At 35.2% G+C, this 72,089-nt stretch overlaps 1 pseudogene across 1 annotated transcript; it reads left to right on the forward strand.

The window, feature by feature from the left end:
* The first annotated feature begins 17,025 nt into the window (after positions 1 to 17,025).
* LOC149558780 (U3 snoRNP-associated protein-like EMB2271) lies at positions 17,026 to 57,296 on the forward strand (annotated as a pseudogene). The gene is made up of 7 exons (XR_016365074.1): positions 17,026 to 17,483; positions 24,811 to 25,135; positions 25,223 to 25,447; positions 26,040 to 26,298; positions 27,413 to 27,591; positions 35,379 to 35,444; positions 56,530 to 57,296. The product of XR_016365074.1 is annotated as a U3 snoRNP-associated protein-like EMB2271 (transcript).
* The last annotated feature ends 14,793 nt before the right edge of the window (positions 57,297 to 72,089 follow it).

The following is a 72,089-nucleotide window of genomic DNA, read 5'->3' on the forward strand; positions in this document are numbered from 1 at the left end:
GAATGAGACAAGAAATGAGAAGTTCTCCACAAAGCTCCAAAGAAACCTGTTAGAAAACCTGCAGCATGACAATATTCAAAAGATGGATCCTTTGAGGGGGAAAGATCTCTCCCTTTTAAAGATATATGGACGATAGAGATCAAGATGAAGATGGTGGATGATCAACGGTGGAATTCAAAAATAGGAGTGATCCATGTGTACACACAAGTCAACCAATAGAATATAAGTTGACTTGTCACATAAGACAAAAAGTCTCACAAGCCTTTTCTTTTAATTGTAAAATAGAAAAAGGACTTTATATGTGCACTTTAAGTGGGTTAGAAGAATGGGGTCTTTTATTTAATTAAAAGAGATCATAAGGACAACACTCTTGCCTTCATGGCCAAACGATTGAGCTATGGCACAAATAATGTGGCAAAATTTTGTGTGACAAAAGAGGCTCTAGTTTTAGGAGCGTGGTGGACAAGTTGGCCAATATGGGCGCGAATGCATCTTTGGGGATTTAGGATGAAATATTTGAAGACCTTCAGCTTCTCATTTTAGATTGAAGAGAGGAATTATTAACAAGCCAAAATAAAAAAATAAAGCATCCTTGTTGATTATTTAGGGAATGTAACTTTCATCATGACTCCATCCCTTGATGGCATTCATCAATTTATGGTATATAGAGATCATAATCTCTAGTGCATGTCAACTTGTGATATCATTATTTGGCACCTAGACATATGCTTGCTTCCAGAGTATTTGAAGCAAATTAATATAAGGAGGAAAGGCAGGGTAATACGTAGAGTTTTAAACAAGGAAGACAAAAATGGAGGCAAATTTTGCATTAAGGTCAGAGAACAAAATGCAAACTTATGAAGGAAATATTACAGTCCGATGTTTGAAGAACATTTTCATGTTCGATGATCTAGATTTCTTGGAGGACATACAATAGATGTTCCATGTGGAGTACCTGGATGATTACTGGAAGTAGCAATCAAATTTGGACGTTGCCTCACTTTTGTGGCACTAGCATTGATGGTGGGCGAATTGAATGAGGAAGTATATTGGGTCGTGGCAGCTTGTGTCAACCCGTACTAGCTTGTGTCAAAGGAACTTAAGGTGACTCAAGTGCATTCATAGTTGTGGAGCTTTGTGAGCCATCATATGAGATTCACCTATATTGTTTGAGAGCTTCAGAGAATCTAGTCATACCTCTTCTGCTCTCTGGTTAAGAGCATGCCCTTAAATTATGTTGATCTACTAAAAAAAACATTCATTGCAAATATTTTCATACAAGGGAGTTGTACCTTTCAATTTAGGGGTCCTTGATAGAATAGCTATATAGATCCATTATGTTACTAACAAATTTTTCTTTCACCATATTGGGCATATCAAGAGTCAGGGCATAAACCAAATCAAGGAAGACAAGTTGTTAACCAAAAATGATCAATATTAAAATAAAATAAAATAAAAAATCCTTAGGAAGAAGATAGTTTCTCCACTTCTTCAATGCCTGAACTATAGCATAAACTTCCTGATCATAAAAATAATATTTTCTTTTTGCATCATTTAACTTCTCACTAAAATAAGCAGCAGGTCTACTTTCTTGGCTCAAAACAATTCCTATTTCAGTAACACTAGCATCACAGTGTACTTGAAACACCTTGTTAAAATTTGGAAGTGCTAAAATAGGTTGCTTTGTATTTTTTATTTCAACACATTAGAACTTTTATCTACTCCTACAATCCACTTAAAATCTTTCCTATTTTGTCTCATTGTTTCAGTCAAAGGCTCATAAATACTGCTAAAACCTTTGATAAACTTTTTGTAAAAACTAGGCAGTCCATGAAAAGATCTTATCTCAGTCACACTCCTTGGAGTAGGTCATTCAAGGATAGCCTTCACTTTCTCATGGTCCATTTTTAAACCTTCTGTTGATACTACAGATTCCAAGTATACCAACTCCTTCTTCACAAAACTACACTTATTTAGATTTATTAGTAGCTTTTCTTCCCTCAACTTATCAAACACCTTCTGAATATGTGTCAAATTCTCCTCTAACATCTTTCTAAAGATCAAAATATCATTTAGGTAAGAAATGATAAACTTACCCAAAAACTCCTTCAACACCTTATTCATGAGCCTCATGAAAGTACTTGGTGCATTAGTTAGCCCAAAAGGTATGACTAACCATATGTACAATCTGTCCCTTGTCCTAGAGGGATAATTCCACTCATCTCCTTCCATGATGGAAATATGATGGTACCCACTCTTTAGATCTATCTTTGTGAAATACATAGCTCCACTCAAATAGTCTATAGTATCATCCATCCTTGGCAATGTAAATATGTACTTTATTGTGATCTTCTTGATAGCCCATGAATTTGTGCACATCTTTCATTCTCCATTCTTCTTTGGTGTTGATATTGTTGGTACAACATATGGACTTAGACCCTCTCAGATCAACACCTTCTGTAATAGCTTATGAACTTGTCTATTTAATTCTCCGATTTTTTTTTGTGTCATTATGTGCACTACCTTGTTTGGAAAATGGGCTCCTAGAATCAAATCTGTCCGGTGAATGGTCTTCCTCATTGGGGGTAATCCATCAGGTACATTATCTAATACAATGTCAAAAAACTCTCCCAATAAATTTGCAACTTCTACAACTATCTCCTCTACTTCTTATTTACCATCTTTTGGAATTACAACAAAACACATATGCTCATGCTTCATACCTTGGAGAAACACCTTTCCATCAACAAAACATATTTTGGAAGCACTACATACCTTTTCTTTTTCTCCTTCAATGACTTCAACTTATGTTTCACTCCATCTTTTGTCAAGTGTAGGTATTTGCTCACTTATCATGTACACCATGTGTGTCAAACTGCCACGACCTACCCAACAAATATGACATATGTCCATAGGTATGATATCACACAACACCTCATCCTAGTAGCTTTCAATCTTGAACTCCACTAAGCATTGCTCATTGAGCATGACCTTGTGGTCATCTTGCACCTAGGCAATACGGTTTGGATATGGGTGTTTCTACCTCTTGAGATTTAACTCTGTGACCATCTTTTCTGACACTAGATTGTAAGTGCTTCTACCATCAATGATCACATCACAACACTTATCTTTACATTTTTACCTTGTGTAAAAAAAATTCCTCCTTTGATAAGGTTCATTCTCACCACTCAACAAGACTCTTCGATTAACTAGGACTTCTCCTCTTTCAACATCTTCAGAATATGATGATTTGGCATCTTCATCAACATCCACAATTTTATCCTGGCCTTCATTTCTTCTATATATTCTTCCTTGGCATTGGGAACATTCAAATGATATATGCCCTTCTTCTTTTTAGAGAAAACATTTTGCACGAAAACCTCCTCTTCCAACTCCTTGCCCTCTTCCTCTTCCTCTTCCTCTTTCTCTCTGATCTCTATTGTTCGAAGCTAGAGTTGTTATCACATCAAAAGGTCAACCTATTAATGTCTGATATGACCACTAGACTTATAGAACACAAGAGGTAGTTAAGCCATGTAGCCAATCTCGAAGGGGAAGGTTGTCGATTAGTCCAACAATTCCCCCCTTAGTGTTACCTGAGGGGATTTGAACTTGTGATTGAGCTCTAATACCACTTGTTAGAAGCCAAGGTTGTCATTGTACCAATAGATCAACTTATTAATGTTTGATACAACCACTGGACTTATAGAACACAGGAGGCAGTCGAGTCATGTCATGAATCCTAAAGGAGAAGACTATCGGTTAGTCTAACAGTTTTGGTCATGGAAATGATTGGAATTATTTCGCCTCTAGTTGTGACTACTACTTTTCATCTCGTCCTTATTCTTTTTTATCATCATTTTAGCCTCCATAACATCATCCACTAGATCTTCCACTACGACCTCTTCCACTATTCTTGTTATCAAACTTCTTGTTTAGCTTTTCCTCAACTCTTATGGAAAATTGGTATGCCTCTTCGATACTTTTCATTTGAACTAAACTCATCTCCTCCTAAATTATTGGCCTTAACCCATTGAGATAATGGAAAACTTTCTCCTTGTTGGCTTTCACATGGCCAGTTCTAATGAGAACTCGGTAGAACTCTTCAATATACTCTTGAACATATATTTTTGCTTACTTCAACCCTTGTACTTTCTTTAGTAGATGAAGCTCATAATCCATGAGAATGAATTGTTGCTTCAATTTAACTACCATCCAGTCCCATCTAGTGATTTTGTCCTTTCCTTTTCTATTTCTCTCCAACTAAATATCCTGGCACCAGATTTTTGCATGTCCTTTCGATTTCGCCTTCGCAAAATTCACCCTATTAGGATCCTCAATATCTTCATACTCAAAGTATTCATCCAATTCATTGATCTAATCGATCAACTCCTTTGGGTTAAGATTTTTCAAAAATTTGGGAACCTCAGACTTAGGTCTTTTTCCAATCTTGGAGATGGCCTTAAAAATTCTGCTCTTCTTTGAGGTTCAGAACCACCTCTTCTTCAACATTTTCTTCTTCTTCGCCTTCATCATCACTTTCATCTCTTACAAAAAGATTTATCCCTTTACGCATTTGATTTTCCAATGCTTGAATTTGAAATGTCCCCTTACTAATTTTATTTGATATTTAAAACCTCTAATAAGGTTTTTAAAATCAAACAACCAATATTTCAAAGATCCACCAATTTCTCAATAAAACCCAAATCGAGTATGCCCGAAATAGTGCAAAAAACTTCACAGCTTCACATATTATTAATAAATTTGAAAGTGGACATTTTTACAAAAATTTCACCAGCATAACGACCTACAAAATGACATTTCTTGATCTGTATAGCATTTACACAACAGCTTCCAAACGGAGGACAAAAACAATGCTCATCGGGCTCCCAAAAATAACACAAAATAGCTTGAAAACACCACAAAAACACTAATAATCTATCACAGAAGTATAACCATGACCAAATACATATATTCATCTCTTTTTTAACATATAAATGTCTGAAATATAGCAGCAACCCAAACTGATAATAAATACTCAACCAAAAACACCAAACTCTTACAAAAACACACCCGAAAACCCACAAATTTGCACTGTTCAACACAAGGGAAAACTCTGCATGAGCTTGCACATGGAATGGATTTAAAATCCCATCCTTAGCCTTCCTTTAAACCTGCAAACTCCCGTCCTTGGGTCTCCTTCTCCACAGGTTTGGCAGCCTCAGAAGAACAACAAAGCAATGAACAAAAATCAAGTTCTGGAATGAGCCCAAAATGTCTCCAAATCCCTTAAAAGAGGGCATAACCCTAACTCACGTCCAAGAGGGTTTAATAAAACATATTTTAATAATAATTTTCATTTATTAGTCCATTTGTTTCCAAAGATTAGCCCCTTTTGCTGAAACTTCACCTTTTTGAGCCTGCCTGCCTTAGCAGAGATTATTATTTTTAATTATTTGAAAAGGGCACATGATAGAATTTGTCTCTAAAGGGCTTTAAAACCCTCAAGTGTAACACATGCGACTCTTCCACCACACTCTTTTCATTGAGGTATTTTTATACTCCTATGGAAACCCTAGTGTAAACTACCTCACAATTGGCGATATGTCTACACACTTAGCCTAAACGATGGTCCTAGTGCAATTGCCTCATAGTCAGCAATCTGTTTAACGGTGAGCCTGAAGTTTTTATACTAAATTGTACACCAAAGCTTATGTTATAAATCCATGAATACTCATAATATGGCACTCAGCCTCAACTGGTAGGCTAATATATCCAAGATAAACATCCACCTCTAAAATTAGGACATTTTGAGCTCGTATGACTTACTTACTATGTAGCAAGCCTCAAGAAACAATAACTCTATGCTAAGACAACCATTATTCAAGAAACAAAAAGGAAAATTTTTGGGTGATGCAAGATTACTCTTACACCTAGGATGCTCATGCATTAGACACCTGCGGTAATTTGAGAAGTGACCCCTTCACGTCTCAGGTGTTCAGAGAAAAGCCAAGACGACTAACCTCCTCCCTTGCTAGTCATGATGAATCTTCTACTAGCATACCTTTCCACTTGACCATGTACTCTTCATAAGTTTTGTTCCTTGTACTCTTGCCAATACAGTTGTCTAATATCTCTTCCATCTCTTTTCTAGTTGAACTAGTTGCTGGAATACTCCACTGCGCTTCTGCAACTTCATCTCCATCACCTCCTTCATAATACTCTATCAAATCTAAAATGTTAAATACTGGTGGAATATTCAATTCAACAGGAAACTCTGCTTCATAGGCATTTCTAGAATCATGTCACTTTACTATCTTGCATAGTCCAAACTTCTTCATTTTCAGTTTATTATATGTACCTACTAAAAAATGCTTCTTTCTCAAATGAACAATGACTTCATCTCCAATATGAAATTCCTTATACCTCCTTTTCATATCTACCTTAGCTTTACAATGTGTACTCATCTTGATAATGTGCTTCCTCACCTACTCATGGATATTCTTCAAATGTTCAACAAATTCTTTTGCTTCAGCAGTGCTTATTTAACCTTTATTCAATTGTTGCAATTCATAAGCATTTCTAGGACTATTCCCATATACAATTTGGAATGGTGATTTACAAGTACTCATGTTGATAAAATTAATGCATGCAAATTCTACCTTTGATAAAATTAGATCCCAACCCTTTGGTTTATCTCCAACGAAGCATCTCAACAAACTACCCAAACTCCAATTCACAACTTTTGTTTGTGCATCATCTTGTGGATGATGTGATGAACTGAACTTCAAATCTATCTTCAATTTCTTTCACAATTTTTGCTAGAAATACCTAACAAACTTGGTATCTCAATCTAAAACTTTACTCTTTGGAAAACCATGTAGTATTACCACTTCTTTGAAAAATAACTCTGCTACACGAACAACATCACTAGTCTTCTTGTAGGGAATGAAATGTGTCATCTTTGAAAATCTTTCAACCACCACAAATATTGAATCATGCCCTTGCTGGGTCCTTGGTAAACTAAGAACAAAATCCATGCTCACATCCTCTCGGGACTTCTTTGGTACAGGTAACAGCTGATACAACTCAGTATTTTCTTCATGCCTTTTGCCATCTAACATAATCTGCAATTCTTTACAAACTTCATCACATCTTGCTGCAAGTATGGCTAGTAATAATTCTTAGCAACCAAAGCAATGGTCTTATCTCTCCCAAAATGTCCATTTAATCCTCCACTATGCTTCTCCTTGGTGAGATTCTCTCTTGTAGAACTTCTAGATATGTTGGATATAAAGTCTTGAGTTCCTTGAGCCCAACCACCTCAATCTGCTTCTCTATCAGCAAACATTGTCTTCTACTTTGAGCATCTTTAAATTTGTTAGACGTCCCACTATAGTAATTCAAAACAAATGTATAACTCTCCAAACACTCAACCCACTTCAAATGCCTTTGGTTCAATTTCCCTCGACTATTCAAATATTGCAAAGATTGATAATTAGGATACAAAACAAACTCCTTAGGAAGAAGACGGTGTCTCTAGTTCTTCAATGCCTGAACTATAACATTAAATTTCTGATCATAAACATAATATTTTCTTTTGACGCCATTCAACTTCTCATTGAAATAAGAAACATGTCTACCTTATTGGCTCAAAACAACTCATATTGCAGTACCATTAGCATCACAATCTACTTGAAACACCTTGTTAAAATCTGGAAGCGCTAAAATAGGATGCTTTGTAACTTTCTATTTCAACATATTACAAATTTTATATGCTCCTACAATCCACTTAAAGTCTTTCCTATTTTGTCTCATTATTTCAGAAAAAGGCTCACAAATGCTATTAAAACCTCTAATAAGTTTTTTGTAAAAACTAGCCAGTCCATGAAAAGATCTTACCTCACTTGCACTCCTCGAAGTAGGTCATTCAAGGATTGCCTTCACTTTCTCATGGTCCATTTTTAAACCTTTTGTTGATATGACAAATCCCAAGTACACCAACTCCTCCTTCACAAAACTACACTTCTGTATAGTTATTAGCATATTTTCTTCCCTCAACTTATCAAACACCTCATGAATATGTGTCAAATGCTCTTCTAATGTCTTGCTAAAGATCAAAATATCATCTAGACAAATAATGACAAACTCCTTCAATACCTCTTTCATGAGCCTCATGAAAGTACTCAATACATTGGTTAGCCCAAAAGGCATGACTAACCACTCATACAATCCTTCCCTTGTCTTGAAGGCAATCTTCCACTCATCTCCTTCTCTGATGCTACCCACTCTTTAGATCCATGTTTGTGAAATACATAGCTCCACTCAAACAGTCCATAATATCATCCATTCTTGGAAATGAAAATCTATACTTTATTGTGATCTTGTTAATAGCATGTGAATCTGTGCACATCCTCCATTATCCATTCTTCTTTGGTGCTAATATTACTAGTACAACACATGGACTTAGACTCTCTTAGACTCAATCCCTTCTTCTACAACTCATGAACTTGTCTATTTAATTTTTCACTTTTTGTTGTTGTCATTTTGTGTGTTGCCTTGTTTGACAACCTAGCTCCTAGAATCAAATCCATTCGGTGACTGATTTTCCTCACTAGGGTTAATCCACTAGGTACATTATCTGACTCAATATTAGGAAACTCTCCCAATAAATTTTCAACTTCTGCAGGTATCTCCTCTACTTCTTCTTTACCATCTTTCGGGATTACAACAAAATACATCTGCTTATGCTTTATGACTTTGAGAAAATCCATTCTATCAACAAAACATGTTCTAGTAGCACTACCTACCTTTTCTTCTTTCTCCTTCAACAACTATGACCTATGGTTCACTCCATCCTTTGTTAGAGTGTAGGTATTTGCTTGCCCATCATGTACAACATGTCTGTCAAACTGCCATGACATGTCCAACAACATATGATATATGTCCATATGTATGATATCACACAACAACTTATCCTGGTAGCTTCCAATCTTGAACTTCACTAAGCACTGCTCATTGACCATGACCTTGTGGTCATCCTGCACCTAGGCAATATGATACAGACACAAATTTTTATGCCTCTTGAGATTTAACTTCATGATCATCATCTTGTCTAATACTAGATTGTCAGTACTTCCACCATCAATGGTCACATCACAACACTTATCTTCACATTTGCACCTTGTGCAAAACAAATTTCTCCTTTGATTTAGGTTAATTCTCACCACTCAATAAGACTCTTTGATTAACTAGGACTTCTCCTCTTTCAACATCTTCATAATGCAATGATTTGGCATCTTCATCAACATGCGCAACTCTGGCCTAGCCCTTAGTTGTTCTATCTATTCTTCCTTGGCACTGGGAACATTCAAATGTTCTATGCCCTTCTTCTCCATGTGAAAACATTTGCCACGAAAACCTCCTCTTCCAGCTCCTTGCCCTCTTCCTCTTCCTCTCTGATCTTTGTTGTTCTAGTCATGGAAGTGATTGTAATTATTTCCCCTCTAGTTCTGACTACTACTACTCGCCTCGTCCTTGTTCTTTTGATCATCATTTCGGCCTCCATAAGACCATCTACCAAATCTTCCATTGCAACCTCTTCTACTATTCTTGTTATCAAAATTTTTGTTTATCTTTTCCTAAACTCTTAGGGAAAAGTAGTATGCCTCTTGAATATTATTTATTCAAACTAGACTCAACTCCTCCTGAATGCTTGGGATTAACCCATTAAGATAACAAAAAAATTCTCCTTGTCAACTTTTGGATGGCTCAATAGAACTCTTTAGTATAGTCTTGAACAAATCTTTCTGCTTGCTTCAACCCTTGCATTTTCTTTAGCAGATCAAGCTCATAAGCCATGGGAATGAATTTTCACTTCAATTTAACTACCATTTGGTGATTTTTTCCTCTCCTTTTCTATTTCTCTCCAACTGAATATCCTGCCACCAGATCTTTGCATGTCCCTTCAATTTCACCTTCAAAAACTTGACCCTATTAGGATCCTCAATATCTTCATACTCAAATTATTCCTCCAATTCATTGATCTAATTGATCAACTCATCTGGGTTAAGGTTTCTAAAAAATGCAAGAACCTCAAACTTAGGTCTTTTACTAATATTGGAGATGGCTTTAGAAAATCTTTCTTCCTGAGGGTTCATAACTCGCTCTTCTTCTTTGCCTTCATCATTGATTTTATCTCTTACAATAAGATTTATGCCTCGATGCATATGTTTTGTCAATGCTTGCATTTGTCTCTAAAGGATTCTAAAACCCTTAGGTGTAACACATGTGACTCTTCCACCACACTCTCTTCATGGAGGCATTTTTGCACTTTCACAGAAATCCTAGTGCAAATTGCCTCACAATTGGCGATCTATCTACATGCTCAGCCCAAACCATGGTCTTGGTGCAATCGCCTCACAGTCAGTGATCTATTTACACACTTAGGAACTCCTGCTCTGATACCACTTTATGAAGGGTGCTCCTCTTAATACCATAAACATATAATAGAAACAAAAAAAACAACAATTCGTGAGAAAAAAACATGGGCTTTGTTGTCACTGAGGTTTGAACCCTTGTCCAAAGCCTATGCATGAGGACAACCTAGTGAAACATGAAAACAACCTCCAAGCTATGGGACTTGAACTATGAGGTTGAGTCTCTGGAGAAGGTCGGCTTCCTCTTACTATCAGGGTGCACCTAACTACTCTTGGAGAGGAAAAGGGAGAAGGAGAACATGAAAGTGATTCTACCTAATCTAATCTAAAGAGGTGATGCACCAAAATAGAGTGTTCAGACCAATCTCTGCCGATATATGCACTATTGAACCATAATGAAACTAAGGACATACACATTCAGACTTGCTTTAATATAATAATCACATACAGATCAAAAGACCAAGATGAATTTCACAAGGAAAGAGAGATTCACTTATATTATCATTCATGGGCCAAGGAGATACAGTTATGCAGATCATAGATCTCTACAAAACATCAGTAAGAGGCAAAGAGTTCTTGCACTTTCATAACAATGGCTGAAAGATATAAGGCAGAAAATCATGCAGTTCAGAGGCACAGGGGAATTTACACTAAGAATCTGCAGAGCAATAACAGAGAAAACAGAGAAAGGTTGACCCCTTCAAATTTTTTAGAAGTTGCCTTTATAGCTCGGGCATAGCTGAGATGTCCTCCAACTGAAGTTACTCCCCAACCACTACATTAAAGTCCTACATAGAACAATCTTGGGGATCCAGAAGAAAATCCGATCTGAATATAGCTTTTTGGTACCATGAAATCTGATTTTTAACTAAAATAGGGCCTCAAAAAGATAGAAATGACACCATAATTGTGCTTTGACCAGGTAGATAAGTTGGATTGGGGGGTAGAGTGTTCCTCTTTGTTTCATATTTACTCCAGGGTGGTTGGAATCGATCATAAGATCAGATTATGCAAAAAACTTCGGTATCCCCTGTTCCTAGTTCACGAACCAGCGTGGTCAGCAGGTCAACATAACCTTGGCACTGAAATGAGCCACATGGACCAACAATCTCTTTTCACTTTGCCACCCCACAAGGTCTTCCCGACGTTCACTAATCTTTCTTTACTAATTGCGCCAATTCCTCAAACTCCAACTACGATGGTCACATTAACTGCCAACGCATCTAACCGTTATTGCCTCCACCAAACCCACTAGGACACATGTCACTGAGGTGCTATGTCGCTATGCATATCCTCCAAGCAATTTTCCATAGTGAGATAGCGCCCACTGTGGATTTAGACTGATCTGACGATCATGAAGACTCGCCATATTATTGCGCTATCTCCTTAAAAGAAACTTGAAAACCTAGGCCCACGAACCACTTGGCAACCACCTGTTATCTTCATCTTGGCGTAACCTGGCCCTACCAATCCATGTGGCACAATGGTGCTATGGGTAATATCCTCATAGTTTTCCATAGCGAGATAGCGTCCACTGCTGATTTTCCCTAGATCTATGGTGATCAACAAAAATGCACGACTGCACACCGAGTTGGCTGAGTGGACCAATGAAATATCACCACTGTACTATGACCCACCTGACAATTGCCATCAAGGATGAGCCATAATATTACTTTGGAGAAAGGCATGCCCATGATGTCGTCTGTGCCACGCATTGTCGAGGCGCTATATCGCTATGGATAATTTCCTCGCAGTTTTCCATAGCGAGATAGCACCCACCATTGATCCAAACTGATCTAAGGGTGAGGAAATCTTCATGCATTCAAAAGGGGCGTGGGTCCAGGTAACTATTGACATCAACAAACTGCCCAGCTCGCGATGAATCAAAGCCTTGTTCCAAGCACAGTCATCCTTCCACGTTGCCAGAGGTCCCACCGTGTGCGCTAAATTTCATCACTGATATCCAACGGGGCATGCTTGGGACTCACCTTGCTTTTGATGTCGCTGTAGTATCATTTTTCGTCCGGGCGCTATGTCGCTAATGACGAGGAACACAAATTTTTTGATAGTGCTATAGCGCCCACCGTGGATCTATCAAAACTCAGCACTGGAGAAACAACAAGGAAAGGGAGGACCCACCCGACACATGGCCAAAAGGCGCTATGTTCCTATGGAAAAACAACATGCAACTTCCCATAGCGAGATAGCGCCAATCGTTGATCTTCCTTAGATTTGACGATGGGGACTTGCGGGCCCGTAGAAATATTAAAATGCGCAAGGAAGAAATATCATAAGGTTAGCCTAAAGTATTTTGCGCCCTTTTGAATATTTGAATATTTAAAACTTGTGAACGTTACTACGTTGAATTCAAATGTGGTGATTCTGGCGGGAAGGCAAAAATGACCAACATGCTTCTTATTGTCACCGCAAATGCATAATTACAAAATTTTGAAATACAATATGCAAACCCACATGGGCACTTTCCTTTCAGTAATTTGCAACATAGAGCTATGAACTATCACCCAGAGTTGTCCTAGACAATGTACAAACATTCTTTAAATAGACATATTTACACCAACCGAGAAGTTTCTAGACCAATCTTATTAGATTTCCACAATCCATTAAACATATAATTTTTGCTTCTAGATTTGGTTGTGTTGGCTTTTTTTAGCATCAACATTTCATATCACACTCTGTGATCCATCATCAGGATGAGAGAATGCAAGAATGGAATAGTTCTAGATTTGATTGTGTTTGTTTTGTTTAGCATCAACGTTTCGGATCACACTCCGTGACCCATCATCAGGATGAGAGAATGCAAGAATGTAATCGTATATTCTTGCATTCTCTCATCCTGATGATGGGTCACGGAGTGTGATCCGAAACGTTGATGCTAAACAAAACAAACACAATCAAATCCATAAGCAAAAATTATAAGTTTCTAGACATCAAACCCCTACCCTTGAGACTAATTAACTTTAAAATTCCATATAGAATAGGCCCGATACACTTTTGACACTTATTTTGGAAATTTTGGTTAACCCTACTTCAGAAGGCCATAATTTTTGAACAGTTGCTCTAATTGGCTATTATAACCACTTTTCATAATCCTTGGCTTAAGATTTGCAAGGCTTTACACACAGAAGGTCAAATTGACCCCATTTCAAAGCTCATCTAGTGTCTCCAAGGGCTTCAACGGTGAGCTTGAAGTTTTTATACCAAAATTACACACCAAAAATACCTAATAAATCCACAAATACTTATCATATGGCACTAAGCCTTAATTGATAGGCTGATATATCCAAGATGAACATCCACCTCTGAAATTAGGACATTTCGAGCTTGTATGACTAATTTACTAAGTAGAAAATCTCTAGAAACAACAACTCTGCAGTAAGACAACCCTTATTCAATAAATAGAAAGGAAATATTTTTGGGTGATGCAAGATTGGTCTTACACCCACGATGGTCCTCTGTCACAACCTTGTGTAATGGACCCAAGAAGTTTAAAATAATAGGATCTAGTGCCATTCACTTCTAACCTTTTGAATTTATCTTTATCAACATAGAATCTATCAAATTTGCAAAAGATTGTTTTATCCCCTAGTTAAAGATTGGACTCAGTATACAATATAGCTTTGTTGTTAGTCTTATTGCTATCCAAACTGCCAAAGAGCTTGTGTTTATTGATCTTTTTATACCAAAAGTATCTGTCTGCACCATTCTAGTCAAAATGACACCATTTAACCTCATTTTAAGGGGGTTCAATCATATTAATGTCATTTCCAAAAATCCATGAATTGTTTCTTAGTTGGAACATCCATTTCCACAACTCAGTTCTTTCTATGTGGTCATTTTCTGCATATACATTATAGGTGCCAATCTTTTCATGACTATATCTAAAAATGATCCAAATTATTTAGATTAATCCATGACAAGGAGGACATTCCCAATTGGTAATATGTTTGCTCCACTTAGGGCCAACTAAAATGACAACCCCACTTTTCCTTTATGGCGAGATGTGGTGAAGTATTTGAGATCTTTTGAGATGCATTTTAGGGATACATCTTGATAAAAATCAACAACTTTAATTTCTTGGAGAAGGATAACATCTTTTCCTCTATTCATCATAAGAAATCGTTTAATAATATATTTCCTATTAGGGGAATCAAGGGCCATGACATTCCATGACATACATTTCAAGTCCATAGGCAACCTTAAAAATCAATATCCATGAGTGTTATAAAAGCTCTTATAGAAGCTTGGGAGTTGTTTCCTTGGTATTTATTCCCTTTATTGTTATTAAAGGAGTCCTTCAATCCCCCTCTCTTCTTCTTAATCACAACCTCTTAGGGGTCCAAGTATTGAATAGGGGTTTCCAAAGTGTTTCTTAACCTTTTGATCCTTTCCCTCCCCTTCTTTTTTAGAGCATTAAAAATAAAAATGCTAGGTTCATCTTGAGTGGCATTGACGAGAACAATAATGATCTCATTAATATCTTCTTTACCTAATTTTAGTGCATGAAACATCTCTTAAGGAGCATTACTTGGCTCTACCTCTTGAATCTTAATGGTACCAGGGTTAGAAGAGACATAAAGGGGAAATGCAAAAATGAAATGCTTGCAAAGGGGAGGTGGGGGAGGAAGATTCAAGATGATCACAAGGGAGAAATTAGAGAGCTTTTTCTCTTTAGCATGCATATTTTTAAGGGCTTCCAAGCCATCACAAGAAACTACAATATTAGTATCGTTGTTTAAATTCTTAACCCTACCCAAAATCCTAGATTCGTTCTTAGTCACCTTGTGGACACTTCCAACCTTGCTACCATTCTTATCTAGGACTAAGGGTGAAATGACATGTTTTTCCAAAGATGCCTAGTCCATGGAGGTAGGATTGTGGGGTGAGGAACCTTCACCTTTGGAGGATCTGTTACTAATAAACATAGGATCAAGGACCCTTGTGATTTTTTCAATAGAAAGTTTTTGAGCATTCTTAGTCCCGTGTTTAGGATGAGGATCATAGGGCTTCAAACCAATTTTTCAAGAGTTGGCCTTAAGTAGGTTTTGACCCCTAGGGAGAGTCTAGCTGGTGTACAAAGTGACAGGTTCACCTTTTCTGAGAAAGCAACTTTGAGGTGGTCAAGTTTTTTAGAAATGACCATAAAGTTTGATGGAAGATGTCTTAGAGGGGGTATGAGAAGCAAATTTAAAGGGCTATGTATTTGGAGTATTCTTGGCAAGATTATTAAGGTAAGAATTACCATTGCAAGTCTCTAATGATTTAGGGTTAGCAATAAGTTTCTTTTGATTAGTGGACAAGAGCTTCACATACGTCTTGTCCTACACAAGAAGCACACATTGATTCCTCCAAGGAATGTAACAAAACAAGAAACCAATTGATCATCCAAATCATTTCCCCCCCCCTTGGCGATGTCTAGACTAGGGTTGAGAGATATAAGGACCCTTGCATTAGTATGGAGGAGAAGATAATTAGTTTTTATCAACCCTTATAACATTTATAATGAGTTAAAGAGCACGAGGTATAATATTGAACAAAAATGGAGGAATGTTTTCATTAGAGAGCCACCAAGGGCAGGATAGGGCAAAAATCTCCTCTTGTATAGGTTATGGAGACCATGAGATGACCCAAAAGTTATAGGCACCTATCCTCCAAAACTGTCTTAATACTTTTCTTTTCGCTATTATTGTTTATTGAAAACCCCAAAACAATCCTTGCTGTAACATACGAAAGCATGAAAAGTGAAAAACTAATATTTTTCCCCACACTTTATGAAGCCACTCATTTTAAAAAGTTTGAGAAGGCAGATTAGTTAGTTCCTGGGTTGCTAGAAATACAATAGAGCTCTTTAATTTAGATTTTTCTACATCAATAGCCATGACCATTTGTTGGTTAGGTTTAAGCGTTGGTAGGTAGTTCCTTACACCCATTGAAGTCCTTGGTAGAGGTGGATGTGGTTGATCACTACTTGTAGAAGCGTGCTCCATCTAGGATTGAGAGGGTTTCTTGTAATGCTTCCTTGAAAGACGCATGTTCGACCACCAACGATTTTTGGAGACATTGAACACTTTGATTATGGTTGGCCATTGGGAAATAAAGACCCTATAGAAAAAAAAGTTGGATAAGGAAATAAATGCTATTAATAGAAAATGACCTTCTACACACAAGGAAGGCCTACTTGAAGATCATACTCAACTTACAACCAATAGATTTCTTATTTATATGTGTAACTATTTTTAAAACTAGTTATCAAAAATTAAATGAAAACAACTTCAAATTAATCTGAAAAGTATTGTAATATGTCTACCAATATTTATATAGTTATGTAAATTTGTAAAATTTATATAGTTATGTAGATTTGTAAAAGTATATGTTAAATAATTTTTAAAAAAAAAAATTCCTTCCATCCAATTTAATTCTTTTCGGTCGCATAGGGAAGATTCAGTCCCCCAAAACCTAAAATTTATTTTCAGAGGTTTAAGCCGATGAAAAAATGCAGTGGCAGTCACAGAGTTTCTGAAGGAAGGTGCCGCCATTGTTAGAGCTGAAAGGATCAAGATTTCCGACAATGTTTAATATGAAGAAAAACCAGCAGCGCCATAAGAGCAATGTATCCAGAGGAGGAGGAAGAGGAGGACGAGGAGGAGGAAGTAACAGAAAAAGAAAAACTCCTGCAATTGGAAATGACCCATTTTTCAACGATAAAACCTTTAAACGACAAAGAGGGAAAGGGGAGGAGATTCACAGCAGCGAAGAAGACGACGACGATTTTGTTGATAGAAATGGGGAGGAAGAAGATGAAGACGTCGCCTTGGAAGATACAGAGACTGCTGATGATAAGCGACTTAAGTTGGCCAAATCTTATCTGGACAAAATTAGGGAAATAACAAAAGATCAGGATGAGGAAAACGAAGAAGATGAAGATGAAGAAGGGCGGAGGGGTAAACGGGATTCGCTTGTTGCCGAGATTCTTCAGCAGGAGCAGCTCGAAGAGAGCGGCCGTGTGCAGCGTCTTCTTGCTTCGAGGTATTTCCCTTCTTCATTTAAATTTATTTATCGAATTGATAAAATTCTCTTTTTGGCTAAGGTAATAATTGGGAGGATGATTTTGAAGGTATCACGTGCGAGAAAACTTTTTCTTGATAAGAACATCGAGCAATGGAGTTCATGAAATCACTTGATTTTTTTTTTGGTTAAGAGACAGTCCTAAAGGTAGAAATTGAGCACGACAGCGTTTTAAAGAAGCAAGATAGACATTGCAAGGAGCAACAGAACTAGTGTCAGTTTACATGGGCAATATTGTGTAGTTTTCTCTTTAGGGACATTTCCTATTTTTGCCCTAGAACAATAGTTCCTATTTAGGTTGAAAACTGTATTGTATCTTAAATATTAAAAAATGATGAAATTTAATTATCATTCAACTCAATAATTCTGAAAAGAAAACTCATCTGAGTTTTCTGCTGTGTCATTGCTGATTGCAGTTCTCTTCCTTAATATTGACTTGTCTTTCACTCCTTAATAGGTCCTCATATATAATCCAAATTGCTGATCTGCTTATTCGATTTCCATTCCAAAAATGTCTTGAATGCTCCCATCTACAAATGCATTTTGCTCACCCTTGTAGCTTCCAGAGTTGGGGGACTCACACCTTTCCATAATGGGGCACTGCTTTTTAATTAGAGAAATGGCAGAAAAGCTTCTGATCTACAGCCATGGGCTGGTTGTCTGTGCAGTACATAGGCTTTTGGGCGGGGATTTTCTCTCATCTGAGCATTGTTGTTGTGTGAATATGGATATTACGACAATGTTTGTTGCAGTCTTGAACAATGTTGGTGAAGCGAAGGATATGGTTGCATTGTGTACGAAGCTTTTCAAGAAAATTTCCTTGATGAATTAGACCATATGCAGGAGAACATTGATGAAAAGAAGATGATCGCTTTGCTAAAAGTCTACTATGTGATATGTCAATGAGGGAAGGAAGTGAAGAGATATCCCCTTTGCTGGGTGGATGGTTCTAGAATTGTGTAGCGGTGGATGGTGGCAAGATGCAATACTTTTCTGAAGAAATTGATGGACCTACTAAAGGAGTGTGGCCTGGTTGGTTGCAGAAGTAATTCGTTTTGGAAGGTCTTGCTAGGGATGAGGAGAGTGTTCAGGTCAAAGATATCAGTGTTGCCTCCTCTAGTGTGGAGCTACTTGTGAAAGAGGATTTGGCCATTCATTCTAAGTGTGGCCCTGGATGCCTAGTCAAGGTTTGTGCTGCCAAGGAAATGCCTGGATGGGTTGTTGTTTAGTAGGATTTATAGAAGATGTTCGGTTGAGGGGTAGATGAATTACAGATAGAAGTAATAATCAGGACATTTTGAATACAGTCTCTTGCCCAATGATGTGATTTTTTAGATATTACTACAAGGGCGCTGCCCCTAGCCGCTATTTAATGATAAAAAATATTCCAGTCAACCCTATTAAAAATTAAATTGCTTTATAATTTCTTATAACTCTACTTTCCCTTTTAAAATAAATTTCTTCTGTTTAATTCTTGTAGATATGGTTGGCGGTGGCCTATTATAATGAATTGCCATTATATTTTATTGTATATCCTAGGTTTATTTATTAAGAACATGATCTCTAGCATGGGCATGATATATTGCAAACGTAAAGTTGTATCATATGGTTGGTTGTAGTAGTTGTCTAAATTCCTTCAGAAATATGGAAACTTTTTGTTCCTTTGAATCTGTCAAGATGAGTAATACATACAAGCATGCAATTATATAGTCATAGGCATGAAGAGTTTTCATAGTTCAAATCAAAACTGTATTCATTAAAAGGCAACTTTCAAACCTAAAACAATCCTCAAATATAGTCGCATATGATTCTATAGAGGAAAACATGCAGAAATCATACAAGAACTGTGAAATGAGGTAAAAGGGGGTAGATAAATAGTTACAGAAGTCTGTGATAGAAGTCAGCTGTAGTGCTTGATGTATAGGAGCATTGCTTGTGGAGGTAGACTTGGCCATGCTGTAGATGTTAATGTTTCACATCCAAAACATGTTGAGGCTCTCGTTAATACTAGCGGTGAGCTTTTAGCATGTGGGGAATATCTCAGCTGTGCTGTATAACACTTTTTGGTGATTTATATACGTGGGGAAATGGTAGTCATATGGGTTCTAGAAGAGCTAAATGGACATTTGGAAGGAATATCCTCATCTTCAATTTCTTGGGGACCACGACACACTGTTATAGTAATCTCTATAGGCTAGTTCTTTACATTTGGTGATGTAACATGTGTTTTGGGTTGTGGAGAGGGCCTCAAGAAATGAGCCCCCTTGCTCCATCTGATCTTGAACTTTTGGTAGAGGAATTGCCCACTTTTGGCCACACTTAAAGAACAATCCATGGTTCTTACACGAGACCAAATCAAATAGCTGGAAATGATATTTTACAAGAGTTTCAAGAGATTGCCAATTATCACATTCATAGATGTATCTATGCAAAGGGATTGACTTTCAACATTTTCTTCTCACCATGTTGGCAAAAAATGCTCAGATAAATTAATGAAGATTGAAAAGGGTACAAGTGCCTAGGTTTTGAGGTATGTGACAACTAATTGCAAAAGACGAACCTCGTAAGGGATCCATTGAAGCCCATAAGTAATTTGTGGGATGAGGTAGAGGTATCCATATCATGGATGGAATAATGGAAACCTTTAGTTGTTGATCAATCAAAGTCATTGAAGTGACTTGTAAAAGGAAAATGCATCTAATAATAGTGGATTTTAAGGGGGAGATGAAGATGGTGCATGTGTTGATTACATCTTTATCTTGACCATTATCATAATAGACAACACCAATAATTGTAGAGTAGTTGGCTTTTGGTTGAGGAGCATTATTTGTTGGTTTTCGCGAAGGATCGCTGCAAATGTACTAAGCGCTGCCAGATTGGTATTTGTGTTCCAAATGCCAGCAACCTCTAATTTATAATGAGCAAAGGCTATGAAGAGACGGGGATGCACCGGGGACTTGGGCTATGAAACTATAATTATTATGCACTATTATCATAGTAACATGGAGACACGTCCCTCCCCTTTTGCCCCACATCTCGAAGAAGGGGATGCACCAGGTACTTGGGGACTTTGTCCCCCTATCCCAAGCGACACCGTTAATTTCTGCCACCTTCACTGAGGATGGGGGGATGTCCAATGTTTACTATGTGCTGATTTGACTATTTATGTTCAATGTTTGATGTTCCAACTCAATGCAATGTTCAAGTATTGACACTTTTACATCTTTATATCTTCTATTGCAATACATCTTTTCATAACTAGCATTTTAAGTATCGTATGTATAGTATATACAACGCCCCGTCCCCTGCCACCGTCTCCCCATTGTCCCCAAATTGAGGCCCCTCTGTAAGCCTGTCCTAGGAACTTGCCCCCCAATTCTGCCGTCCCCCCGTCCCCGAAGGCGGTGTAACTATGACTATTATAGATTGCCCGTTTACAAGAAGCAACAAACTCTTATAGTTTATAATTAATATTATAAAGTAGTTTCAAAATATTAATTGTTATTGTCTATTAATAAATATTAATAGCATAGAAGCAAAAAATGACAAAAAATCACGATTATGTGTGATTAATCATTAGTTGGCATGTGCAGTGATTCATTCTCCCAAAAATCAAGGATTTTTGGTCAACGACTTTCAACTTTTTTTGCAATTTATTAGATGATTAATTGGCAAAAAGTGACAATTTGATAAGCAAAATAATTACGGGAAACTAGCGAAAACTCTAATAGCAATTGTGATGGGAAAAACTTGCAAAAATATGACGTGTTTCTCTACGAAATTGATGCGTGGCGTTCAAGATGCAATTGGGAAAGTGGGGTTGAAAGTTTTGCGTAGTCGCGAAGTATTGTAGATTCGGGAAGTGGCATGAGAGATAGGCAATTACAAAGAAATTTTTCCTCTCTGCATTGAATATATTGTATAACTTGATTGATAATATTTCTTTTCTAACATTGATTTTGTTTATGTGAATTTCAAATATTTAAATTGTTGCAATATGAAGCAAAAGAAGATCATAACAAAGCTTCCTTATTTGTTGCAATATATCTAAAAGAGCAGGGTAACATTTTTTTTCACTATCTATTTTAGAGAAAACAAAGAACCCGTCGATAATTATATAAATCACTTTAGGCTTGTCAATTATGACATATAAGTTCTTATGATTTATGAAATTGCTCAATATTTATAACTTAAATTAAATTTATAATTCACGCAGCTCAGTCTTTATGTTCAACATATATAGAATTGTTTTGTTATATACACGTGTATGTATCACTTCACATATGTGTATGTCATGCCAACTTTGTATACAATTGTTTGTTGAGTGTATATAATGAAAGGAACTTGAGAGAGTTCTAAATAATGAATTTTCCTTCTTATCAATTGATGAGATTAAGGGGCTTCCTAATGAATGCTTCATAAGGCACAATACTTGTTAAAGGTTTTGCAAACAGGGTTTCAAGCAAAGTAGCCTTAACCTTGGACGAAACTCCATGGTTAAGCATGTCTAAGCTATAATACTAGGATGAATGACCTCTCGAGAAGTCCTAATGCTTCACCTCTACGAGCTTCACCTAGATGCAACGAGTGGTTAGTGCTCCATTCATTTTCATGAGGGATGGGCTCTTGTGAACCACTACTCACAAAACATGGGTCAACGAGTTTAACTCAAAAATTATTAGCAATATCAAAATTTAACTTATGGAAAATATCTCCAACTTATCATTTGATGAGCTTAAGGGGCTTTATAATGAATGTTTCATAGGGCAGAACACTTGCTGAAGGTTTTGTGAATGGGGTTGCAAACAAAGTGGGCCTAACCTTGGAGGCAACTTTGTGGTTAAGTGCACTTTGAGTTGGAATAGTACTAGGATGGGTGATGTTTTGGAAAGTCCCGATGCTTCACCTCTTCTCATCACCTAGATTCAATGAGTGTTAAGTGTTCCATTCATTCTCATGAGAGATGGATTCTTGAGAACCATTACTCAAGAAACTTGGATCAATGAGTTTGACTCAAAAATTACACTGATGAATTTTGATAGAGATATCATAGTTTGACTACTTGTGGAAAATATGGCCTACTTATTATTTGATTTGTATAAGGGGCTTTCCAATAAATGGTTCATAAGGCACAACACATATTGAAGGTTATGTAAATGGGGTTGCAAGCCAAGTGGGATTAACTTTGGAGGAAACTTCGTTGTTAAACACACTTGAGCTAGACCGCTATTAGGATGGGTGACGACTTGGGAAGTCTTGGTGCTTCACTCTTTATCACTTAGATGCAATGAATGCTAATTGTTCCATTCAATCTCATAAGAGATGGGTTCTTGCGAACCACTAATGAAACTTAGGTCAATGAGTTTGACTAAAAAACTACATAGATGAATCCTGATAGTAAATATAACGATTAGATTTTCTGTGGAAAACATCTCCCACTTATCAATTGATGAGTTTAAGAGGCTTTCTAAAGAATGATTCTTAAGGTACAATCATGGTTAATTGCACTTATGCTTGGAGTAGTACTGGGATGGGTGACCTTTTGGGAAGTCCTAGTGGTTCACGTTTGTGAGCACCACTTGGATGTAATGAGTGCATAGTGTTCCATTCATTCTTATGTGAGATGGAATATTGTAAACTACTACTCATGAAACTTGGGTCAATGAGTTTGACTCAAAAACTACACAGACGAATCTTGATAGCAATATCACAAATGAATTCTACTTAAATGAATATGAAGATTTTCGTAGCTTCATTCTGATTTTGAAAAATAAGAAAGGCCACATCATATTTTGTTGTTCAAATCATAGCTTGATTGAATTCTAAACAAACAATATCACGGTTAAAACTTTGAGTACTCCAAGTTTAAAATATATCAGGAGGTTGTGCAAGTGCTTTGAATCATTATGTATGTCCCTTTTCATCCATTTTATGGAAATGTCCTTTAATTAAAAAAGAAGCGCAGTTCTTGACTGCTTTTCTTGAGTTTTTCACATTTTTTTGTCTATATCTGATTTTTGTCGATTTTTTCCAAAATTCCACTCCTCTGGTTTGCGGATTTAAAAATCCCACTCCTCTGGTTTGTGGATTTACTCCCCAAACGATTTATGCTTTTATGGGGCTCTAAACCATGAGATACTCTACTTTGGTTATCAGTAAGTTTATACATTGCAAGTTGAAGTTATGATTTTATAGTACCTAAATTTTTGTTATAGTACTTCGCATTTTTGCAGTACTATACATTTTTTATTTTAGCTATGGCCTTAGTGGAACTTAAATTTAGGGACATTGCAGAAATTATCTTTTTGGGACAAGTTCTGCACGTTTTTCTTTTGGGTGTGGATCCAACTCTAAATGATGCCATGGATATACAGCTTAAGCTTTTGCACCAGAAATAAGTCACAGTTGACTGTATGCCGTCAAATTACAATGATCTTTTAGTTATTTTTATTGGTGTCTGGAGTTCTCAACTGTATATTGGTTTAGTTGTGTATTATTGTTGATGCGACAAATAAGAGCAACTTGATGGCCTGGAGATTCAAACCTCTTGTGTTTAAATTTTTTATTATAAGAACTTTTTTTCTTGAGGTGATTCTTTGTGTTTATTTAGACCAGGGCTTTTATTTTAAAGTTTTTGAGTTTCATTCACCAGAGAATGGTTCAAACACTTAAAATTAGTAGTTATGATAATCTGAAATATTAACAGAAGATTGTTAATCTAAAAATACTTGCTTGTTTACTTGATTGTCAATGAAATATTAACAAAATACAATTTAAAGATAATTTTTTCGTAGATGTTATGATAGCTTGCTGGTGCATTTATCTTTTCTCTACTTCCAGAAAAGGCATTGTATTCAACTGAACTGCCTAGTCATTTGATTCTGTTACATGTGTGCATACTTCATTCAAGGAACAAGTCTATGCGCATGAATGTTTATAGCTGTTTTAGTTTCTTTTTTTGATGTTTATATCATGAATTTTGAATAGCTATCCAGCCTATTGGTAATATTTTTTTTTTGCTAAAGAAATGTTGATAGTGTGGTTGGTGCTGAGTTTTGTAAAAGAGTTCAATGCATAGCCTCGTATGATGGTTTGAAGTAGTAAGTAATTGAGTGGACAATTATTCCAAATTCCAAATTTCTCTAATAAGTGCCACAGGAAATTATTGATTAGCCCTTCAGAATTTTGAAAAGAATTCATTTAGTAAATGGAAATTTAAGACAATATGTTGTGGTATGTTAGTTTGGTTCCGTATAATAAATGAATGCTAAAGGTCAATTCTCAACAGGGTTGTGAAGCCTTCCAATCAGGTAGAGTGGCGAGTTGTTAAAAGACACAAGCAGTCTGTAACAGCTGTAGCTCTAAGAGAAGATGATTCAAAGGGTTTCTCAGCATCAAAAGATGGTACTATTTTTCATTGGGATGTTGAAACAGGTGCAAGTGAGAAATATGACTGGCCTAGCAAGGAAGCCTCTACAAAAAGTTTAAATAGGAAGCAGCGCAGCAAACATATTCTATCAATGGCTATCAGTTCTGATGGCCGGTACATGGCTACTGGAGGATTAGATCGTTTTGTTCATCTATGGGATACCCGCACACGGGAACATATTCAAGTACAAATTTCATAACCTCTAGTGCTTATCCATTATTAATCTGGGCAGAGCAATCATTCAATTTTTAATCTTCTCTATTTACTGCAGGCCTTTCCAGGTCACAGGGGAGCTGTGTCTTGTTTAGCTTTTCGGCAAGGTACACAGCAACTCATATCTGGATCATTTGATCGCACAATCAAATTGTGGAGTGCAGAAGACAGATTGTACATGGATACTCTCTACGGTCATCAAAGTGAAATCCTAATGGTAGATTGCTTGCGAAAAGAATGAGTTCTTTCTGTTGGACGTGATCACACATTGCGTTTATGGAAGGTATCTTTTAATGTATTGGTGGAAGGATTTAGGCACTTAGAGATATCCTGTTTCATATATAATTTTTTATATAGCAGCTCAAGTTTACATTAAAAAATAATGTCACTTCTTTTGAGGTGTTTGATGATAGTATTCTGAAATTTTTGCTATCAGTATGTGTTGTGTGTCATGAAACAAATACCAAGATCTGCTGTAATTTGCTTTGAAACTTCTTGTCTAGAAAATCTGAATGATCTTATGGTGTAGGTGCTTAGCTCATTATATCATTCTCCCAATCTAGTGTCTATATTATGGAGCATTCCCGTGGTTGTGAAAATTTCGTTTTATCTTTCACAATATTTTACCCCTTTTTTCTAGCTTCCCTGTATAGTTTTAGTATTTTATTTGTTGACATTATATAAAATGATGGATCATTTATTACTAATGATGTTCAAGGCAGATAAACTAGAAATTCCCATCACCATCCATTCAGTGGCTTCAACTTTTATGATGAAATCTATTTATGGCCTTTTTTCTTTAGAGTGCTTGTGTGATGGTTATGGTTTACTGATTATTTAATAGATTCTCCCCAATGACTAAATTTGGTGTGCAGATTCCTGAGGAGACACAGTTAGTGTTTAGAGGACCTGCAGCATCTTTAGAATGTTGTTGTTTGTTCAACAATGAAGAGTTTATATCAGGTTCTGATGATGGAAGCATAGAACTTTGGAGCATGATGCGGAAAAAACCAGTTTTTATTGCAAAAGGTGCACATGGGCATGCGGGTATTCAACATCTCTCAGAGAATCATGGCGCTGAGGAAAAGCCAGAAGAAATGACATCATCACAAGTTAATGATGGCAATGATATTGGTAAGCAATTTGTAAATGATAATTGGAAATTTGGGTTTAATGTCATGCCACTGTTTGATTAAAATGCCAACATTGAACAAAAATAATTGATCTATTGAGAAAGGTTAAAAAAGACAACATTGAACAAAATGAATTAATTTGCATAGGAAGGTGCAATTAGCAATTATGCTAGGCAAAATAAGTGTCACAACTGCAGCTCTTCAAACTTGAAGTCTCTCTCTCTCTCTCTATACTATTCCGGAATCTCTATGGTAGATATTTTTTTTAAAATCAAGGATGAGTGGACTGTAAAGACAACCCCTGTAACTAGCCAAATTTGTTGCAAGAGAAATAATGTCATTTATTCAAAGAGATATAATTAATTGATAAATCATTGGTGCCTTTATTATACTGTTCAGTTGGAGAGAAATTGGGTTGAGAGAGAGTATTGGGTGTTTGATCATTTTGCTGCATAGATATTTACTGGTCTGAAATATGAGTAAATCTTCTGTATCAAGCGCATCTTATGATATTGTATTTGTATGTATGTGATCTGTGATAAACCAGATTTGAGTGAGTTAGTTAATCTCATTTGAAGAACTTTTATATTCTGTATCTGCATAGTTGAAGTGATTGAACTTCGTATACTACTGACTGATCGATTGTTTGGTATTGATAATCAGAAGTTTAAGAGCCCTGTGTATTTGTTTTAGCTTTCTATAAAAGGGTCTATATTTTGTGGGGCTGGATTTTCCACCCCTGAGTAGGAGGGTTTTCTCAGGATAAGTTATTGTGTCATTTGTTATCACATTCCTGTATTCTGGTTCGAAAACATTAACAACCAGAAGTCGTAAATAACATGTGAAAGTACTAATGACTCCTTTAAACCATCTAAGCTCATTGGTAAATTATTCCTCTGATCAGGCTGACACTAACCTGCAAAAACAACACCAATTGCATTGTAAAAAAAATCCAAAATGGAGACATTACATGACCTGCAAGTTTGGACCTTGTTACTGCTTTTTGGATGTCTATGTTTTTAACACGCTTTTGTTTTGGTTCATTTGTTTCTCTTTCTTTTCTTCTCTAGTTTATGTGTTTAAAACATTGTGTTGAATTTTTTGCTTGGATGCAGGAAATGGTAACGTAACACATAAAATGGGAAGTAGCTCTTCTGTAGAGTCCTGGGTTGGAGCTCTTGCAGTGTGTAGAGGGAGTGATCTTGCTGCATCAGGGGCTGGTGATGGAATTGTGCGATTGTGGGCTATTGAGAACAGCAGTAAAAGCCTTAAAGTTGTGCATGATATACCTTTGGTAAGAAATGAGATCACCTTTTTCTGTTCTGAAGTCAATGTCAGATGAGAAAAGGCCTAATTAAAATTTAAATAGCACCAATGAGCATATTTTTAGTGGGAAGTTCATATTGCTGAAGTTAAATGCTAAGGTTATCTAATTCAACTCATTAAAAGATGATTGTCTTGCACTATTGCATATTGCAAATATATGTTACATTAAGGGCCTGCTTTTCTGCCTTTTTAACTTCTGATGTAAAACTTTCCTTGCATTTGAGTGCATATTGTTAAGATTATAGCTACAGTCGGATTGATTTAATCATAAGATACAATGTTGATATAATAAAGATTATATATGTATAGTGCATAGAGGATTATCAAACAACAAAAATGGAAGGTATCTGCCGGCAAAACAAACTTCATCTCAGCTATGGGAATGAAAGAAGATAAGGTATCACAATTAACCTACTACCACGTATACTCGAGTCAATGGAATATAAGGATTGACTCATCAAACAAGACTTACATTGATACCTATTATTGAGCATCCACACTATGGAAGAGAATCAGGTCTACTATCATTTGAAGACTTGTTCTATAGACCATATTTTAAATACACAGTGCAGAAACTAGAATTGAACAAAATTCTCTTCACACAAAAACCTACCATTGCTGAATTGTAAAGGAAGATGAATATTAATAGAAGTTATCTCAGAGATTCATTCGAATTCTCCAGCAATATTCTCTATTGGCAGTGTTGGTACTATAAGCATCAATGATTAGACTCAATTCAGACATCAATATATATTATCCAGTTTTCTATAGCTTAGGATGACACCTCAATCAATTAATAAAAATGATTGATAGAAATAATCAAGAAGGAAGGAATCACATAAGTCAGGTCCAGTCAGAATCAGCGACCAGTAAAGAACCTCACAATTATATATCATAAAAAATCTCAGTTTCTCTTTCAGCTATCAGACAGAAATTCAACTCTAGGGTAAATTCATTAGTCGCAGATGACTATGATGGAAAAAGAGGGATTACAATTTATAAATCGAATAATATCCCATATGATTGGAATATAATCAGACAATGAATATCCAACCAGGGAATACACATGGAAGAATACATAGTCAATGGTACGAATGAAGATTCAGACTTTGTGTCTATTCAGCATATGTCAGAAACTACTGATGATCATTATATACAAATAACATGCTAACAAAGCATAAGTATCGACCCAAGGAATAATATTAAATCAACTATTTTGGGTATTTGATGAAAGGTGAAGACACAGAAGAATTTTGTGATGCTTATTATTGATATAATCACTGAATTGGAGAAAAGGGAATCGATTCATCACTTAGAACATACGGTCAGTATTTTTGCCACATATAAACAAACAATGATGGGGGTCTCATAGGAAGTCGGTCCATTTCTTACTTAGTTGAGGAGTTTAATGAAAAATCCAAACTGATCCAAATTAACACAAGGCACTATTAAAGACTGCAATTGTATCATCCCAATCTATGATAAGTCAATAACCAAGATCGAACTAGACAGCAATCATATTTGAGGACATTGATTATTGTGAAGAAAATGGTTTGGAAATGTCATCATAACAAAAATATGGTCTCCAGTTGTATAAGAAATTGATAGCATAATTTTAGTGATAAGGAAGTATGAAATGGGAATGTTGATTCAATGAGTAAGAGTGTAAGAGTGTAACGTCTATTGTCAAAATAAGATAATTATATTATCACCCTAAACAAATTGAGAGAAAACTTACCAAAAGGAAGGGGTCATCACAGTGGTAGCTGAGATAGGAAATACGTGATCCAGTTGAACAATGTTTTGTTAATAGGGATGGTAACAATCACGTTCATCTTCAGAAGAGACAAATATCATTAAACACTTCTAGAATATATCTAACATAAAGTCAAATTTGGAAAAATCTGCATATTTGGAACAATGTTCACTATCGCACCATATGATAGAGGGGCTACATCAATATTATGGGGGGGATATGACCATTCACCATAATACTTGTATCATGCATGGAGGCTTATGATGGATTTGGGGATGTTTTCAATAGCAGTTACACATTTTCTAGACCTGTCAATCTGAAATGACTTGAACACCTCATAGTGTTACTAGAACTTTTCATGTGATACAGAGTCTCAATCCATTAATGTACCTTGCAATTTTCTCAACATCATCATCCACATGTCCAGATCTGATGTCCAATCTATAGAATTCCTCGGTATATTCTTTCACAGTCATGTCCCTTTGTTTCAAATTTTGCATCTTTCTCAATAAGCTAACTTGGTAATCAGCAGAAAGGGATTTGTTCTTTACCTTGTTCACCATCTTTGGCCAAGTTCTTATCTTCTCCTTTCCTCTCCTTTGTCTATTAGTTTGCAAGTGCTCCCACCATAATGATGCATGACCTTTCAGCCTAGTGACTGCAATCTTCACCTTTCTGTTATCAGGAGTGTTTTCATACCAAAAGAACTTCTCCATATTAGAGATCCAATCTAGCACAGTATTTGTATCCAATTTCCCATCATAAGGGACAACTTCTACAGCAGGCTTTGAATTTGCCCTAGACAATAATTGCAACAATCTTTCCTCATCTCGATCTTCTTCAGATTCTAGATTATGGTTTGGTGTTGCTGCTTCATCATCACTTACATCTTCAAGATGCGCTCCTCTCCTCTGGGCTGTCTCCACATCATCTAATCTGGGTGCAATTTGTCTTAACTGATCCAATATAGCGTTATCAACATTATTTCCTCTACCACGAACCATCTTTACAAATTAGGTTCCTGCAAGATCGTAACCCTCTACAAGTTATAGGTCAAATCCACAGATCTGCCACCCTACAACCAGATCCAAATCAGGGTTCTACACGATCCAATCTCCACAAGGATGAACTTCGGGCTCTGATACCAACTGATGCAGGCAAGGGATGAATAACTAGGGCCAAAGGCACACCCAGCTATCAAAACCACCCTACAAGAGTTAACACAACGGAAGCAAACACGAGGAACAGCACCAAGGAGAGGGAGAACAAGGATATATTTATTGATTCATCAAATATTCAGCATACATGCCCAGCTGTAAGGCCTTTTGGGTTACGACCAATTACAAATGTACAACTTCCAGATCTTCAAATCAGCTTTTTAAATCCACATATCTCTTTTCTATTGAACTCTCCCCAAAAGTCTACCTTAACCCTAAACCTAAACACCCTACTTATACTTGCCAAAATGGCTTACGGATAATTCTAGAACATGGAGAAACCACAAGTCGGCCCTCATCAAATATAATTTGACTATACCAAAATTAAATGTGAGCAAAGTCGGCCCAATTGGAACTAGGCAGAATGAACTAATGTGCAGGATTATAAAGAAACCCAGGATGCTCCTGCATCACAAGTTCTCTACAATTGTATTTTTCCACCTCTCCCACTCTATTTCACTTGTTTAGGTTTGTAACTTTATCCTATTTTTCTTATGCTTTCTTATTTTCATCTTGATGATGGATAATTGAGTGTGATTTGGAACATTGATGCAAAATTATTCGACACAATTTAATCCAGAAACTCTTATAGGTAATGTTAAACTATTTTGATAATTTTGTGGATATATTACTTCAAAATAATTAAATTTATATAAGGCGATTGTAATGTTGATTTTGTTTTTTCAAATTTGTACCCTTGCATAATCTTAGTTTTATTATTACAAACCCAAATTAGAACCTTGTGACTTAGCGTCAGCTCGTTGTTATTCCATACTGGAATTGAAATTTGGATCTTTGAGCCACATATTTTCTAATTCAAACGGGCATTGATCTAGGTTTTGATCTTCTTTGTGTAGTAGCTAAATTGAGAAGTGGTCAGATCCAAGAATAACAAGCATACTTTATGCACAAGTGGGAAAGATTTCCAGTTGCTACTGATCTAGTATCTTTAGTTATATTAAAAAAACTCAAATGACGATTTATCCAAGTTAAGGGTGCGTCTTTTAGTTTAGTGTTTGGTAAACTTGCTCCATTTACAAATAATATAAAGTCCAGTTATGATTGCTTCACCTTCTTAACAACCGCTAAATTATCTCATTAATAATATATTTTTGTTGAATTCTAATGTCCCCTTTTTGAAATAGGACCTAATAATAAGTAATAATAAAATAAAATTATAAGAGAACAAAAAATAATTTATATATAAAAATTTAATAATATTAAAATATAACAATACAAAATTAAGTCAATAAAGGTTCAAAAGGCATTAAATGAAAAGTTGTGACTCCTTCAAACATGACATATATAAATAGAGAAGAGAACTTCATTAGAAAGGGGAGAGAAAGGAGTAAAAAGGGAAAGGTATGAAGAAAGGAAGAATTAATAGAAGAAAAAAAAAGGAAATTAAAAGATAAGGATGTGACTCCTTCAAAGGGCAAAAGTTTTGAAGGGTTGGGACTCTTTGAAAAGGTACTAATTATGAAGGCTTGTGACTCTTTCAAAGAGGCCAATTATGAAGGGTTGTGACTCTTTTAAAGGGCATAAATGATGAAGGGTTGTTATATTAATTGATAGGCTAATGTTCTCTGCAACTTGTGGTGATCTATGATAGGGACATTACAAGATGCATCTAGTCTTGATTGAATATTCTTGCCTCTTGTGGGTTAAAAACTTAAATGATAAATTAATTACCCTAAGGGATGGATTTGGTTCTGGTTGGGCGTCCTTGCCTCCTGTGGGCCAAATGATGAATTGATTACCCCAAGGGATGGTTTTGGTCCCGATTTTATGTTATTGCCTCATGTGGCCTAAGTGGTGAATTGATTACCCTAAGAGATGGTTCTGGTCTTGGTTGGACTTTCCTACCTATTTTGTGGACCAAGTTAACTTTGGCTACATTATATTCATGTGTTCCCTCCATTTTTTTTATGTGTATGTTTTGTGTTTTAATGTTATGCTTTGTGTTTCGATATATTCACTTGTTTTCTTTGTGAATGCTCCATGTTTTCACGCATTCATGTGTATGCATCATGTTTTCAAGTGTACGATCCATGCTTTGCTTTATGTTTTTAGTTGATCTAGAAGAAGAGAATAACTAAGAGTGAACAAAAAGATATGAATTTGTGGTATGCTATCATGCGAACATTGGCATTTGCAAATTCAATTGACACCATTATGAGATGGGCTTGATCTTTTTTCTAGAAGAAGAGAGAAAAAATTCTCTCAAGTTTTGTCAAGTTTCTACTATTGATCATAATTCACTTTCAAAATAAGGGAGAGAACACATATGATAATAATTGTGCAGTGGAAGGTGGATATGGATGAGATTCCATGATCATTTAATCATTGCTTGAGGATGAGCAAATTTGGGAAGGGCATGTAATGTCCCCTTTTTGAAATAGGATTTAACATAATTAAATCAAAATATAAAAGGATAAAAATAAAATATAAAGTAATAAAATAAATATTAATATATAATATAATTAATTTTAGTTAAGTTGGTGAAGGGTCAAAAGGCATGAAATGAAAAGGTGCAACTCGATCAAACATGTGATATATAGTGGGAGGAGAACTTCATTTGAAAGGGGGAGAGAGTATAAAATGGAAGGTGTGAAGCAAGGAAGATTAATTGAAGAGGATAAATAGAAATAAGAAGAAAATAAGGAAGTGATTCCTTCAAAGGTCAAAAGTCTTGAAGGGTTGTGACTCTTTGAAAACGTGGTGATTTTGGAGGTTTGTTACTCTTTGAAAGAGGGCCAATTTTCAAGGGTTGTGACTCTTTCGAAAGGCATAATTATTAAGGGTTGTCTCATCCAAAGAGGGGTAAACCTTTGCAAAGGGAGCCACGATGAAGAGGTGTGGTTCAAGCTCACATTGCAAGATATGAAGGGGCAAGTGTTTCATTTGAGGACATTTAGGGAGAGCAATTTGGGGAATATTATATTATTCTCAAAGGCAGCATTGATAAGTGTTGACTCAATTCTAATGAAATGTGGTGACCCTTTTACCAATAAAGTATACAAGAGTTATCATTCCAAGCCAAAATGGAGGAATAACAGTAAAAGAGTGTTATGCAGATTTTGAGAGTAGACTGAGTAGAAGAATAACATTTGATAAAGGAGATTGATTTAAGAGATCAAGCTGATATGAAAAATTGGACTTTCGGTATTCATACAACTTATTTCATCTTATTTAAGTAAGAATTGCGACTCTAACTGCTAAGAATTACAACTCTAACTGCATTTTTGCTCTTGCTTCATTTTGGATTTGTGAATTCAGAGAAAACTATAAGTTGTTCTGAAAAAGGACATCACGTGAATAGTATCAATAAATATGATAATTATTTTCTTGAATCCTTTTTTAATTGTGGAAAAATATTCGATTTGATATAATATTAGTTCTGAAAGGGGACATTACATGAATGGTATCAATAAAGATGATAATTTGTTCCCGAACTCTTTTTATTAGTGCATATAGTTGGGCCATATACATTTGATCAAGAAAAATATTCAATTTGAGCAAAGATATAGGTAATACTACTAATTTTACTCATCACTAGTGTCGTTCTTTTCAAGTGATTTCATGTTTGATAATTGAGGATCTCTTGTTGCACTTGTTCCTATTCTTCTCCTTGTATTGCATCCGCTTATCTTTCATTTGGAATTGGGTGGGCTGTTTGCTGATCGATTCCTTGTCCTTTTCTCATTTCTCCCTAGGGGTGAATATTCCCCTACTTTTTTTGCACCTCCAAAAAGATTCAAGGTGATATCAAAGGTAGATTGTCCTTATATATCCAAATATCCCCCTAACAAAGTATGATTTGTATGCAATATTATTTGCAAATCTCCATTTCTACCTAATTATTGCCAGGTTTTGGGGTTTGATTTTGTTTCTTATTTCTCGAGAGACTCGGTTCTTCCAAGGCTAGCAGTTGTTTTGAATTCTTTAGCAATTCTCTTTGATTTGACCACATTTTGAGCAGTTAGGGTAGAACTCTGACAACCCTTGACTTCATCCTTTTGTATTCAGCTCCTTTCTTAGGTCCGGATTCCAATTGAATATGGCATTGTGTGGTAGGTTTAGGAAGGCACAAATGTGCACATATAACCAAAATCATTTTATGATTTTATTTTATCAGCCATTATGAAAGTGTATAGGTAATTGTCTAGTCCTACCAGGAGCAAAGAGCTCCAGTTTTAGAGTTCGGTTATACATTCTAATCCACAATTGTGTATTCAAAACATTGTGGTTAGAAGGGTCAAAGTTTGGCTCCTAATCCTTGATGTAGAATCCAGCTCGATCCATTAGCCAAGGTGTCCCTTATTGATTTTTTTTGAATCTTTGATTCACACTCAACTTGGAAGAAGCCTTTTGCAGATTTTGGACTTTCACCTCTTGCCCTTCCTCTTCTTGCCTCCTGAGACTTTCCTTAAATTGATATATTATTCTGCTTTATTGCTCCATTTTTTTGTGCTCCCAATCTTTTTGTCATTTCTCTGCATTTTTCCGCTCTCCCTCTCTCTCTCTCTCTCTCTCTCTCTCTCTCTCTCTCTCTCTCTCTCTCTCAGATTGATATTTAATTATATTCTTATTTTAAATTTTTGGGTCTTCAGGCTGGTACACAATCACGATTCCATTAGTATTATGTTTTATGCTATATTTCTTGTTTTGTGCATTTCATATGCTCTGAGGCTATACTTTATTTTGTTTCAAATATTAAGCCTATGTTCATGTTATGTCAGTTATCTGAATAGATGCCTTGTTGTGCTATGTGGAAAACAGACCGGATTTGTTAATTCACTTACGTTTGCACAGTCTGGACGATTTCTTATTGCTGGAGTTGGGCAGGTACACTTTTTATTTTTATACGCAATCTGAGTTCAGTATGATTCAAAACCATTGTATTTTTTATTTTCAGCTTATATTTAAGGTTTTTATTTGTTGTTTCTATGGTGGGCAACAACAGCTCAAGGTTGAATTCTTGTCTGTTTTTGTTCTAACTTCTAATATTCAACAATCTAGAAGAATGCCAAAATTTCTAACATACATGCATTGACATTGCATTTTTTTGGTAGGAGCATTCTTCTTTAATGATAAACGTGGTCTTGCATTTATGTGGTTGCACCTAATACTTCCTATTCTCCTACTGCTGAAACATTGATTTATAAGGGGTAGTCTATTTGTTTAATTGCTAGATTAAATGTGCATCATGCCTCTATCTCCCTAGCTCAAGGTTTCTTTTCTGATAAAGATTCACGTACCCATATACCTTGTATCTTGATTTACCATTTCATTAAGCTCAAGTATTGGATGACCGTGAATGATAAATAACCTTTTTTGTGAACACAAATTCATAATTGTTTGCACAACTTGTTATTTGGTATTTTTATGAACCTTTCTCAATTGATTAAAATTTTGAATGCAATGTTGGACCATTTTTATACCTTTCTTGAGCAACAGCAACACTAGATATCTTATGGACATGCAGATATCCAAGGTAAATGCAAGTCGACCTACACGTTTAGGTGAACATGTGATGTCTGTCCCTTTTGGGATTTACTTGGATTAAGCCCAAAAATAAAAAATCAACTTCAAGATGAGAATGCATAATGCTCAGTGACATAAACTTGTAATAAAGTTTCCCACTCTAAAGATCCTAATTGGAATTATTTTTGGTTTAGGATCTGCACTTGTCAATAGTCACTAGAAACTTATATTACTACAATAAATATTAATAATCCATAATAGCTTTTTAATTACATAAATCCATATTAATATCTAATTCCACATCAATTTCATTTTGAGCAATTATATTCCAATATTTAATCATATTAGGAATGTATTAGGAATAGCTTGCATACTGCAATCCCAAGGATAATTGTTTTTGTATTCTGAGAGCATGCACGGAGCTCACATCCATCCATCCCAGGTGGCCTACTTGATAAGACTCTCAAGCCCAAGGGCACTCAATGCCCTTGGTCCATATGTATGACAAGCGTAAGGTCTCCTCCATCCCTCAGTCCACCCTGGAGGTTGTTGTCCTTGTTCTGACTTGGGGGCATGCAACTCGCCTCAACCCATGAGAATGGCTCCAACCATCTTAGAGTGGCATACTTGATGGGGCCTCAAACTTAGGGGCACTTAATGCCTCTGGCCTACAAGCATAACAGTCATCTTGGTGGGCATGCTTGGGTCTCATGAACTTCAAAATATGTTCCTAAAGGAAATTTCTTTATCATTGCCAGCAAAATATCTCTTGATGAATTAATAGATTTATTCTCAAACAGATGTAACAAGTACACACACACACACTCACACACCCCTATGCACGCACGCACACACACAAGTTGCTGCTCTCTATTTGTATTTCCAAATTGATGTCTGTGATGATTGATTGAATGAATTCCTTTGATTTGTTGATTTGAGGTATTGGTGGATGATGATCTAAGATTGTTGATTTAGTAAAGTGATGGTTGATTGCTGGATTGTTTTTATCTTATTCACAAGATGAAGTGATGATTGATGATGATTTGATTGACCTAACTGATTGTTTGTTTGCTTGATTTCTTTAGGGATTGTTGATTGATGGATGAATGGAGGATTTGTTTTGTTGGATTTTGGAGTGATGATTGAACATTGAATGCTTGAAACGATTTCTCATTTATACTTCATTGGTGAAAGAGTCACCTCCTTTCATAAGAATTGGGTCACGACCCTTCTTTGTGCCTTTTGATAATAGTACCAAAAGTATCTAATAGAAAACTGACCTAGCTATTTATCCAAGGTTAGAAGATTGTATTTGGGGCTTGGTAAGTGCACTCAACCCTACACCTGTTAACGATGCAATTCAAAAAGAACTTAATGTAGTCATCATGCTTACGAAGGACAAGAACTGTACAAAGACTCAAAATCTCCTAAGCCTTTTAGTTTTTATAAAGACAAATGAAAAAACCATTGATGCCTTACAAAGAAAGGAAAGAGTCTATGAAAAACAAATTGTGTTTTAAGTGCAAGGAAGAAAGGGAATAGGATATATTTGTAAAAGACAATGCGAAGACCAAAATTTGTATTTTAGCTACCAATAACAATTGATACTAGGCACGTGTGGAAAGGAAAGTCGAGCATGCTGTATGGAAGCATTATTTGGCAAAGTAGTATAGAAAGGAGGGAAAGAAAACCCTAGCAAATGAAGATGGGGTGAAGAAGGGAAGATCATGGGAACTTAGCCACCATCTCACAAGCCTCCAGATCTTGGGTAGTGGGGCATTCTACAACTTGATCAACAAAGACTTAGTTGCAAAATTGAAATTGGAGATTAAGGACTTCAATGGTTTTACAATGGGTCAATTTACCAAGATAATTCCCTGAGTAGAAATTACTCCAGGGAAACACCCTAGCGAAGAGGATTTCCGTGTAACATTAGATGCCAGTGAGAGATTGGGTACTCGGATACGCTCCTTGGGATGCTTCATTTTTGACCTTCCAAATTTGGAGATATTTTTCCAACATAATGGAGTAGTAGTCACTTTGAGAGGGTTACTTGATAGATCACCAAAAGTAGTCTCATCTCAAATGAAGAAGAGTGGTTTTTTAACCACTAGGGTTGTACCAAAAGGTCGACCTGCGAATACCCGATACAACCACTAGACTTATAGAAGACACATGAGTCAGTTAAACCATGTTGCGAATCCAGTGAGGGATGTTGGCCTATTGCTAATTTAGCCGATAGGCTATTTGTAGGAACTTTGTTCCCAGAAATTAAATTTTTGACGAAAAAGTTGTCAGTTTGGCCGAAAAATTGTAAATCTTTCCCATTAATTATTATCGACCAGTTTTTATCTCACTCCACTTTTAACTCTTGTTTTGATATTTATTAGTTGTTATATCCACTTTTAAATATTGTTTTTCTTTTTCTATATATTTTTTTAAAAAAACTATTACTTGTGATCTCATATTAGTTCATGTTGTGATCTCTATTTATTTAATTTTTGATTCTCAAAATTGATTTTGGTTTTAGCTTTTAAATTATTTTATTTTGTTCTAATGATCGAACATTGAATGCTTGAAACAATTTCTCATTTATACTTCATTGGTGAAAGAGTCACCTCCTTTCATAAGAATTGGGTCACAACCCTTCTTTGTGCCTTTTGATAATAGTACCAAAAGTATCTCATAGAAGACTGACCTAGCTATTTGTCCAAAGTTAAAAGATTGTATTCGGAGCTTGGTAAGTGCACTTAAGCCTACACCTGTTAACTATGCTATTCAAAAAGAACTTAATGTAGTCATCATGCTTACAAAGGACAAGAACCATACAAAGACTCAAAATCTCCTAAACCTTTTAGTTTTTATAAAGACAAATGGAAAAAACATTGATGCCTTACAAAGAAAGGAAAGAGTCTATGAAAAACAAATTGTGTTTTAAGTGCAAGGAAGAAAGGGAAGTAGGATACATTTGTAAAAGACAATGAGAAGATCAAAATTTGTGTTTAGCTACCAATAAGAATCGATACTAGGCACATGTGTGGAAAGGAAAGTCAAGCATGCTATATGGAAGCATTATCTGGCAAAGTAACATAGAAAGGAGGGAAAGAAGACCCTAGCAAATGAAGATGGGGTGAAGAAGGGAAGATCATGGGAACTTAGCCACCATCTCACAAGCCTCCAGATCTTGGATAGTGGGGCATTCTACAACCTGATCAATAAAGATTTAGTTGCAAAATTGAAATTGGAGATAAGGACTTCAATGATTTTACAATGGGTCAACTTACCAAGATAATTCCCTGACTAGAAATTACCCCAGGAAAACACCCCATCAAAGAGGATTTCTGTGTAACATTAGATGCCAATGACAGATTGGGTACTCGGATACACTCCTTGGGATGTTTCATTTTTGACCTTCCAAATTTGGAGATTTGTTTCCAACATAATGGAGTAGTAGTTACCAAAAGTAGTCTCATCTCAAAGGAAGAAGAGTGGTTTGTTAACCACTAGGGTTGTACCAAAAGATCGACCTGTGTATACCTGATACAACCACTCGACTTATAAAAGACACATAAGTCAGTCAAACCATGTCGCGAATCCAATGAGGGATGTTGGCCTATTGCTAATTTAGCTGATAGGCTATTTGTGGGAACTTTGTTCCTAGAAATTAAATTTTTGACTAAAAAGTTGTCAGTTTAGCCGAAAAATTGTAGATATTTCCCGTTAATTATTTACCGACCAGTTTTTATCTCACTCCACTTTTTACTCTTGTTTAGATATCTATTAGTTGTTGTATCCACTTTTAAATATCATTTTTCTTTTTCTATATATTTTTAAAAAAAAATTACTTGTGATCTCACATTAGCTCATGTTGTGATCTCTATGTATTTAACTTTTGATTTTCAAAATTGATTTCGGTTTTAGCTTTTAAATTATTTTATTTTGTTTTTTATATTAGTTTTTTTTTTCTTTAAATATTATTTTTAAGTTTCTATAATTTATTTAGTCAATAAAATATTTGTTAGAGATGTTGCTATTTTTTCATATTATTTTTTTGTATTCCTTTTATTAATTTTTCATAATAGATTTTTTGAAGGGGTTTTTTTAAATGATTTTTTTTCATATTTGATAAATTGAATTTAAATAAATAATATTTATTAATCTATTTAAAAGATTTTTAATAAATATTATGTTATTTAAATTGAAAATTATTAATAATCTAATTTGTTCACAGAAGATTATATTTTAAATCTCCATTTTTAACTATTGTTTTTCTTTTCCTATTTATTTTAAAAATAATTACTTGTGATCTCCACATTAGCTCATGTTGTGATCTCTATTTATTTAGCTTTTGATTTTTAAAATTGATTTTGATTTTAGTTTTTAAATTATATTTATATTAGTGTAGTTTTTTTAGTTTCTATATTTTATTTAGTCAATAGAATATTTGTTAGAGATGTTAGTTTTTCATATTATTATTTTTTTATTTCTCTTATTAATTTTTCATAATAGATTTTTTGATTTTTTTTAATTTTAATTTTTTTTCATATTTGATTACAAAAAATTTATCGGTTAATTATTATTATTTGTGGTTAAAGATTTTTTATTATTAGTTAAGCTTGAGTAGATTTGAACCCAAAACCTCCCAATTAAGAGGCTCACAATTTACCGTTATGTTGTAGGCTCTTGCCTTCATATTTGATAAATTGAATTTAAATAAATAATAATTATTTATCTTTTTAACAATTTTAGTAAAATGTTATGTTATTTAAATTAAAAATTATTAATAATCTAATTTGTTCACGTAAGATTGTGTTTTAAAAAATAATTTTATTATTGAGCACCTATCAAATTATCGTTGCAAGCACATGCATGCAATTGCTAGTAATCCCCATCCCAACATTGCTCATTGCGACCTGCAAGGATTCAAACTTGTGACCAAGTTCTGATATCACTTGTTAACTGCTAGGGGTGCCGTTGCACCAAGTGATCGACTTGTCAATGCCTGATACAAACTACTAGACTTATTGAAGACACATGAGGTTGTTAAACCATGTCGCAAATCCAGTGAGGGACTATTAACATGGTTTGTGCAATGTATGACTATTAACAAGACTTTTTCCCAAGGGAAGATAGTTCACATTGATATCCAACCCATGTAAAAAGAACATAGGAAGGTATTTGGTGATATTCCTCTAGGACTACCCCCAAAGAGAGGATTTGAACCTTTTGCATCCATCCTGGTGCTAGTTGAGAAAGTCAATGGCACTATGAAGATGTGCATAAATAAAAGGGTGTTAAAACAAAAAGACAAGAAAAACTCCCCTACTTTATCCCAAGAATTAATAGATTAATTAATGAATTACACAAATCAAAATATTTTTCCAAGATCGATTTAAGGTCTAGGTACCATCAAATAAAAATGAGAAAAGAAGATATTCCCAAGACGACTTTTAGGTTGGACACTTGAATTTTTGGTCCTACCCTTTGGCTTGACCAATGCCCCTGCAACATTTGAATTGTGCACGAATAATATATTGAGGAAACAACTAAGGAGGTTTCTATTGATCTCCGATAATATCCTTCATTACAATAGGACATGCAAAGAACATATGATTTATACTATGTTCCCCCAAGTTTCCTGTACAGGGACGGTGTTCGATGGCAGGATGGGTTTTCAGGACGGCAAATTTTTATGGTGATTTTGGGGATGGGGGGGATGGCAAACGGGGACGGCTATATATATATATATATAGAAAAATTTAAAATATATGTTGAAATTTGCAAATATACACATCATTCATATGAGCATGTCATTTAAACATTATAGAACCATAACATACAACATTTGAATGCCATCTAGGAAATAATATCCGATTTTAGTACCCAATTGTCAAAATGCATAACAATATCAGTGAACGCTGAACAATAAACATTAACAATTGTCAATATCAAAATGTCATAATGATAAACATGATAAATCTGAAAATCAAAATCAAAATATGCCCAAAGCTATAGGCCCAAAGGATAGAGGGCTGCCATAAAGTAATAAGTATCAATGTATCATAATCATGTTTTTTTTTAACTTAAAAAACAAAACATAGAAAAATGAAGCAGCTTGGTGCTCCTATTTTGCCTCTATTGCCTTTTAGGGCATTTGGACGGGTGGGGCCAACCTAGCCGACCAAGTTGGAGGCTTTAAAATATTTTTTTATGTTAAAACTTTTTTAATTTTATGTAAACAAAAAAGGGGGACAGCCAGCCATACCTAGTACGGAAAGGGAATGTTCGGAAAGGGAACGTTTGGACGTTCCCTTTTCGTACTGGGTACAGCTAGCCGTCCCCCATTTTTTCCCTCTAGCGTCCCCAAGTTTTCGAGATGTCCCCTGCATTTTTTCACTTTTTGGGGACGGCTAGGGGACGTCCCCTACTTGTCCCCCTCGTCCCTAGGACGTTCCTGTCCTCAAAATGTCAGGTTTTAGGCCGGGTATGCATCCCCGGGGAACATAGGAATTATATTAAGCGAGTTCTAAGCATTTTGTGACAAGAACCACTATACACCAAGACTTGCAGATTTGAATATGGGCTAGAGGAGATTTTGTACCGTAGTCATCAAATCAATGCACGTGGAGTGAGTGTCGATGAGGATAAAATTAAAGCCATCAATAAATGGTCAACTAAGAACCCTAACACATTTATGGGGATTTGTGGGAATATGCAATTATTATTGATGGTTTGTAAATGGATTTTTTGAACTGGCCACTCCACTCACAGGCTTAACTAAAAAGGGCGCTTTTGTATGGAATAAGCGACTCAATAGGCTTCTAAGAAATTAAAAGAGGTATAGGAGCTTATGCCCTATCTTAGCCATGCTTAATTTTACGTTCTTTCATAGCCATCCTTGATTTTACGTTCTTTCAAATTGGTACTTCATCTATGACAAGAAGAAGTTAGCCATCATGCATACCCTATAACCTAGTCAAGACTATTTGGTTTGTGGGAAGTTCCATGTCAAAATAGATCATAATAGCTTGAGATTCTTTATTAATCAAAGCACCTAAATGAAAAACAATATACAAGCCTATAACTTTTGATCTTGATTATGTTTGTCCCCAGATGCCCTATCATAAGGATCCCACCTTAACTCCATGAAAAACATTGGAGCCAATTAGAGGAATGACATCATTGCGAAATATGTTAAAGACACACAAGATGATAATATTCTAGAAGGAAATATGCTCAATGAAGAATACAAAGTAGTAGAAAAACTTTTCTTGTACAAGAATAGGCTTTCTTGGTACCCAATTCTAAAATGAAGGACACGATTATTAAGGAATATTGTGGCAACTCGTTAGCCGGTCACCATGGATTTGACAAAACTTACAAAAAAGGGGAAAATACTTTTGGAAGGGACTTAAAAAAAGATGTCCTTTGATGTGTACAAAAATGTATGACTATCAAAGAAACAAAACTGAAGAAAGTCATCCAGTCATGTTCCTACAACCTTCATCCAATCCAAATGAAAAATGGGAATTATCTTTATGGAATTCATAATCTGGTTACTCAAGGTTGAAGGAAAGGATTGTATGTATGTAGTGGTGGATTGTCAAGCTCTGCAAATAGTTGAAACTTCTAACCGCATGACCTTGCAAGTTATCAGTGGTAAAGATAGTTCCTGAGCCTATCTTGGTAAGTTCTCTTCCATTTAATAGGTACTAAACTTACACCCAATACAAGCTACCATCCCCAAATAGATGTACAAACAAAGATTGTAAACAAGTGATACAAGGATACTTGAGGAACTATGTCTCTAGACAAGAAAATGAATGGACAAGATGGTTGCACCTTGGTGATCATTGTTATAATACCTCCAACCACATGTCATTGTTCATCCAAGAAAGTTGAGTACCAAGGGCCAAGGACTTTGCACAACAAAATATGGATATCGCGAAGACTCTCAAGGGCATCTAGCATCGTACCTGGAACTAACAAAAGATCTATACCAATTGGAATTGCATTGAGAGAACGCTTGAAGTTGGAGGTTTGGCTTTCTTATGGTTACAACCTAAGTTATCGATTCAGATGCGGATATAGGATGTAGGATTTTTTTGGGTACGGATGTGTTTAAATTCTTTGCATATTAATAAATATGCAAAGAATTTAAGAAATTTATAAATACAAGAACTTAGAGTTAGAAACATAGAAATAGACAAACATACATCATTTGATAGTATCGTATGATGCTTTACCATTGATCAAGATTCAAGATTATTTATATGTCAATTAAATAGTTCAAACTTCAAATTTAACTTCATAGCCACAATTATTCATGTTCTAGACTCCATGTCCAAACTACAAAATCAAAAACATAGTTCACGATTCAATGTTCACTAATCAGAATCATAAGGATTCTCAAAAAATTCTGGATCCTCCTCATCTCCAACATTTGCAAGCTCCATATCATTTGAACCAAGAATGGTTCCACTTGCACTAGATGCACCCTGTGTCATAGACCTATCATCACCATCATCCACCATCTTAGTAAGATCATGAAGTGTTGCATCCAAGTTTGCACACTGAGGGAGTACATCCCAAATTTTGGCTGCCCCATCCAAGTATTCATCATCCTTATGTGACAAAAGATGCAAGCTGGTATGAATGTAGACCAAGTCCTCAGCTTTCTTTGACCCCAATTGGTTGCGCTTCACTGAATGGATATAAGAGTATGTAGCCCAATTCCTTTCAGCAGCATAAGAATTCACAACTCACATTGTGTTCACAAAATTAATTTTTAAACATACAAACGAAAAGCAAATGACAATATGATAGATGTTAAACACTAGATTGTAGAATACAAGTTGTATTCTAAAAACAAAAATCAAAACTTACTTGTGAGATGATTTTGATTGCAAGATGTTGTAGATGTTGGTATGGCTGATCATACATGTACCACCATGTGATTGCTCCCATTTCATTTTGGTCCTTAATTGGAAATGGAGTAAGTGTTGCTCCGAAAGCAAATAGTTAAACTCTAGCCTCACCTTTTCATGCATCTCATCATCTTGGAAGATTCTTGCAAAAGCTTTGGAGCACCCATTAGCAAACTCTTCATCACCATATGGTGCAATTCTATCTGGCATTGAAAGTATCGCCTCACTATAATACCTGAGAGATAAAGCATATGCAAGGGGGTGCAATGGGGTAGTCATCTTCTCCCAATGATGAAGAATTACTGCTTCTGCTTTAATGCATAAGGCTTGACATTCTGTAGGGTCACTCTCATGTGCTTGTATAGAATGTTTTACCATCTCAATCATGGTGTCCATGCCATTGTACACATCTGCCAAGCAAGGTGTATCTGTATCGGCAAAGCGAAGCATAGTCATGATGGGCTCGGTGATATCTAGTACGTATTGCACACGAGTCCACCAACAATCATCCAAGATCATACCCCTAATCTTTAGGGCTCTTTCTGTATTTGAAGCCTTCCACATACCCCATTGAGGACAAATGACTATTTGGCTCAAAGCGTCTTGCACCTTAAGAAGTCGTCTCATAACAATAGTATGAGATGCAAAACGGGTCTTAACAACCTAAGCAAGTGAACAATATGTCAATTGACAATAAAAGTGTAAATATTAACTAAATTGCAAATCCATGAAATTTAATAATTACAAAAAATTAATTTACCTTCAGCAACTCCAATTTTGAGTACGTTCTAAAAATGGATTGTGATTTTTTTCCAAACATTTGTGTGTCCTCTCCCTTTTTGTATATTTGCTTCACCTAATCTATTTGAGTGCCAATCTCTTGCATGATCAAGTTGAGGGAGTGTATAGTGCATGGTGTCCAAAAAATATGGTTATACCGACCCTCAACCAAAGCACCAACTCCCCTACAATTTTTGGCACTGTTTGTAACAACTTGGACCATATTCTCACTACCCACCATATCTATGGCCTTAATGAAAATATTAGAGATGAATTTTGAATCCTTCACCTCCATCTAACAATCAATTGCCTTTAGAAACATTTCCCATTTGGGGGACACTGCAATCACATTAATTAATGACCTGTTTCTTGTATCTTCCCAACCATCAAACATAATTGTCACACCCAAAATTTTCCAAGCACTTCTAATGGGTTGAAGTTCTTTCTCTATAGAAACTCTCTCCTTTTGCAAGAGTATGGTACACACGTTTTCATACCCAGGACTTGTGTAATCATTTGGTGCTTCTTTGATGACTCTTTCCATTTCCTTCCAATGTGGTGATCTTACCAGGTTGAACGCAAGGCCATTAGCATAGAGGCAACGTGCAATGGCTTCATTAGCGTGGTCTCTTGCCTTCATTTTAAATGTAGAGTGCAATGGGCCTCTTTTTTGGGCTGATGCACTATTTTCTACTTCTTCCTCCTCTCCCAGTACAAGTACTTGCATGAATGAACGTTTGGAGGATACAATTGGTTCCGATTCAATGGGTGATTGCATTTTGTTCATTTTTGAGGAAGGAGGTTGATAATAACTTTTTTTTGATCTTTTAACCAAACGATCGACAACTTCTTGTTCTTTTATGAATGAAGCTATCTGTGCATCAAACAACCCCTTCCCCTCTGCACCTTTGCATATTCCAAAAGCTCTACGAACTGGGCCCATAAAATGAAGTTTTACTCGGGAATAAGAGCTATTAAAAGGCTTTCTTTTGTTACTTTGATAATAACTACAACTCCAACTATAGGAGCCACCACTTGAAACCTGTGATATTCTTCTTGCATGTCTTCATAGAGGAGACCTTAAATTAATTTTGAAATTATCCCCTCCTTCCCCTGCCATTGAACTCTGACCTTGCCCTCCCTCCCACTGAACTTTGACTACTAGTGGCCCTAACTACTGGTGGCAACCATTCTTGCACAATACAATGTAGTTTCTTTCTATAATAAGAAATTAAATAAATTTAAATAAATAAAAAAACTATGAATATCAATTATCAAGCATACAAGTAAAAAACAATGATACAAAACCATTCGAATAGATACCTAAACTTGTTTCTAAATTTCTTTAGAAAAAATAAATTGAAACAAACATGGAAGATTTCTTCACAAACTTCCAAAGATTCATCAAAATCTCAAAAAATTTCATTGAGACACTCAAGAATAGGATAAAATGCTTACCTCTTTGTGTTTTAATGAACTTGTGGAAGTCAACTCTCGCCCTACGATGATTCCTCTTTGAAAATATAATTAAGTTGCCTTCAAAAGGCCAAAATGGAAGCCAAATGAGAAGAGCAAACCCAGCTGCAACAAAATGATAGTTGAATGGTTGAAAGGCCTCTATTAGGGCCGTTTTAGGGTTTGGCAAATAAAATGTTATTAAAGTGCTAAAACGTACATGTTTTAATTTTCTTGTAAAAGTGAAAAGTCATTGTTTTTTTGTTTTTCTGGGCTGACGCATGTGGATGTGACTGGAATGTCCCGGATGCCACCCACAGGCATCCAAATGTGGATGGAAGCCTACAATGCCTACATTGGTATCCTAGGTTACAACCACAAATAATTTTCAATCAAGGCTAGTGGAGTGGAAGCTCGATTTTTCGGATAATACAAGATTATTAGAGAGATGTGATAGCTTTGGAATTGGAATTGTCTGGAAATATTAGAATCCACAATATATTTCATGTTTCCATCGAAGGCAAATTTATTTTTGAAACTTGAAATCTTCCTTGCTATGCGGGAGAAAAGATTATAGAATAAGACTTCCGAGCTATGGGGAAGAAAAGATAAAAGAATAAGACTCCCAAATTATTGGTTCAGTGGAGAAAGGCCTGCCTATAGAAGATGCTACATGGGAAAGAGAAGATCATCAATTGTCTGAATTTGAGATTGCTCGAGGATAAGCAATATTGGGAAGGGCAGACTGTCATGGCCCCGCAATAACCTAAAGTAAAAACAAATATTTAAATTGATAATGAAGATATATGTATTCCACCCAAAAAACTGTTACTCTCCTCCAGTGAAGGTGGTGATGGTAGTTCATCGTCTACAACAGACCATGGATATTGATGATACATTTTTGTCAAGCAGCAGTATGCAATCGATTATGTATTAAGAATATTACTAGTTGTGTTGTGAATAGATGTTAGAGATAGTCATAGTTAAGAGAAACCACCTAATTAAGACAAGCGATCAAGGCCAACAATTAGTTGGAAACAGTCACAGTACATTTGGGAGAAGGTATACCATATGTTGGTTGACAGATTTATCCTTCAAAATGAATGATACAGAAAGACTCAGAATGCCCTAACAGAAGAACAAACTCAACCAACAGTTGGAAAGACTATCATGGAATTGCTAGCTTTCCTCTGAATCGAGAGCTATAGCTCCCTCCTAAAAGATATTCAACGAATTAGTTACTGATTATTTCTTTAACTAGAAGACACGAAGGCAACTGACATTCATTCATCAATACGAAATGAATGTGATTACATGAAAGATTCAGAGAAAAATAAACAAATGATCAACAGATCACATATTCAATCTTCCCTATTACAGAGAAATCAAAAGGGAATTTAATATCTCTATCTGCAAAACATGTATACATAAACCAATAGATTCACATTGCAAACATCTACTTGACAAGATGATACAGGATAATATTAAAAAACATGAAAGAAACAACCAACTGATTTATTTCAATCAGAGAAGTAAATATCTGGACCAAAACATCTAGGATACAAACTTCTCTTTAATTTTCAATACACAACAAAAATGATCCTTGGATCACTTTTAACCCTGCCATTAAAATCTAGCTGCAGAAAACACAAATATAATTCCCCTTTCTCTCTGTTACAATCAGAACTTCGAAAACCATCTTCTCTTCCCTGTAGCCTACAGACTTTCGAGAAAGAAGCAGCCTTTTCTGGCCCATCTTTTTCAATAAACAGATTCCCCTGGAAAACATTATTCAGTTTTGCAACTGAATCTTGAAAAGGTCCCTCTTCATTGGTTTCTCACTTTTCCCTATTTTAAAATATCTGACCCTTATGTTTACCTTTGCTGTAAGGAAATATCATTTTATTTTTACCAATTTCTTTACTATTGACAAAAAAGTCTGCACCCTTGCTTGAGGTATGACCCTCAAGCGACCTTGTGTAACATGGAAACAACCTTCAAATGTGCGACTTGCGCTCTGAGGCTGAATCTTCAGAGAAGTCTGGCTTCCTTACTATTATGCACCTAAACTAAAACTGGGAAGGAAAAGGGAGAAGGAGAACTGAAAGAGAATGTAGAAAGGGAAAGGGGGTGATGCTCCGAGATAGAAGTGTGGTCACAGCTCTGCCTATGACTGCACTACACAACAATGAAAATCCGGAATACTCTAGTCTTGACTCTATTCTATGTCAAAGGAACCACATGCAGGTTTGGAACTGATTGAAGTGCTGAAAGGAAAGATATTTCACTATGCAACAATTACTAATAGACTTAACACAACATATGAATCAAGAAAACAGAAAGGAACTATTCACTACAAGGCAAATACATGCACTAGAGAGCAGAATGGTAAGAATAGGTAAGAAAATGACAAGTTTTATTAATGGAAGGCAAAGTTGCAGTTACAATAACAGTACACAAGGCTGCTGTCATGAACCAGAGAAGAACAGAGAAGAACTCAGAAAAAGTATTTACAACTTGTCTTTATAGAGCAGGCATAACTCGGATCTAAACTATGGAGTTCAAACCCCAACCTAAGTGGAGTTGAATTGCAGAGAGCAATAAATGAATATCAGAGTAAAATCTGATCTTAAAATCAGCTTGCTGTAGTGAAGTGACAAGAAGGGCAAAACAAATGCACCCAGCCGTAAGAAATCAAATCCCATGAGATTTGATCATTACATTCAATAAAGAGGCATGGAGATGCAAAGGTGTTGTGCAAACAAGGCCTAAGAATGTAGTTCAGCATTAAAGAACAATCCTTGTAATGTGTCATGGCCGCAACAAATGAATTCACACCACTGTTAGAAAACGCGTGATGGGATAACATGCACTGTTAACCTGCAGCAAAATTGTAGAGTTAACCCGCGTGGAATAAATCTGATTTGCCCCAAAAAAGATGAATCCTCGATGTAGATCTTCATTCTGAAATAGACGGCCCAAATGCTGCAAGAAATCTCCTCAACAAGTGAATAAAACCCAACTGTAGATCAAGATCTTCATAACAAATGGATGGCTGAGATGCATACATAAATTTTAAAAGATGCGTCCAGATCTAAGGCAGCTATGCAAAAATACAAAAACCATTGGATCAAAAGCAACCCAACATAAGAAGAATTTTCCATGTGGAATGAATCAGTTGGTCAACACATTCCCAATTGCACGGTGGAGGAGGCAGCATGCGATTTCATGAAAGCAAAAGGGTAAGCCTTCCGAAATAGCAAATTTCGTTATTTTGGAAAGAGGAGCAAAGTCATTCTCTAAAATGGCGAAAATGGTTAACCCTGACAGAAAACGTGTGTTAACCCGCAACTTGACAAATGAGACGACCTAGTTCACTAGGTCAAAGAACACACTGAACTAGCTCGATTGATGAAGGAACCGAGTCAATTTGGTTCATGAAGAGATCGAGTTAACACAAAATGTTAACCCCAACCTAATTATGTGTTAACCCACAAAAAGAAAATAGTCCATTGAAGATATCCCTGATCGGTTATTGATGGTGGGTTGAATGGGAGGCAAAAATGGCTAACACTTACGTTAACTCTCCCGTGAACATAATTTTCACCTTTAATGAAAAGATTTAATCTCTTAATAGATATTAAAAATTGCTAATTTGGGTGAATATAGTTTCACTTGAGATCGCAAATATATATCCAGGTTTCCTGTCCAGTGAATTTCACCTTTCAGAACTTTGTGTAAATATTTTCAATTGAGTAGCAATACTCACTTGGCATATTGTTGGGCCTAGAGAGAACTATAATTTTTTAATTCTCAATACCATACTTCATGCAAAATGTTGCCTTTAATCCCCTTTACTTCTGGAAATGGATATAATTTTTAATTTTTTGATGTACCTTTGCCAATCAAGGGTAAATTTAGGAAAGTTGAACCCACTTTGTGTAAAGTTTCTGCTAATTCTTTGTTCTTTCAATCAAACTATTAGTTTAGTCTTGAATTGCTGAGAATGGTCTTCTAAATATTATTAATATTCAAATTGTTGAGGAATTTAACACTTATCTTAAATGTAGATCCAATACTCTACAATCGATCTTGATTGAATTAGAATATCTCTGATTTAGAATTCGTTGGATGTAAAATGCTTAGAGGAGCAGACTGCTGTAATTGTGTGTCCTATAAATTGCATTTACAACCTACTATATATCCTTTCTAAAGGGTATGTCCCTTAGAGGGACATAACCCTTCCTAAATGAGCACTAATCAAACTCCTTCCTAGTCTGCGATTCATGAAGATATAATTAATAGCACTTAACAAACTAATTGTTAGTTTGGTTAAACATTATAATCTTGTTTCCTAAGAAGTCGCTTGCACACTGTACTGGAAGCAGCTTGCATTTGTGCAAACTATGCTTCCCTGTGAAAAGATCAGAAATGTGAAAGAAAATGGAAAAAGTTGAGCTTCTCTGCAATGACAGTCATTACAGAACTCTATTGAAGATCAAGACCAGATTGAGTATTGAGATTTCCAGTATTTAGCATGTTTTCAATAACTTTGATAATACTCCCAGAAGGAGCCTTATCCATTGCCTTCTTTGCCTTATTTATATCTTGAAGAACAAACTCAAAACTTGTATCCTGCATCTCCCGCAGAAGTTGCGCCCTAACCTTGAATAACCATTCATGGAGCTTCTCCTTTACCAATTGTGTCGATTCCTATAATGGCATTATGTTTGAGATAGTGTATCTTAACCTGCGCAATTCCTCAGCACAAATTTCAACTTGAAGTTGTAACTGGTCTGGAGTATGTAGAGAAGAGGCAAGGAATTCAGGACATGATAGATATCCAAAGATTTTTCTTGAAATTTAGTGATATTCTGCTGGCTGCAAAGTACCCTATAAACTTGACTCCCTTTTGTACTACATCTTTCTATAAGTTCCTGAGCCTTCTTCAAAGAAGAATATAGTTCTTCAAATACCCTGACAACTGATCCCGTCAAAGCTGTCTTTGAGTCCTTAACATCATCCAGCAGAGGCTTCAAAAGCTTCAATCGTTCAACCAGACATTGGCAATTTGTATGATCTGCCCCAGTCTTTCCATTCAGCGTCACAATTTCATGAATTGCTTGATAAATGTCAGCAAATAAAACATGTAGAGTATCCATAGGCCTTACACTGTCACCTTGTACATAATGACGATCTGCAATGTTTTGAGCAGAAGGAAATCATAGCATTGCCATGTCATAAAGACCACAGTCTCTGAAAAACAGCATCCCCCTGGGCTTCAAAATCAATAAGCATTCTTTTATGACATGTGACATTCTCTTCAAAGGTACTGAAGACACAGTGAATATCTGTCACTGTGTCACGAAGTCCAATCCACCGGTGCAGTATAGCCAACTGGGAAATGTTCCAATAGAGAAGTCACAACAGAATGGTTTGATGATGTGCATCAGACATTCCAATTGCAGCAACCACCATTTCTTGAGCTCTCTCTAGAGTAACCATGATACAGTCACATGCATAGACAATTCAACCACTATTTTGCCTCATAATCCTCTGTTTTTGCAACTTCGGAGATTGACCGTAAGAGCTGGAGCTCGGCATTGGAGTTGCATGCATTTTTTTTGAACTTAAGAAAGAGCCCGATCCTCTGCTTATCTCAGCTATTCCAAAGCCTTTATAAACTGCCGGGAGAAAATATAACTTTGGGCGTTCTTGTCGGGCTTTTCTTTGAAACTCACTAGCCACCCAATAATATCTACATCATAAATTAACCAAGGATTATAAGAAAGAAGTGTTTCTCCTACTTCCCAATGTTCTTTGCATAGTCGATCATAGGGCTATTCATAATGGACTCCAACATTTGTCAATTAAATGCCATAAAATTTGTCCATTGCATCATATTTATGGATCTCATTTTTAGTTGTGATTCTAGAATAACTTTGCTAAAATAGTGACCTTGAAACAAATCAAGCATGGGGTAAATATAATGCCCATCACGCTGCCCATTTTGTGAATCGGTAACTTGATCACGAATTCTGCCAACAATGGATCAAAGATGTATTATGAATCCAATATTCAAAACAATGCAAATAGCCCAATCACGCCTGTATAACAGTTATAACCATACAAGAGGTCACGATTTCTGATCATCTATGGGAATGTATGAGTATCCACTCAAAGTAAGCAAGAATGGTTTACAATATCAATTGGCTAATTTTTGTTATTGGACGTTCATTTGATGGGAAGTGGGAATGTGTGCCGATATTCTATTGCTTCTAATGTATAATTAATAATGAAGATTCCAATAAGCTTAATCTACCATTCCATCATGGAGGGGAGTGTACATATAGGGATTGTAAGTAGTATAAGATCCATTTGAGAGTGGTAACCCTGAGTGGGGCAGGGAGGTTGAATGGTGGCTGTCACTTTCTCGCTCTTGGGCTTGATGGATAGGTTCCATGTGCCCTGTACGATCTCCCATGGTGCTTCATAATGAGGATGGGTTCTTTGAAAAAGCCTTAAGGAAATCTCGTGTACATTAGGATTATATAATAATGATTAGAATTTTCTTTGGAACATTGTTGAACTATGTGTTTGTTTAGCTATTGATAACTAACTTGGTGCGGGCTTTAAACCAAGGTATTAATCCAGACCTCGTTTAGGGGTCCTAGTGAAAATTAAGTGAAGTTCTAATAGGGAACATTATGCTCTCCCTCTCCCTCTCTATCTCCCTTTTCCCCTTCTCTCTTTCTATCTCTCTCTCTACATCTATCTATTTGTCTCTCTTTTCCTCTCTCGCTCTATCTGCATCTACTTCTAGACATGTCTTAGTCTCTTTGCCCATTCATCTCTCCTCTCATCTCTTTCTCTCCCTCTCTAGCTTCCTCTTCCTCAACCTCTGTATCTCTCTCTCTCTCTCTCTCTCATGGACATCAAAAACGTATGTCAAAAATAGACCAAAATTTTCCCCATTTCACCTTCCACTCCTCTTTGGCGTACCCATCACACACCAATAGCAATTACTGGTTAGTACCAATGCCAGAAAAAAAAAAGGGCAGAGATCACTGGGATCGAACAACCTTAAGACATTTTCACTGCCTAACTCTGATGTGAGATGGCAATACATACCAAATTGTCTCAAAAAACAGGATAATTTTTTTCCATGTTGTGCATTGTGGTGCTAGAAATCAACTCATGCATCTCAGACAAGACATAGAACTGCTTGTACCAAATTAAGTAGTCTATCATTAATTTGCAAACATTTCACCGTCAAACCATTTTTTTTTGTAGAATCTTTTGGAAGTTTTATGCTACACTGACAATTTTACCATAAAATTTGTAATTCTGAAAACACTGCAGTTGAGTTCAATATTTCCTGAGCTCTTTAATACGTGTCTACTAATTACACAGATGCTGAAATCAATACACATTAAGGTTGAGTTTATCCTGTTAAACATTTGTAAGTATTACTGTACAGAAGCTTCATTTTAACCAATGATAGAAATGCTTGCAATTGCCTTGTGCATCTGCACAAAGGTTCAATTAATGTTCTGCATTCAGCTACCGTGTCTGATTTTGAAGATAAGTTTCTATCAGATTAAAGGCTGGAAAGAATTGTTGCTGGCTTTTAACCAAGGTTGCTGACTGATTTGTGGGTCAATTCAATAGAAATAAAAATAAAATTTAATAACTAAATAAAGAAATACTAACACAGATCAATAAAATATTAAAAGTAACACTACAAGAAATTTGAAACGGCAAAGAGGTCAAAGGATTTCAGATCTAGAAATAAGGCCTAAAAACCACCCTTCCATTGACGGACATATACTCCTCTGTTACGCATTACTATTTTGTGTTTCAGTTTTACTGCACAAAACTTCTTCTTATGCTTAAATTGCTTTAATGTGTGCCATTCTTCCTGGCTGGTTACTGTTCACTAATTCATTGTCCTTAAGTTGTTGCACTGTTTCGAAAGGAGAGTTTAATCATGTCTTACAGACTCAAATAATAAGCTTAAAAAGGCGAACCTTGAGACATGCATTCATTCATGTTGTGACTTATGGCAAAGAGGATACATAATTCTCTGCGAAGTTCTACATACAATATATAAGTGTTTTTATTAGGGTTCTAGGTTACTTCCAATAGTTTCATGCTTCCCAATCGCTTTATATGATTCTACCTTTATATGCTAATTTAACCGCATTTCTATTGGGACATCTTTCATTGCAACTTGTTTTTTGTAATTAGTGCAAGGGAGTAGTACTCATGGCTATGCAAAGATTTGGGATGGAAGATTGTCACAAAGTGTTAAGTGAATGCTGCCTTTGTCAAGGCTCTTTAAGCAATGATGTTGGGGTGATATTAGAGTGGATGCAAAACTCCATTAATGGGTCTTAAATATATCTTTATATATGTATTACTGATACTTTAGGATGTATGTGGGCATGTTTTGGAAGAGGGTAGCCAACTCATCTCACATGTTAATTTTGTAGTAGAATTTATAGGTAGTCTAAGGCCATCACTCTATTATCAAATTTATATTCTGTTCTCCTTTTTTTCTTAATGTTGAGTATATTTTGTTGTTACAATACTTGGAGGATTCCACTCCAGTATTGCGTTTGGTCTATCATTTTGTACATTTTTTAGATATATCATATCTGTTTATCATTGAATATTTTGCTTAAATAGAAACTGTAAGATCGTAATTCCAATGCAGCATTCACCTGAGTTTTTGGTTCTGCAGCTTTTTGTCTCCATTCCTCTAAAATTGCCTACACCAGACCCTGCATGGAATTATCCGAACTCTGTACATTTCAAGCTTTGGCATTATCGGTGGTCACAAGCATAATTATGACTGATTTTTTTGATTTATCTATGCTCATCGTACCTACTTAAATGCTTACCTTGTTATAAAAGACTGCATTGCACTATTGTTAATTAGTTCATGGCTTGATTTTTTTGGTGATACTACATCCAATACATTTAACAAGTTATTACATATCCAAACTAAATGTACTGGATATGGTGTTACATGTCTTTGGGAAAGGGAGGGCTCTGGTTTCAATAAATCCTATTTGCTCCTATACTTTTGCTTCCTTGCTTGTTGATTTATAGCTACAAACCAATGCTAAATGTACAATTTTTCACATTCATCTGCATATCTTTTCATTTTGAATTCTGTACAGATTCCTTCATATATTACAATTCAAGTTGTTTTATCAATCATTAAAATCAACAGTTAGAGCAAGCACTAATTATCTAATTGGAAATTTCTTAAACAGGAGCCTCGCTTAGGTAGATGGGGTCGCATTCAAGCTGCTCGCAACGGTGTTGCTTTGTACCCTATAGATATTTCATGATGAGCATGAGGAGAAAATTGGAATTATCGTATCATATCTTTGTTGCTTCTCTCAGTGATATGCCTGGTATGTACATTAGTGTATAGGAGAACTTGGTGCATGTTTTGGGAAATCCTTTATAGCAACACATTCTCCTGATTTGTCAATGTTTGCTTTATGTCTAAGGTCGTCTGCTGCATTTCAAGTTTCAAGCACCAAGATCGTTCTGACCCCTAACTGTGGCCGACCAGAATATTTTATTCGGGAATATATCAAATGTATTTTTAGGAAGTTGGCTTGGCATGAGACGTAGTGCAGAGAGAATTTTCTAATTTTGTCCTCTCAATCTATGCATTCTTTTATTTGTTGTAAAGCCAATGTAATTTTGTAGTAGATATGAAAAAAATTGCTTAATGATTTAATCTTTTTAATACACCTCTAGAAGTTGCCTTCTTGAGGTCAATTTTGAGAAACCTGAATCTACATCAGGTGCCATGCAAATTCGCCAGATTTTATCAAATTTTAGGCTATATCTAAATGGGCCTCGCAAAATAATTTTACATAGAAGGTGAATTGTATGGCCTATCAGTGCATGTCTCATTATTTAGTGGAGTTGGATTCTACTGAACATTATGTATTTTGGCATTTCTCATATTTAACTTTTCTGTAATACAGAAAATGTGCTCGATCTTTACTTGTATCATAAAGAATTATGTCATCAAATTGTCAAACAAGGTGACTGACACATGAGGTTGGTAGTACAAAATTACATTAAAGTCGCAAAAAATTAAAGAATGGATTTCACAACATAAAAATGCAATGTGCTGTAACATATAACTCATGAAACCATAATCAGGAGCTGGTGATAAATTGAATGGCTGTATGTTACTGCATGTGTGGCACCTTTTATGCTGAAATCAATTGTTGTATTATTTTTGGCATTTTAACGTTATGGTGTTATATAATGTGTAATGTAGATCAAAGTTAAATATGTAGTTCTTTGTCAGCTGAAGACCACATTGGACTGCACGGATGGCATCCTTTTCAAGTTTAAATCAATTGGTGTCAATTTTCATTGTAACTATATGTTTTATACTTTTTGCAATTTAGATTAATGTTAAATTTGGAGTTCAAGTGCAATAAAATAAGCAATGGGCACTGTATGGCACACATGCAAGGAGTTACAATTCACCGTGGCTATTAGAGAATACAATGAGTGCCGGTCACGACAATAACCAATAGTATTCCACATTACACAAAGAAGCGAAGTTCCACTCAGTGGTAGAGAACTGCACATATCAGAATATTGCATGTGGGGTGAACTTTATGATTTTACATTTTGAGCTTATTTGCATGCTATTTCCATAGCTATACATTTGAAGATTGACAACATTAGTTGGCTTTTGATTTGCATGCTTTTATGCAAAGTCTTGTTGAGTCTATTGGTGCAAAAACAGTGACAATCACTTAAAATCATTGTTGTTGATGTGTAAGGGCATGACATAATTTGCTTCATCAAATTGTAAATGATGACACGCACACACAAAAACTAGGCAAGGTTAGTTTCTCCATTCATCAAACCTTGAGATGAATAGATTTAAAGGCCTGGAGCAAAGATGAAGGATGACAATAATCCAAATTTTTTGCCCTAGGATGATGAAATAATGTTAATATCATATTCTTTGAATGATACAGAAAGTGAAAAATGAATTGATACTTTGCCAATTGTGGATGGTAGAGAACTTGTGCTCTTGTAAGAGGTCAAAAGTTCAAATCTGTAGTGGGGAGGGGTTGTACACCTTATATTAAAAGCATTAATATAAGCACAATAAGAATAGCAATCGACCAAAGAGTACTATCCAAGGGTGATGAAATAATGTTTTTGATTAACTAAAACAGGGTTTGAAGGGTGCCTGAAACCTTGTACAAGCCTAAAGTTTTCAATGAGTGCATAAACAAAAGGTACAATAAATAAATGTAGAACTAGTCACCCCCCAATCTAAGGGTAACCATGGTGACAAAAAGTCAGTCACCAGCCAAAAGAAAAGATCCAACTAGGAGGCAGGGCCAGATACATCACGATTTGCCCTTTGATTTAGAGCCTCCCTTGCATGATCGAAGATTCATTTTTAAGGAGCAGATGGCCTAGTTTTCTTTCTTTTTACTGCATTCCAACTATCCTCCACCTTAGTTGCTTCAGCAATCCGATCTCCAGAAGAAATAGAACAATGGAACCCAAGAGAATTCGAGAAAACAACAATCTCCCTAGAAGAACCCAAAGCCAATTGGCCCCCCACTGAAACAGGAGGAAAGTCCAGAACAAGGGCGGGGCCAAGAGAGGGAACAGGGTCCTGGCCCCCAATAGGACCACGAGGAACAACAAACTCCTCCACCGAAGAATCATCTGCAAGGGAGACATCCGTAGACAAGGGTAGAACAGAGGAGGTCTCCAAAGAAGGGGCCACAAGAGAGCCATTTGAGACAACAGTCATGGCAGCCACCAAAGAGTCCTAAGGAGAGTCACCATCCCCAACAGAGGGGGCTTTGAGGATAGTGTAATGATCATTCGACACATTCTTCCACCAAGGAGACTTCTTCTGTCTAGGTTTTTCAGAGGAGCAGCAAGGTGACCGGTCTTGTGGCACTTCCTGCATCGAAAAGGGATACCTTCGTAATCAAGACACTGGATCCAAGATCCAATTAGAGAGGCCAAACAAATCTTCGCTGAGAGACCTTTGGAGATGTTGACCTCAACTAGGATCCGAGCATAAGTGGTGCTATACACATTGGAAGAAGCATAAGTGATGAAATAATGTTAATATCATATTCTTTGAATGTTAAAAAAAGCTAAAACAATGATTCAATGCTCAACTTTAGATGGTGGGAAACTTGTGTTCTTGTAAGAGAGGTCACGAGTTAAAATGTATAGGAGATAGGGTTTGCACACCTTATATTAGAGGTGCAATAACATGTCTCCTAGATATTTAAGTATGAGGTAGTCTTGTATAATGGATTATAAATGACCTATGTGTTATGCCATTTCAATGTTCAAAATAAAATAAAGTTCATCCTTCATAAACATAGCATACAATTTAAATACTCCAACTCTAGATGGTGAGAAACTTGTGTTCTTGTAAGAGAAGTCACGAATTCAAATGTATGAGAGATAGGGTTTGTACAACTAATATTGGAAGTGCAATCAGATGTCTCCTACATATTGAAGTATGAGGTAGGCTTGTGCAATGGATTATAAATGACCTATGCTCTCTCATTTCAATGTTTAAAATAAAATAAATTTTTTCCTCCATAAATATAGCACACAATTTAAATATTCTCACAAGCCAATCAATTCGTGACTACCAAATAAGTTAATTAATATATATATATATATATATATATATATATATATATATATATATATATATATATTTTAACATAATTGATATTTTACATATAAATTTTTAAAAAGTACAAATAGAATCAAACCTAAATTAAATAATTTATTATTATCATTTAATAATAAAACACCAGACGCACATAAATCAATAAAGTAAAATAAGGATTGTAACATAACCATCAATATTTTTAAATATATTGATGTACATATATACCTGCTTTATGTTTTGTGCCTTACTCTTTTATTTAAGATTTGTACTCTTAGTAATTTCTCTAAAATCACGTTGAATATGGGCAAACTAATATTTCTCTTTTATACACCTTTCAATTAATAAAGTCATCCACCTAAATAATTTGTATTCATTGGATTATTATTTTCCTCATCTCTATCTACGTCATAATGTCTTCCATTATTTGAACTTATCTATCCTTCTCGAGATATTTAGTTTTGAATAATTCTTCCATTCGAAGGAAGATTGGATTGCCTAATCTTAGAAAGGTACATATTAAGACCGATGTTGACATCCCACCGCCTTTAGTCCTTTAGTGGATCTCTTTACTATGGTTGGAGAATGGAAAGTTATCTTGCATTTATAGATATAAATTCTTATTTGTTTTATCAAGTATAATTAGTATCAAATTTGAATAATTTCTATAATGTAAGTATTAAAAACAATTTGTAAAAAGATTGTTTTCTTAGGATGTTTTTATTTTAAAGTTTTTATAGAGCACATCAATATAATTATTCAAGTAATCTAACAATATCTTAAATTTACTATATGATCTGGATTTGTGTTGATATAGTATCTAAAGTCTTATGTGATCATTTCTTTTGAAAAGCTTGGGGAATACTTGATATTTAAAGATAACGCAAGGGACTCAACAATGGTGATGCTAATCGACCAAGGCTTGTATGAGTTTCTTGTTCACTTAATTTTTTGACATTCTCTTTTTGCTATATATCAATGGATCACTAATATCCAGAAGCTTATTTTGAAGGAAATCTTAGAAATTTATCCTTGTGTTAGTGGCTTCTCAATTGTGTATTGTGATCATATTGAGGACTGTAATGCAATTCTCCACAATCTAAAGGCATGGGAACAATATCTTTTGGTCAAACTGTGACCATTTTTTTGATCTTTCTGTAGAATCATTCTATATTCAATTTGGTTTGGGTTCAACATCTCCCACTACATTATTGTAGTGATTCTTGTTTTGAGGTGATTGGTGATGCATTAGGTTACATTTGGATATTGACAATTACTCCATATTTCATCCACAACATTTACACATATTTTGGTAGATTTAAACATATAAAAGGATCTACCACAAAATTAAAGCCCAGCGTGGATGACCAAATTAGGTTTCTCATGTACTAGCAAAGAACTACACGTTTGTTGTTGGTGATGTTACACCATTAGGCATGTGGTCATTGATTGCCCTAATCCCAAATCCAATGAAAAGTTTGTTGCAACTCGGTGTTAAGAGGTTGCCCCAAACCACTACACAGTTGACTATCCAATTGAGGTTACACACATTGCATCTAAGTTTGAGCAAGGACAACATTTCTCAGTTGAAAGTGAGTAATGATCTTAAGAGATCTAACATGGATGCTTGCACTTATCTTCATTGTGATTTTGTCATTTGTTGGTTGGTGATTCTTATTGTATGCTCAGACTTATAGGACTTAGAGATGACATACAATTTCTCAGGCAATGTGTTATGCTCATGTGTTGTGTTATTCTTCCAATAAATCTTGTTTATATGTAAGATTAATTATGATTGTTGATAGTAGTTATAATGTTGGATAATGTGTTCCTGACTTTATTTATGCGAACTAGGAAATAGAGCTATATCCTTTGATTACACCAAGGAAAGTGGACCCACTTGGTTCAAGCTCATATTTGATTGAAAAGGTTTTAGCAGAAGGTGAATTAGATACTACTTCATTGAGTTGAAAATGACAATTTAAAATGACTAAAATGGATCTCAAATTGTCTAATACATTAGGCACATTACTTTATGGTCTAGAATCAATATTTATAGGGTCAATTAAAGATTGGCCTTTATTAATTTCTACATCTTTGAGCTCATTCATCTCAAAATTGATATCCTCATGTGAATGAATTGTAACAAGGATTCTAGCTATAAACAAATTTGATTCTCTAACTGTGAAAGAATTGATCATCAACAAATTTCTTGTCTTTGTTCCTCTTAGTTCTTGGCTCTTTCTTCCTTGGAACATCTGGTCTAACTTCCCCAATCATTCTATGTATAACATCATCAATTTTGCGGTAACTTCCTTTGCTTCTCGATTGTGAAAATACTTATTCTTCTTTTAGCTTGCTCCAACATGTTACATATCTCATCAATAGTGATTAAATGGAGTATTATAGGTAGTGATGCTTCACTAATCTTCCAATTTTTGTCTAAAGCAATCAATCTCTCCTCCAATATACCATATCAATGCTCGAGTAATTGATCTTCAATTTCAACCAAGGTTCTACTAAAATTTATCAATTGATCAATAACTCATTTCTCTAACTTTCTTTTATCCTCTTTATTAGACAATTGATTACACTTTAATAGGAACTAAGATACCATACTTAACTACTTTATCAAGTATTTTAAAAATTGTATTTTTATTCTTGCCCACATCAGTTTATCAATTGATAATACAATTGGCCCAAACACAAATTAGTATACTGAGAGGGGGAGGGGGGTGAATTAATATACTATACTAGTTTCAACTTTTTTGCTTATATCACACTTCACACCAGTCTACAGGTTTGTGCTTGCTACAACTTAACTAGTTAGAATTAAGTAAAAACAATGAAAATGAATGTAGCAACACATAACACAATATTTATCTCATGGAAATCCGGCTAGGGTAAAAACTACAGTGTGTAAGTCGATCCTCACAAAGCTTGCACTCTCCTAAAGTGCGCCTGGTCAATCTTATCTGTGTTAAAAGATTACAAAGACATTGTTAAGGGATTTTGATGAGGCCTATAAAAATCTTGCCCTATTAGGAGCAACCCTGTCAAAGGACTTTGGAACACAAGTTAATGTGTCACCCTGTTAGGGAATTTGATGCAAGAACCCTGTTAGGGTCCACTCTCAATGAGATTTTCTGTTATAGAGATTAGTAAACAATAGGGATTGATCTAATAAAATAGCTACTACACTTAGCTTGGAAATAGATCCCTCTTCAGCCATTCTGACACATTTGGAACTATGCTCCATCTTCTCTTGGCTAAACAACTTCATACACGATCACTTGTGGACTTGGCTCTGCTCACTCTCGCACATGATCACACTTGTGTTGTTTTGGCTCACTAGATTATCCTCAACACATTCTTAGGTGTAAGATCTTCCCTCACTTTGTCACTTTCTTCACACTTTTAGATTACACTTATCTTGACTCTTTGGCTAATCAATCAACAATCTTGTTGCAGTAGTGCGTCACTCTTGTTAGATGTAGTATGTTTGTATAGGAGTCATGGGTGTCTTGTGTCTTCGATGACTTTCTTTTGTTGGAAAGAATTCAAATTTGAATTCTTTCGACCGTTCCTTGATATGTCAACCCCATCACCATTAAGTGCAATGATGAGTGCAGTTCTACCCACTTGGTGACATCGCAGTCATTAGTATCTTGCTTCATGTTTTTCTTGCTAACTTGGCCAAGCCATCTTTCATAGTCACTAGTTGATTTGACATTCTTTCTGCTTGACATCCTTCAACAGATTCTCTCTTCACTTAGCATAATTCCATCTAAGTGGATCTCCTTTGTCATTGCCTCTACTAGGCTTGTACTTCATCTTTCTCTGATCACCCCTGTGAACTAGAGTCACACCTATAAGATTAATGTGCCTTTTTGGCCATTACTTCCTACTAGTCTTGGTTCCTTCTTGTGCCTTGACATCAATGAAAACATCTTCATAACATCATCATTACTTCCTACCAATCTTGGTTCCTTCTTATGCCTTGACATCAATGAAAACATCTTCATAACATCATCATTACTTCCTACCAGTCTTGGTTCCTTCTTGTTCTTGATCCTTTGTGGGTTTACTTAGACTTAAGGGTAAAAGCACAAACATGTGTCACCCTTTTATAAAGGAAAATGATATCAAAATTTAAACTGTTCAAATTTAATGACAGAAAAGGGACATTTGTGTTTAAAATTTGAAGATGATGTAAACTAATGAAATGTGTAAAATTGGATGAAGTTTATGCCTAATATTTTTTATTTTTTAATTGAGTGAAATTTTTATCATTTTAAAAATTTTTTAAGTCTATTTTTAAATTATTTTAAAATGTTGAAAATATACAGTTTCGTTCGCACCAAACAAATATATGCAAATGATCATATGTTGGTCTAATTTAAACTATGTTATAGTGGACTTGTATACCTAGAGAACAAAAAAAGATTTTAAACTTATATGTTTCAAGTTATAAGTGTTCAAAGTCGAACTTGTCAGAAATTGACAATTTTTTTTCCCGCCAAACTTTTTCTATCAAATATACACATTTTTAAAAAAAAAATTACATATTCTTGAAGATGACTCTCTCCTGGAGAGGTACACATAAAGTTTTTATTTTTTGAACATGATTTACTATTTTTTTTCTTTTTTTGAACAAACATTTTGTTGAATTTTAAAAGACCTACTCGTAATATTTTATAAATATAACATACTTAAAATAATCAAAATACCACAAAATTTATATGAACATAATCTTGACCCCAAGCTCGTCAAAAGGGTATTTTTAGTTTTTAGAAAAACTTCATTTTGTATGGAGAAATTAGTATTGAAAGTGAAAAGTTTCGAGAAATTGCATCTTTGTTTGTGTGGCTGCCACTTAGGATGACAAATAGACAGTTATGACCAAACCCCTTTCGACCGCAACTCTTTTGGCTGTAACGGTTTCGGCCGTAACCCTTATCGGCCCCAAAAAATCGCTACTGGTTACATTGGTGGTTTCATATAAAATAATTTTCTTTTAATTTCAATTTATAATAACTGCACAATAAATTGCAAAATTTAAAGGAGCATTTTCAAAAATAAATATTTTTTTGAAGCCGTGTTTATCAATTGTTTCGTGGAGTTTAATGACAATTACAAAGGATCGTCAATAAGGTATTTTTTTTCACCTAGTTATTTTTATGTACTCTATATTGAAGTATTGAAATATATTTCTAGTGGAATCTAAATTAAAGGATCGTCAAAGTATTGAATAGGTAATAAAAAGGCTAGATCAAGGAAATACGACAGAATAAGAGATGACAAAATGAAGGGTCATACAAAACGTAATCAAAACCAACCTATCGAAGTTAATGAAGAAGATGAGATTCATGAAGAGGACGAGATTCATGAAGATGAACAAATTGATAGTTTTAATGATAGAAACATATTATTAGGTGTAGGAAATTTGATGGATATGGATGAGGACCTATTTTATAGTCGAATTCCATCTACAAAAATGGCAAAAGAGAACACTATTAAAAAGCATTGTCAAAACATGTGGGATGAATATTTCAAAAACAAAAGTATATTTGGAAAGACACAATTATTTGTCAAGTTATTTAGGAGAAAATATATGAGGCCTGTTTTAGAGTTGTTGGGTGTTGATAACAGGAAAAACCATGCACATAATGTTAATAAAACAATAGTTAAAAATTTGCAAACTGCTTATAACAAAATTGACAACACAACTCAAGGAGGTGATTTGAGTGCTACATATAGAGCATTGATGACTATTATATCTAGTAGAAAGTTAACACATAGAAAACAAGTACGTGCAATTTTTGATTTACTACATATATCTAGAACTATTCAAAGATACATTAGGAGGAGAAATATGTTAGATGAAAACATTGAGAATATTTGGGTGAATATTTGCAGAGCTCCTCGAAAAGACAGAATTTTTGAAGATATAAAAAAATATAGATTATTGAATTTGGGACCACATCGTCTCGTGTTTCTTCCAATAGACATGATACTCTACAAATTAAAGATCAAGAGACAGGGGTAAAAATTGAACATCCAAAACATTTTATAGATATAACACAAAGTGAATTATTTCAAATATTCAAGCAAAAATTTTCAAATGTGAAAATATGTTAGAGAATGTTTGAGAGCCTACATCCTTCCTTTGTATGCATAAATAAGAAATGTAAAACTTGGTGTTGTCAAAACCATATTGAATTTGGTCTACACTTGTAATCATAAAAAAAGGTTATGGCAGTACTTGATCCAAATTTGGTCATCCTTAGCAGTACATCACAATTTGTGAAGTCTATGTTTCGTGATATACTAGAAGATTTAGATGAGTTCAAAGTACAGTGCATCATAAATCAATGTCCAGATTATGGAGATTTATCTAAATTTCCATCGCAAATTGAGAATATTGATGAATCAACAACAGTTTCATGCATGAGATATGAATATGAGACATACCAAAATAAGACAGGAGTTGAATCCAAAAAAAATGTATTGAAGGAGAGTGAAATGCGGTATGATGAGTTTGCGAACAACTTTCGTCCATTGATATATCTACATATCCAACATTGTCATGGTGCACGATGGCAAGCTAGACAATTTTGTGATTCAAAAAATTGTTTTCCACTTGGTTGTATTCTAGTTTTAGATTTCTCTGAGAACTATACATTTTCACCTCAAACAGAGCTTCAAGGAAAATATTTTCATTTTGAACAAGTTGCAATATTTGTGCAAGTGGTTTATAGACATGCAAAATTTGAGGTGGATGAGATAGAAAGTTTGGAGAAAAATGAACACATTATCATCAAGGAGGTTCATTTCTATATTAGTGATGATAGAGTTCATGATAGGAGCTATGTTGCTCATTTTTTGCAATGATCTCTCAAGATCTTAAAAATTGTCGAATAAATTTTTCAGAGCAATGGATCTGGTCTGGTGGTTGTGTAGGTTAGTGTATGTATGTGTACATTTTTATTTAACTTTAAATTCGAAACTTAAATTGATTTGTACACATATTTCAATTTGATTTCTATATATTTTTATTTTTAATAATCTCATTTCATGAACTCACAAGAAAACTTAAATCTGCAAAAGGATTTAATTGGTTAGCCATGCAACTTGCTAGAAGAAATGTTAGTTTTTTGTGGAACTGCTTTGAAAGTGGACATGGAAAAGGGGAGCACGATGGAGCAAGAGCATGTATAAAGTGCGCACTTAAACAACATGAATTTGTAGGTACATATGTACATACATTTAATGTGTTCTTGATCTACTTATAGAATATATACATGTATAAATTATGTCTAGAGAGACACACGTGCGCGCGCACACACACACACCCACACACACAGATTTAATTTTTTTTAAATTATATATACATGCATGTTACACATGTAGAAGTTATGAAAACCAACTTCATAGATCACGAAAAACACCTCCATGCAAATAACCTGTACTGAAGAGAAGCCAGAAAAGGAAAAAATAGAGTTTGGAAAATCTCAATGGTGTGAGAGCAAAATTGTATTCCAAGTTATGAAAACAAAAAGTACAAAAGTTCAACCTTAATGGTGAACGAAACCCTAAAGGGAAAGAAAACTAGGTTTGCACATTATAATTAATATAAAATATTAATTATATGCACCTAAGAGAAAGCTTAAGTAACTAGAGTAATAAAGAACTTGATTAATTAAATCAACATGATCTATAAATTAATAAGAGAAACAAATAATTACTCTAACACCCTACCTTAAGTAAAGCTCAGGAGGAAGCTAACCTAGCATGCCGTCTTTTATAACAAGGTAAGCATTTAAGTAGGTATGATGAGCATAGATAAATCATAAAAATCAGTCATAGTTATGCTTGTGACCACCGATAATGCCAAAGCTTCAATTGTACAGAGTTCGGATAATTCCATGCAGGGTTTGGTGCAGGCAATTTGAGAGGAATGGAGACAAAAAGCTGCAGAACCAAAAACTTAGGTGAATGCTGCATTGGAATTACGATCTTACAGTTTATATTTAGGCAAAATATTCAATGATAAACAGTTATGATATATCTAAAAAATGTACAAAATGATAGACCAAACACAATACTGGAGTGGAATCCTCCAAGTATTGTAACAACAAAATATACCCAACATTAAGAAAAAAAGCAGAACATAATATAAATTTGATAATAGAGTGATGGCCTTAGACTACCTATAAATTCTACTACAAAATTAACATGTGAGATGAGTTGGCTGCCCTCTTCCAAAACATGCCCACATACATCTTAGAGTATCAGTAATACATATATAAAGATATATTTAAGACCCATTAATGGAGTTTTGCATCCACTCTAATATCACCCCAACATCATTGCTTAAAGAGCCTTGACAAAGGCGGCATTCACTTAACACTTTGTGACAATCTTCCATCCCAAATCTTTGCACAACCATGAGTATTACTTAAATTAATTGTATTTTAAGTATTTTAGTAATTAAATTAATTGTTTTTTAAGTGTTTTAGTAATCAAATTAATTATTTTAAAGTGTTTTAGTAATCAAATTAATATTATTTTAAGTGTTTTAGTAGTTGATTATTTAGATTAGTTAATTTTTTTAATATAGTTAGATCATATGTTAGATAAAGAGCTATATAGTATTTTTTAATTAAGTATTTACTTAATTTCATAAATGTAGATTTTACATCAAACATAGAAAACTCAAGTTGAGACCTAGATAACTAAATTAATTACATTTGAGAAAAAATTAACATAGTAGAAACCTATATAGATAAAGTTAACATGCAGTGAAACATTAGGTAGAACTAAACTATAATAACTTAGATAGTTGTTCAAACTTGAAAACTTAAAATTTAACCAATTTCAAATTTAGAAAACTTGGAAACTATAATTCAACATACATGTACATGAAACTTAAAAAACTTGTTCAGACCTCAAGATAGCTAAAAATTAGTTACATTTTAGAAAGCATTAACATAGTAAACCTATGTACTTTAACATGTAGTCAAAAATTAGGTAGAAGAAAGTTGACTTAATTTCAAATTAGTTTTTTATCACACATGCACATGTGCATATTTTTTGTTCACATATATGAGCTAGACACATCAAGTTGATATATATTTATAAAAGTGTGTTAAATAAAATGATGATCTATATTTTTTAGTTACATTCAACTTTATACACGTTTTAAATTAAATTAAATTTTCAATTTTATATTTACTTAAATATATCTTAACTCTGCATTTATCGGCATAGATCTTCTTTGCATATCATTATGACATCTGGTACTAGTGGTGCACCTACATCCTCAGAGGAGGCTAGTGTTCAGGGAGGGGGTCATAGTGTTGAGTCAGTTACAACATGTAGACCTACATCATCCTCTAAGGAGAGACAACATTTATTTAGAGACACAGTTGCTAGATTATCTCATGCTGTAGAGTTTCTTGATTCTACACTTTTGGCTTCTACCACTCTCCCTAACAGGGAGAAAATTGTTTCTATGAGAGATGAGTTATGCCATATGATTTAGACGATAGAGGCATACAACCCATATGATGAAATCAGTATTGAGACTTTTTACTCTTCTCTTTCTCACAGTGTCACTGGCACTGTGAAGTATACACAGATTGTTAAAGAGGTCTCCATCGCTATGGTGAAGAGTATGTTTCCCTTTTATACAAATAGGTCTAGGCTTGGAGGTTATTTGGCTTTGAAGTGTATGGATTAGCTTGTTGCACCATTTATATATCCTCGTTGGTTAGTTACTCATCACAGGTGGCTATAGATGGATGAGTTTCCTCTTTATTTATGCAAACAATTGTTTGCAAAATTTTATTTACATCATGATGTAGATTACACAAATTTTTCAAGTCATGTTGGATAGGGCCTCGATAGATTATCAGAGAGATTTAGACTTGCAGACACCCCTACACCCGTTAGTAAACGAGCAATGATGGGTCCAAACCTTTTGGTCATGCTAAGAGTTCCACAGATGGTTGTTGTAGGTATGACTATTCTAGATGATACAATCCAACTCAAATCTATTCTAGCATTGCCACAGTTACTACACAGTTACAGGAGATGTCTTCAGATCGAGGTGGTAGGTATATGTTATGATCTCGTGGTACCATTTTGACAGCTACACCCTCTAGCACAGGAGTTGATGATGTGTATGTGATAGCAGATATAACATCTCCACTGAAGGTTTCTGCTATATTAGATGTGGATGAATTGTGTTGTATGGCATCCTATTTAGCATTTGATCTTCTTGGTTTATATCACTCTTAGTGACATTGGTGGACACATCAGCCATATTCTCTCACGCATAGAAAGATCACTGGGTTCACAGAGACAGGAGGATATCCTTGCACCTTCTACAACACCTGCTCCTATACAGGGCCCTACAGCACCCACCCCCCACCTACTGCTCAGGATCTTGTACCACCTCCTAAAGCACCCCCCCATAATCAGGCCCCCACAGTACAACAAAGTTTATTTACCACTATGCTTTCAGATGAGGTAGTCAACCTGGACCAAGCTACTTTATCACTTTATGATTCAGATATCAATCAGATTGGCAAAGCATTACATGATGCTATGGTAAATATAAATTTATATATGTTTAAATTTACTTGTTACTATAATTTACACTTATAAGTTTAACGTGTACTTGAGCTTTTATACGTGCACTTAAAGACATACATATATTCAAGTGATTCAATCTGACTTGTGTACATACATTTGTTCTATAGGGTCTTAGTGATAGTGCGTTGGATTTTTGAGATCTTCAGACCCCAATAGATCCTGCACAACATGAGTCACAGGTATGTTGCATTTTTTAATATATATTTGATTCATATATATATATATATATATGCACGTACATAATTTTATATAATATAACAAATTTCGTTCATTTGACACAGGGTTCAGACCCAAATCATAGTGCCTCTTGGGATCATGGATCAGAGGGGAATGTGGTTAATCTCATTCTAGATGTCTATTTCATTGATTTGTTGGGACATTATATATATACATGTTATTTCAGATACTTTGATTTGGAGACCTTGATGTTGTTTATATGTTATTTGGATACATTTGATGTGCCATTTTAGAGACAATTGATGTGGTATTTTGGATACATTTTACATGGGTCCATTATTTCATAGATGTGCTATTTTGTAGATGTACATGTTATGTTCATGTTGAATGTATTTATGTTTTCAATATTGATATTTTTATTTCATAGATCATGTGTTATTTTGTACATGTGTTACAACATTTAATCAATAAATTGTATACATATTTAAGAACATAAAGCTCAATAGTAAAGAATACATGTGTTACGAGATTTAACCAATAAATTTAATACATATTTAAGAACATAAAGAGTATTAGTAAAGAATACATGTGTTACAACATTTAATCAATAAATTGTACACATATTTAAGAACATAAAGAGTACTAGTAAAGATTACATGTGTTACAACATTTAATCAATAAATTATATACATATTTAAGAACATAAAGCTCACTAGTAAAGAATACATGTGTTACAACATTTAATCAATAAATTTAATATATATTTAAGAACATAAAGAGTACTAGTAAAGAAAACATGTGTTACAACATTTAATCACTAAATTGTATACATATAAGAACACAAATAATACATACAAACGTAAAGAATGTAATACATGAGCTATAGAATCTAATAAGAGTGTGTTTAATTAGTAAAGGGGTTTTCCTAATTGGATGTCTTAAGGGGAAGTCTTAAGGGGAGGTCCTAAGGGGAAAGTTCTTAGAATGGGATGTCTTAAGTCGTTGTCTTAAGGGGAAGTCTTATGGGAGGGTCTTAAGGGGAAGTCTTATGGGGAGGTCATAAGGGGAAGTCCTAATGGGATGTCTTAAGGGGTTGTCTTAAGGGGAAGTCTTAAGGGGAGATCCTAAGGGGAAGTCGTAATGGAATGTCTTAAGGAGAGGTCCTAAGGGGAAGTCCTAATGGAATATCTTAAGGGGTTGTCTTAAGGGGAAGTCTTAAGAGGAGGTCCTAAGGGGAAGTCCTAATGAGATGTCTTAAGGGGTTGTCTTAAGGGGAAGTCT

The sequence above is a fragment of the Cupressus sempervirens genome, chromosome 5 (assembly GCF_028749045.1).
Source record: "Cupressus sempervirens isolate cs-2001-9-10 chromosome 5, ASM2874904v1, whole genome shotgun sequence".
Lineage (NCBI taxonomy): Eukaryota > Viridiplantae > Streptophyta > Pinopsida > Cupressales > Cupressaceae > Cupressus > Cupressus sempervirens.